This window comes from Ixodes scapularis, unplaced genomic scaffold (assembly GCF_016920785.2).
Source record: "Ixodes scapularis isolate PalLabHiFi unplaced genomic scaffold, ASM1692078v2 PGA_scaffold5__190_contigs__length_132052651, whole genome shotgun sequence".
NCBI lineage: Eukaryota > Metazoa > Arthropoda > Arachnida > Ixodida > Ixodidae > Ixodes > Ixodes scapularis.
The window spans coordinates 54,745,204-54,798,882 of record NW_024609880.1 but is presented as its reverse complement, the minus strand read 5'-3'; the positions used below and the strand labels follow the sequence as shown (position 1 = coordinate 54,798,882).

The window sequence follows — 53,679 nt, the reverse complement described above, 5'->3', positions numbered from 1 at the left end:
CGAATCGCGGATTCTTCGCCGGTATTCCTGCGACTTTGTTTCCGAAACTCCATTTTGGGTCTTGACGAGCCAGCCTGCTATGTTCAGGCGGGCGCCCTATTATACACCCAGACGATTTAAAAACAGGAAGCATGCTGAAATAAAAAAGGGAATCCCCACTGAAGGTGCTGGAACGAGTGGGATGTTTTTTTCCTCACCTCCCAGAGTCCATCTGCTTCCTCCTCTCCAGCCTTCCTTCTCCTCGCCCTGTCACTCCACTGAAACTGCAGTTGTAGATTCGTCAAATCCGCGGACGGTTTCTTTGGACATCTCAACATAAAAAATGTACGTTTTTTTTTCTTTTTTTTCTTTTTTTTTGTCGAGTGCAACGTTAAAGACACACAGTATTTCAAGTTTTACACTTTAAATCATTATGGCTACCAAAAGGACGCTCCTTAATGCGTGGTTGCGGGGACCCAAGAAATTCGCAGTTTGTCAGGGAAATATCCAAAACGTCGGCACGGCAGCAGCGGACCGTATCATACCAAGAGTCACCCAGAATTTACAAAAATCTGGTAGGTTTTGTTACAATTTTGTGTGTGTGCATACGTAGCAAAGCAAGAGGGAATTGTCGAATCTCAGGTTGCATAGACTGCATTGCAGGGAATTCACAATGTTTCGTTGTTCTATGAAATAACCGCATAAAACAGTTTTGTAATAGATTGCGAAGGTATTTAGCACACATACGTAGTTAGATAGTGGAAGTAATCAGTAAAATTTTAATAAAATTATTTTACTAAGAAAAAAAAGAAAATCTTTTTTTTTTCGTATAAACATTAAATAATATTTAGGGCCACTGTGGCGTTAATTCTGGCAAAATGAAGGATATGTTATGTAATATTGTATTTTATTTTTATTCCACCTATTTTTTCAGTAATAATAAACGCCTCAGTTTCCCAGAAAAATATTTGATAGTTTCGCGACAAAGAGATCTCGCAAAAATTTACCCATAAAAACCTGCTTCTTTTTTTTTTTCTTTCACTGAAAAGGGTATTTCTTCATTCTTCAAAAACAAAAATAATGAATTCACCACGTTTGGGCACCTCTGTAGTAAATCGTAGCACGCACGTTAACAAGCCAATTTGCGCGGTCACTTCAAGGGCTAACGAAACATCGTACGTGAACTCCCGGGTATAGTATGTCAGATCCCTTGACCACTTTTGGTGGGCATTGGTTTTAAAAGTCAAATTTGGAGGTTTTACGAGCCAAACCAACGACGGGCACCTGACACGCCCCAGCGAAGGACTGGGGATTCATCTCGACCCCCTGGGGATCTTTTGACCTGCAACCGAAAGCTCGGTTGCGCGGTGCTTTCTCTGCAATAATTCCCCGTCAGATTGCGAGAATTCGAACCCACCACCCGGGGATTCGCAGGCCAGCGCTTTGCCTCAAAGCCACCGAGAAGGCTAGCTTTTCGATTTATTTTCCAAAAGCATTGCATTGTGGTGACGTGTTCTAAAGAAAGCCGCATTTCTCTTAACGTAGAAAAATAGTTGTGCGTTTGCCTCGGTGTGTCGTAGTTTTATCCCGCTTAAATGACAAAAAAAAAGTAAAGGTCATTCATTTCTTTAAGAGGAAAGATTGTTGTAGAGGGCTGCAGCCTCGACACTAACGCGCGAATAAATTTGTATTCGACTAATGTAAATTCTTCAACGCTATCGCCCAATAATGAGACCAATGGCGGCCTTTGTCGACTATTTTTTTTTGTTTTCGATATGGCCCAAATTGATTAAGAGAGCATATTTAAAGTTCAATGTTGTTTATTTTCTGCCATTTATTGAGCACAGTCTGTAAAATTAATAATAATTATAACACGCAAAGTGTGTCTTCCCTTAAACCTCGTTGGTGTGGCACATATTTCTGTCTTGTCAAAACGCTTCTTGATGCTAGCCAATGATCTAAAGCGCAAAGATGTTATCGAGTTCGCTAAAAGGGTTAAAAGTGCAAAAAACAAACGTACGAAAAGCAAAAAGTAAATCACAGACGGCCGCTGACTTTCAACCCCTTTGGCCGTGTGTTTTTTTTTTGTTAGTTTTTTTCGCTTTCAAACCTTTAATGAACATGACCCAACTAGCCCAATCCAAAAAAATAATTCGTGTTATCAAGCTTTTTTTTTCCGGTTTTATTGTAATTAAATGCTGACGACCGCGTCTACCGGTGGTAAGCTCGGTCTATATGGCGGAGCGGATGCATTTTTTTAAATTTTCAAGATTGTTTGTCATAACTTTTCACGGCTAGAAATTTCACAGGAATGCGTCCAGGATTAAAAAACACCTTCGCTGTCATCGCTGAAAATGTGAGCTCTCTACGCGCAGACGCCCGATTTTACAGTGCATTCTACATCGACACCGTAGATTGCTGCCATTGTGTAGCTGCTACTATTGGATCCGATTGTGTCAAGATTTGATTGCTTCGTGGCAAGAATTTTGGATAATGTAGGGACACACGGTATAGGAAATGATAATTAACCTTCTATAAACAGTGAAATATTGGTAATAACTTTTTTTTTCAATTTTTATTTTTTTCACCTCACTCATTACATCAACCCCCCCCCCCCCCCCCCCCCCCCCCCCCCCCCCCCCCCCCCGCTTTCCAGTTCACCCTTTTGTTGCGACCGTGAGCACCCCACGTAAAATACACTCTTGGGGTCGCTGTCCTAGTGTCGTCTCTGATCACTGCGGGATCCGGCTTGGATTCGCGGTGCTGCAGCACTGCACTTGATCTGTTCTGAAGTTACAAGTCAAGGGAACTCGATCAAGGTATGTCGAAGTACTTCTGTTTATGGTGTATTCATTAACTGCGGCTTCAGAAAGTGTTTTATTTTGAGCGCGCCATCTCTAGCTTGCAAAGCGCGCGCCATGCTCTATTCTTTTTGGCACCGTAGTTACTGATTATGTTATGCAGTACAGAGACCTCATATTCAATCGTATCGAGCGAAACGCCAGTTCTACCGATGGCTTATTTTTTTGTGCTCTGCAGACCCTGACAGGATCGCTTGACCATAAAGGCCTGTCCACACATGCAGCGGAATGCTACAAGCATAGCGCTGACCTTGCGCTAAGCGCGTGCAGACGGGAGTGGTGACCAGCTTTGTATCGCACCGTCAAAACTGTAGCTCATGGCAGACGAAAAGTAGCTCACGACACGTGAGCAGCGCAACATCAGCGCTTCGCTGCGTGCGAGATTCGATTGTACACTAGACTTTCGCGTTGATGGCTGGAGCTCGTGCCGTCACTTTGAAGCATATATAGTTTGAGCACGCACACGTGGGTCTGTAATTCGCAGCGAACGGTCTACTAAATATCTAATATTGCGCTGGTCTGCTGTCAACAAAACGCATGTTGGATGTGAACCATTGTAGCACTTATGCAGCCTATTTGTTATTTTATTATGCGTGTGTTATATCTCATACTTTTGTCAAGCAGTCAGGTATTTCACGCTGCCCTGTTACTAATAATCCAAATTCCTCGCAAACAGGCCAGAAGCTTCCGGTGCCCCAATGTGCTTGGAGCACGACCGGTTTGGACAGACGTCACAGTGTCCAAGCCATCGTCGACGCAAGTACACTCCTCGGAATTTGGCCTTACCGTGGATTCTACCGCCCAGGAACTTCGACTCAGTCATCCTTGAATGCGATGTGTATATACGAGGCAGTAAAGCTACGTTTAACCTGAACTGCACAATTTCGTGTCGGAGATTTGTGGCTCGGGACCAAATGTAAAGGATAAACCTTTAGTCCCAGGGGTCTAAATTCAAGAGCGCAACGTTTAGAGGTCCAAGTGCAAGAACCTAAGAGTTCGTCCTCGGGGTTCAATTGAAACGATGTAACAGTTAGTCCCAGAAGACCAAGTGCAAGGGCCTGTTGGTCCTCGAGGTGCAATTGAAACGGTGTAACAGTTAGTACCAACGGTGCTAGTTCGAGGGACTAACGGACGGGGCGCAACAGTTGCTCCCGTTACCGTTGCTCCCCTAGGGGACTAACGGTAGTGGCAGCGTATTTAGTCCCCTGAGGGAGTAAGTCACGCTCCCTTTTTTTCTTAGAGTGTACCCAGGCACGCGAGGCACCAGAACGTCCGTCGACCGCCGCTGCCGAGGAAATAAACCGCCGTTCTTTTTCTATGTTGAGATTTTCTCGTCACCACGACACAGCATCCCACATACTTTTCGGCCTCAATACTTGGAAAACTTAAATTACAATAACCCCTGCGTTTTTTTTTTTTTTTTTTTTTTTTTTTTTTTTTTTTACGAGTCACAGGTGACAAACAGCCAAGAAACTGTCAAAGCCCTATTTTTATTTGTTTTTCTCGCATTTCAAACCACTGCAGTGGTAAAAAAAAAGTGCTTATTCGGGAAACTAACCTAAGGGATAAAATCTGATGCCCGCCCATATTCTTCCCAAGTAAAATGCGAAAAATCGCCGATGTGTTCACGCTCGTACCATATCCCGCAGTGTACATTGAAATGAATATCCCGACTGTTTTCTAAATACTTAGTAGAGTTGATTTTCCTTTAGGCTCCTTCAGCGCCTATTAAACCTAATATATGACTTCCACCTCGAACAAATTAAAAGAACACTAAAATTCTTCGCGGTGTTGCGAAATAATAAAACCATTTGACTCATATCACACTGAGAACCAAGCTGCCTTACATGTCAGCATTGCAGTTGGTGAAACAAAGGCACGAAATGCGACAAATTGTAGAATCTCACACAGTGAATCCTTAACGATCAGACAAGGAATGAACAAATACATTTCAGTGCTCAAGCACGCTATCGCATCGATATTGTTGAAGTTGGGTAATACCTTTCAAAGGAAAGTAGTTGCGAAGTGATTGCACACCTTTCTGAAAGTATTTAATAAACTAAGCCAAATGTGGCGGCATGTGACATGAGGAACGCACTGACGGGTGGATGGACAAATTCCTATAGACCTTTTCACCCTCCGCCGCATGGGCGCCGCCATCTTGGAATCACGTGATGCGGCCGCCATTAGGTTGCTTCAACTTGTTGCTCCGCTCTCCTGTCCGCGCCTTGGCGGATGCGTTAAATTCGTGTTTTTCGTAGCGTTTCACCGCGTCTCTTGCCTTACTTCGTAAAGTGTTGTCCGATACTTATACTTACCATGCAATTGCATTACACCATTATGCGCGCAACTTCTGTAGTTGATTTTGTAACACGATTTGAATATTTTTTACCGTCGGCGTGCGGGATACGTGTGAAAAGGTTTTATAGGAACAGGAATCAGCGTTAGCATTTCCGTACGTTGAATACATATCTGTCTCGAAGAAAGCCTCGAGGGTTCAAATACCAATAACTTATGAGAACTGAGGTTTGGTTAATAATAAGGGCGAAACATTTGGAATAGGAAGCCCAATGTAATTACATATATGAGTGCGCATTGGTTGCAAGGAAGGAAACAAAAACACTCGGCGAAATTAGCCACGTGTTTTTTCCTGAAAGCATGGTGTTTTGTAGTTACAACAGATCGAGAGCAGTTTCTTTTGATAATACTAGGGAACTTGTGGACAAGACGTGGCAAGAAACGTTTAGTTTGAATTATTTTTTTATGCTAGGAATAATGGTACCTTAACATTAGGCAACTTGTTTGTTCGCAATATCACACCTATATCTGTTTTACGTTCTTAATCGCGTGTGTGATATAAGCATTCGCTTTATCGGTTTATTTGTGAATTCCACGAAATTGTATATCGTGCTTGGTCCCATATCCATAGTCTTTCAGTTGCTTAATTCATTTTATAATATAATCATGCAGTTTCAATTAATCTATTTTAACACAAATATTTTGACTCCCCGCATAAGAAACTGTCACAGACAGCTTGATAGTGCCTATGATTCACAAAATGTGACGCCGAAAAGAATCCTTCTGTATGAAAATCACCCGAGTGCAGCCGGTTGTCGACTTCGAAAAGGGAGTTACTTTCAGAAGATGGCGACGTCCAAATGTGCAAAGCGCATCGTTTCAAATCAGTGAACAGGTTTCTACACAGGTCCATTGGGTGGTGCCAGGCGTTCGACTTCGCCCTAACTTATCGGAGGTCATTTCTTTTGCGCTCTTCAATTTCATTCGGCAAATTTTACGGAAGGTGAATATCAGACTTTATTTGAAGTCTGGCATTCACTTATCTTGCTATTCTCATACCTTGAGAACGTCGTAAGCAAATGTCCATATAACAAAAAGTTTATTTAATAAGGTCAATATTTTGAAATGCTGTAAATGAGTACATTAGGCAAAGAAATTTTCTAGTCAGCCTAGGCTGGTCTATTAAAATATTTCTCAAGCACTTAATTTTTTTAAATAAAACAGGCCGAGACACTATCACTTTTTTATATTATCTACTTGATTATATTAAACTTTCCTAGTTATTATAAAAGACGTTTCCAGTCTCGAAGTTAGAAAAGTTTGGTGTACGGAAGCCAAACATCGAACAGTAAACTTGTCAGTTCATCTGTTCTTGGTGATTCAGCAGATTGTTAATCATGTTGTCGACCTGATTTTTCACTAAGCACTGATGCAATATAGTCTGTTGCAATATAAGAAGATCAGTTCAATATCTGACTTGAGCGCGAGCTATCTACCTTCCGTACCGCTCGGTGCACGCAAAGAAAAGGCACGGCTGCAGGCAACGAGCGCACGCTGCAGGCGGAGCTTGTCCTGCTCTTTATTTTTTTTTCTTCTTGAAATTAGTGTCCGCGGGTACGGCCGTGGACAATGGTACTTTCCACTGTGCATCAACGCAGTTGTTTCACCGCCGAACCTGGCCGAAATTAATGATGGACGGAATCAGACGCATATAGTGTTAGTAAGAAAAGATCGCAACTTAGGCTCGAAACCACTTCGTGGTTTGCCAAGTGGCTCAATACTATTATTTCATTCGCTGTGTGCTACTAGAAAGAAATTCATATCGCAAAATTAATCGAAAGTGGCATGAAACAGCATCACAATCGCGTGCACGTTGAAACCGAAACCGACCAAATTGAAGCAACCTAATGGATGGATGGATGGATGGATGGATGAATACGGCTGAGCCCTTTGGATCGGGCGGTAGCTTACGCCACCTAGACATTTTGTTTTACCATTTAAGCTTAATGGCGCCGAGTGCGCCAGCGCCCTCTACCCGCCGGTCAGGCAACTACTAAAATGAAAAGGTCTATAGGAGTAGGGGCACCCGTTATAAGGTACTCCATTCTTTTAAGAAAAAAAATGTCTTGTGATTGTGATAATCCCGGAGAGCACTTAATGTTCGTGCGTGATTTATGCGTGCTATATGTTTAGTTATGCTTGGTTGCGGGAATCGTTGGGTAGTTTCGGATGCGGTACACACGCGACACGCTCATGCACTCACTTAAAATGATCGAGACAAAATTAATTTTATTTATGAGTGGAGTGTGTGAGGAGTAGGGTATAAGATGGGGCAAAATGAGACATAGAATTTTAATTTCATTAATAACTTTTACTTATGCTTCAATATTAAAAAAGAAACATGGGGATGTTTTTAGATGTCTTAACTCTATGCTAAGTAAATATTACTTAACTGAAGCAAGCGAAACATTTAACCAAACTACAATATCTGAAAGTCACACAATGTCTCACCTTGCCCCGCCCTGTGGGGCAAAATGAGATAACTTAGTGGGGTACAATGAGACACACTGAGGAAAAACTGATGTGCGTTCCCTTTTTGCAACATAAACAATTGAACGCACTGTGTGAGCTCCAATGCACTCTTTATGAGTCCCTACTTTGCATTCCATGCACTCGATTCATACTGAATGCGGGGATACATGGCTCCAAAGTTCTTTGCATGCCACTGTCTCTGTAGTGTGCAGAGCACGGTCTGCAGAACGCTCGGACAATATACGCGCCTCTTCGGGAGATCACTATACTCCGCGACAACTCTTCTTGGCAATGCAGTGGAAGGTACGTCCCGCGTTCCCTCTCCCATTTTGAGTGTACGCAGGCTCTCCTCCTCTCCCCGGAAATGGGGGAGGAGGAGAGCCTGCGTACACTCAAAATGGGAGAGGGGACGCGGGCCTGTATACCTTCCACTGCATTGCCAAGAAAAGTTGTCGCAGAGTATAATGATCTTTCTTTTTGGTTTCACAGTCTTGTGGGTTTTTCCAGTGGAAGGGGGGAAGGGGCAGTGGAACGCCGGTTTTCGGTTGCTTTCGTCAACATCAGCTTTGACTTGTGGGGAAATGACGTTAGAATAGTGCTGCTCAACGACCTGGTGGTTTTCTTTTTCTGTCCTACGTCCGTTGGTGCCCATTCGTTACTGTTGGTGCATCGTGATATGGCCCCGTGACGACGTGGGATCACGTATGGAGCTACGTTTCGTGATTCGCGAGCCAGCTGCGTGCGCCGACGGTCGCCTGTTACCACAGGCTCCCGTGAGTCATACAATTGGTGGTCCCGCTGCTTGTGCTCTCTTCTATCTCGTGGCGCCGAGCAAAGGCAACACCGCTGATCGGGTACGAGTGCTGCGTTAGCGCTCGGCTGGGACTGGTGTCTAATCAGGACATCGAATGACGTTCGGCGCGGGGCTCGGACCCAAATGCCGAGTCGGTTTCATCCGAGTGTGATGACGTTACCTTGAGGAAGATGAGGCTGTTCATAGTCTTTAATCGTCCTATCCTCGTTTCCACCTCAAGAACCGTAGTAAAAAAAAAAATTTTTGTGGAGCATTTTTATATTTTTTCTTACAAAAGTAAAGGTAACGCTAAAGACGAGGACAAGTAGAAGACACAGACACGGACGAGTGCTGACTCACAACTGACATTTAGTGAAGAATCGAAGGAAGATTTCACTAAACGTCAGTTGCGAGTCAAGGCTGGTTTGCGTCTGTGTCTTCTATACTTGTCCTCGTCTTTAGCGCTCGTTACCTTTATTTGTGTAATGTATAACCAACTAGTCCGTCATATGATCTCAGTATATTTTCCCCTTTACGTGGAAAATTAAGATATATGGGGGTGCATTTTAGATTGGATATTTGTTACCTTATCAAGACGTGCACGTTTAAAACGTCAAAAGCCTATCGCTTCTTCCTTTGACAACCAAATCTTGGACGAGCTACATCGCGCGGCGTATAAACAATGTGCTTTTATTCTTTTTTTTTTTTTAGGGGAAAACGAGTATAGTTGGTGACGGCGTCGGTCTGTGGATTTCACGGCTCGGCGTTAGAACGTGGTACGCTGGCGTCGGGAGTTTGGCTTTTGCATTCAAAAGCGTTCGACGAGTGCAGCGGAACGCGTTCGACGCGTGCAGTGGAGACAGAGGCAGCTAGCTTCGGGTCTACCCACTAATCTTCTTAACCAGAGCTCGGCGTTCTGACGTCTCCTCCGCGCTCTAGTCTCCTCCCTACCCGTCACTTTCTCGGCGCAAACGATTTTTGCGAAGTAAAATGTCCTAGTGTGCGTAAAACATTTACAGAACCCGTGAAACTCGCACACTCCACTCCTGAACACATTAAAGATGATCTCGACCAATCTGACAAACCGCGGTGACCGCACGAGTATGTCGTGTGTGTAACGCATCCAAAACCGCCCAAGGCCCACCCGTAACCAAACACAACTAATCATAAGTCATGATTAGTTGTGTCGCACCCATTGCACGCATGACACATCTGTGCCGGGAAACACATCTGTGCTTCCTGGGTTGATTAGAATGGTCGAGAAGGCAAGTTTGAATTAGGAATGCGCGAATACCGGTTCGAGTCGAATAGCACTGCGTCATTCGAAACTTTCGCAGTGCAAGGAAAAGCCACAACAACCGGGTTTCCTGGCACTGTGAAAGGTAAGGATGACATAGCGCTATACGCTTTGAACCCAAATTTCTACACCTTTAATATCGATACAAAAAAAAAAAAAAAAAAAAAAAAAGTTCTACCGAACTTGAAACAGTCCCTTACAAGAGCAAAGCTCCCATGCATCGGGGAAGAAGACGAAGTTTCAATTGTTCGCATGAGCTCACATCGAGCTCCGCCAAAGCACTGGATTTTCACCGGTTTCAGTCGCTGGATCGCATTGAAACAGCCGTTAATTATCTACGGAACACGTCTTAGACACGTGAGTGAACTTTTGACCAACCCCGTAGAATTTTCGCCTCCCTTACAAAGAATATTCCAACACGGAAGTAAGAGGCGGCGCTTGGCCTAGCGCCGGCTAGGTCAAAAAGCGCTTCGAGCTCGCCCAACCTGGCTGTTGCTTCTGCTCTACACACCGTGGAAATCGATGATCTCAACGAAAATGACGGAGCGTAGCAGACCGCTGGTCTCGCACCCCGATCTGCCCAAGCGGCCACCATCATCATCCGCTTTGGGTCGGCCATTAACCTCGAAAACATTGACACCCATGACCTAGGAGCCGCCAATTCTGGAAGCAGCGCGCCTCACACCCAAAGAGATCGGAGATACCTATGTCAAGGTACGTTCCCTCCAAAACCTAATTGCCATCGACACATACCGCACGTCCACCGAGAACAAAATCCTAGCGCTCAGTTCGCTAACCTACCAAAACGTCAAGCTTGATGTCAAGTCTTACAAGGCCAACAATCCAAACAACGCTAGAGGGGTTATCCACGGCAACAGGCCCCACTATTCCGACCAGTACATCCAAGCCTCTCTCGTTCTTGAGCAAGTCAAGCTCCTTGCTACACGAAGGATTGGAGAGACTCAAACCATTCTCATCACGGTAGAGGGACCCAGGCTATCCAGATATGCCTTTGTTAACCGAGTCGCCTACCGTCTATATCCCCATCGACCACGCAGCACCCTGTGCGCGCACTGCTACGATATAGGCCACCGCGCGGACGTATGCCCCTTCAAAGTAGCACACAACATGTGCCCCAGATACAGCAAACGCTTCCACTTAAGCCAGGACCCACGCAGACGAATGTGAACCGTACTGTGTTAACTGTCAATCCGAACACCCTCCCAACTCTCCCCTATGTCCTAGAAGACAATAAGCTGACCAAGCCGTCCAACAGGCCTCAATCGAACGCCGCAGTGCCTGTAAAATTTCCAACGGATCCTCCGCAAGAAACCACTCCACGCTGGTAGGATTCTCAAACAACTACGAAAAATGGCCAGAGCTGCCGACATTCAAATCGCTTCTCCCTACTCCCAAATGAGGAGATCCCACACAGAGGATCTCAAGCTGGCGCCAACAACCCAAAACAAATACCATTCGACCCTCAGTTGGTCAGGGAAACAGGCATGCATCATGCAAGACACACCTACCCCAAGGAGGCGCGCCCCCCCCCCCCCCCCCCCCCCCAGCTCAAGACCTCAAGGCTCCTAACCCCCCAACACATGAACAAGAACAGGGCAACAAGCCAGACCAGAAGAACACCAAAGTGACACACTTAGAGCACCTGTCGCACAGCTACACTCAGGTCCTACAGATTGCACAATTGAGAATCCACAAACAGAAAAAATTGCAGAAGCCATAAAAGAAGGCATTATATCAAGAAACAACGCATTATCAATTCCTCAGCACACAAAAATCACTCATGAGGCACGCCTTAACTCACTTGAAACCAAAATTAACAGCCTAGAGACAAAGGTCGACAACATTCTGGTCAAAGTCAACTCTTTCATTAACGTCGTCCAAACTTCGATAGAAGCAAACAACGCTAGTAATCAAGCCAGAGACAACTTCATACAACAGATCGCCAACAGCCTGACCCAGATATCCAAACAAGTTGAGGACATAAAGGCCGCCACGATCAAAAACGAGCAGCTTATCGCTAACCTCCAAATCACCAGGAAAAGACACGCGCTCTCACCGAACAGCCCCACAAAGCTCTGGCCGCATTACCTGAGAACGACGACGGAACCATCAACGATGAATAACTCACCAACGGAAACTAATACTCATCGTCAAAAACACACATCACACGTTTATATACTTCAGTGGAACTGCGGAGGTATCCGCCGGAAGAAAGGAATATTCATACAGCATCTCAATTCATTAGAGTTCAAACCCGTCATCATAGCCCTGCAGGAAACGAATGAGCCAGTCTCTTTACCTGGCTACGACTCATACGCGCAACCAAGCATAACCAGCAAGAAGGGCGACCAAACCCAAGCCCAGTCCATGGCAGTCACTCTAGTATCCAAGAGTCGTGCTTCCATCCAACTGGACACTACCCCTCTCAACACTACAACACAAGAAACAGTCGCGGTTAAGATTAAGCATCCGGACTCACCAGACTCCACCTCAGAGATCCTTATTATTAACTGCTACTGGACGCCACGGCAGCACAAGGCAGAGACCAAGCTATTAAGAAAGCTAATGAAAGACAACACTAGAGCTGCAACATTGCTACTCGGAGACTTTAACAGTCAACATCAATCATGGGGTTACACAACTAACAATCCAAACGGAAGGAAACTGGACACCATCATAGCCTCCGAACAAGCACTGACACTCCTCAACGACACGACAAGCTCAAGACGGGAAGGCAACAGCATCGAGAAAGATACCTCCCCCGACCTGACATTTTACAAAGGCCAACTTAATGTCTCCTGGACAAACACGAAAGAAAATCTTGGAAGTGGCCACTTTATTCTTGAAGTCACAGTCCAGATTGGAAAGGGACGCACAAAAAGCGGACCCACTACCAATATTAAAAACTGGGACTCCTTTAGACAGGAACTCGCAGAACAAACGGACTATCCGGAAAACCTTAGTTCATGGATTCAAACTCTTCACACACCCGAGGCAAAAACACACAAAAAAATATGCAGATCTGAAGACTTCCCTCAGATTGACACACACCTCGTGGCGCTATGGGATAAAAGGCATAAAATCGTTTAAAAATGGCGCAAGAACAATAAAAACCGTTAGTTCAAGAAAGCCATACAAGACATAACCGAAGAAGCACAGGACTATACGCACAGACACTCGTGACGAATAAATGGCTCGATACTTGCGATAATCTAAACAAACAATTCCACACAGCAAAGGCATGGAACATACTCCGCACGCTCCTCGGACAGGCTAAACCCAAGCACTCTCTAACCAAGATACAGCTCCGAACGGGAAACACTAAAGAACAAATAGGGACAGCACTGACCACCCAGTTATATCCTAGAATTGCATCTAAAGACGCTACATATACAGTAGACCAAACACCTATGGAAACGGACGAAGCAGAAAGAATAGGCTCGCCTTTTACATTGAACGAACTCTCCAGAACCCTCGCCAACATCAAACGAAACTCTGCCAGCTGCAGGAGAAGACGGTGCAAACTACCGAAATCTCCGTAACCTTCCGGACGAGCAACTTGAACATTTGCTAAAAATCATCAACGCCGCTTGGGAAAATGGCAAAATTCCCCAAGAATGGAAAATAGCCACAATTGTACCAATCCCCAAACCAGGTAAATCGCCCGACCAAATCTGCAAACTCAGGCCTATCTCATTAACATCATATATAGGCAAAGTTATGGAAAAGTTGGTCCTTGAAAGACTGTTTTGGCACATCGATAAGAACGAACGTTTGCCTCACACGATGGTAGGATTCAAATCTCACGTCAGCACGCAGGAAGTCATGCTCCGCATAAAGAGGACATATATGACCCTGAAAGCACCACCCAGATGCGGACGATCGTTGGACTTGACATCAAATGGGCCTTTGATAACGTCGCTCACGAACCAATAATTCAAAAGACAAAAAGACCTAGGCTTCGGAAATATACTAATCAGATACGTCCAATATTTTTTACGAGACAGATTCGTTGGGGTCCAGAGTCGACTACCATACTTCTCCACAACATAGAGCTGAGAAAGGAGTCCCACAGGGAGCGATATTGTCGCCCACTCTTTTTAATATAGCCATAAAAGACCTCCCGAACAAACTTCAAAACATACCCAACCTTAAACACGCCGTGTACGTAGACGATATTACACTATGGTGTAACAATGGATCCCCAGGGGAACAACAGGAAACAATTCAAAAAGGTATTGACGCTGTACATAAATACACTATACGAGCTTGGGCTAACCTGCTCCCAAGAAAAATCCGAATACATAGTTGTAACTAACGCGACCGGCAGGAAGGCGGCGAAGAAACTAACAACCACATAAATCTCAACATTGCAAACACACAGATAAAACGCAAATACGTCATACGCATCCTGGGCTTCTGGCTTCAGGACAATGGAAAATGGAACGTTTGGCTAACGAAACTCACCGTACAAATACAACAAATACATCACATGATAAAGAGAATCACACGCAAGAACAAAGGCGTACGAGAAGAACATCTGAGACGTATACTTGAGGCCCTCGTATACTCGAGGACTCTATACCAACTAACACACATCCGACTCACCAAGACTCAAAAATCCAAACTTGAAACGGTTCTTCGCAAAGGCCACAGGCTTGCACTGGGTATCCCACGAATCTCAGCGAATTACCGTATCGAAGCAACCGGTACCTTTAACACGCTGGAGGAGCGGTGCGACATACAACGGCAATCCCAACATGACCGCCTACTAACCTCGAGGCAGGGAAGACAGATCCTCAGGCAGCAGGGTTACCTTACAGCTCCCCCTGAAGAGATCCCCGACATCCCTCCACCGTGGGAATACATCCCGAGACTAACGGTTCCACCTATCCCTCGGAACATGGACAACGAAAGATAAGCCACGAGGAGGGCGGCAAGGATCAATAAACTCGGCACCTCTCCAATCCCGGCCCACGTCACACTATGCTGCACAGACGCTTCACTCAAAGAAGAAATGAGCACCAAATCAGTCGCCAGTCACTACCTCAACTGGCAGAACAAGCATGTAGAAATCCCCACGCCAGAGGAAGCAGAGATAACTGCTATCGGCGAGGTAATAACACTAATTTACCACCCTACGGAAGACATCCTCATCCGGACGGATAGCCAAGCTGCATGCAGGGCTTTTCGAGACTACACGTTGCCTTCACACATTAGACAACATATCCAGGATTACCTGCATCTGCGAAGAAACATAACAGTCACGATTCAATGGACACCAGGCCATGATGGCCTCGAGGGGAACAAGGGGGCCCACCTCCTCACCCGAGAACCTCTGCCGGGACCCCTGCTATAGGAAGTATTCACTGGCGGCCATAGCTGTGTGCGCGACTGCTGAGCGCGTGCTGATGGCGAGCTTCCACAGTTCTTTTGTAACGTGCATTCCGCACCCTCAATATCGCCAGTCTTAGCAGCCTATTAATGTGGGCTCGTTCTGAGCAAGCGCTTCAGACAGTACCCACAAATATGGCGCCCCGTGAATACTCCTTATATGGCCGCCTGAGTACAACCCACGCACCGAGAGAGCCATCTGCAGAACTACAAGGAAATTCACACTTAAGCATCTGAAGGAAAATGTCAAAACTCTGACCCCTCCTCAACGCTCGCTTGGAAGGAAGAAAGAAGTACTCCAAAGAAGAGCGCAGACATTATCGCTGCTTACAGACAACTTCGTCCATTACATATCTAGAAGTGCTGGACACCCAACCTGCAAACACTGTGGATACCCAGATAACCACCATACACTCTGGGCATGTCCCAATGCCCAATCTTCAAAACGCACGGCTTTATCTTGCATATACCTATACTCTACGGCCCTCATCCTACGAAGAATGGCTCAGTCCACCCAAACACCTCGTCACCGTGTACCAATTGGTACTCTCCTCCAGCACATCATAACCACCCTCCCAGAAGAGGAATCGTAAACACCCCACGGACGAGGCGTGAAAAAATAAAGTTTATTCTCTCTCTCTCTATCTCCCATGCATCGGCAGCACGAAAAAGCGCCCGGCGGAAGTGGACCGAAATTCATTCCCGCTCCGGCTCGTCGTACGGAGCCTTTGCTCGCAAATTGGCGCTAACGTCTCGCGCCAAACTCGCGGCCCGCCCGGGGCAGTCAGGGACGACCGGCTCTCTCCTCTCCCGTCCTCGACGAAACGGCGTAGATAACCGACCGTGTGCCGTGGACGGGCTCCAAAGCCGCTCCCATCGCGGAAGGGCCGTACTCGGGCATTCGTCGGAGGACGCGATACCGACCGACAGCAAGATCGGCTGAATCGTCGCCATGCGGGCGTGGTACCTGGACGAACCGAGCAAGATGCTCACGCCGAGTCAAGTGCACGACCTCCTCGGAATCGTCACTTACCACGTGAGTTTACAGAGAACGAGTCGTGCTATACCGTCCACGCTCGGAGGAAACGCGGGGCCAGCATTCGCTCTTTACACTTTCGCGCTGCTGCAGCGATAAGCGGACTTCATTAGACAGCGCCGAAAGCGAACCATCAAGGTTTTCGTCACGTATACGTTATACCATCGCTGAACCAATCATAAACAGAAAAGGATTAGTGACTAGGGATTTCCACGCTGCTGGATTAGTCCCATTACCCGTAAGGGCGCGTATCCTTGCTACGAAATCTACTGTTTAAAAAAATCACCGACGGATATATGCTTCTTCGGCACGGCGTTCGTCGCCTTTGTACGTTAACTGTCACCGCCTAGACCGATTCCGCACAGTGAATTTCGAAGCACTTTCTCGTCGTATGGTGTTTTTTTTTGTTTTTTTTTTAGCTGCACCAAATTTTTAAACAAAATAAGAGTTCCATCATAGGACTCTCACTTTTTGGATTAGATTAGCCGACTTGGCGACCGAAACAAGGTTGTTTGTGCAATTAGGCGGCTAATTATCGGATATATTGTAATTAACATTTTAAATATTGACTTTAGAGGGCATATCGTATTTACGAAATTGATGTCCGACCTCCAGTATGTATACGCTCCAACCGCAACATGCGAGCATCTGGCTTCGTCAAACCGAACCCGATTTCCAAAAGAGCGACAGTGACGTCAGTAATTCCGCCCTCACGTAGCGTCACGCTGACGAAATCCCCCGTGAAGTGGGCACCCCCGCAATATGTTTACCTTTTTTTTTTTTGTGTGTGTAACTTATAAATTAAGGCGTTTGCGGTCGGTGTGTCATTTCGTCCTCATCCTGCAGCCAGCACACTGTGACCCTTGCCTTTTATCGATGCAATAAAAGCTGTTTTGCAAACGTGTGCAACTAGCATTAAGGATCGATAAACAGCACCGTTGGCGCCGACAGCAGACGCCATGATTTACGGCTGACCACCAAAGGAATAAGAAGTAAAAAAATATATAAACATACCGCGGCAGTGCCGGCGGAGTTGTCAGCACCCTGCAGGTGACGCAGTTGCTTTGACGCTACGCGAGAGCGGAGATATAGGAGGTTTTTGTAAACCGTGTTTCCACCTCCTCTAAGCCCCCTGCAACGAAGAAACTACTACTGCGCCTGCGCGCCGATTACCTATACTGTAGAGTTCCCGGTATCGTAGCGAGTTGTGGAGAGCCTTGCAGGACGGCGAAAACCGTCTAGGAAAACTCCCTTTTAGGGAGTTTTTTGTAGATCCGCCCTCCTTTCGCCTTGCAGTTCCCAAGCGCGCCAAGCATTTCTAAATTTGTGGTTTCTGGTGACGCCCAGCGACTCCCTAATTGGAACGCCGCGTTTATTTTGACCCGTCAAAAGATGTCAACTATGTGAAACTAATTAAGCCCTTAATTACCCCAAAACACTACGCGCCTTTTGTCACTGAAAACGTTTCTTAAGTTGCCAGGAACTACACCCCCCCAAAAAAAAACCTCATCGGCGCTAACACGGTATCAATAAGCTTTCTGGGGTGACACTCAGTCGGTTGAGCTGCGTTTCAGCAAACGAAGTTGCGCCCCCGAATTTTCATCGAAAGACGCTTTAGGGAATTTGGCCCCTGCGAAGCGACGTGTATACGAGCGGGTCAGGTGGGTTGACATTCTTGTAATGAGCCGCGGCAGGCTGTCGCCGCGAAGCGGTGTGGACGGGGGAACTGTTTGGGTTAGCACGCTCCTCCCATTCCATAAATAGTCGATTCGGTCAAATGACCGGTGTTCGCTAAAACGTTATTCGCTCATGTGATATGGACCCCATTGCTTTCTGTGCGATGCGTAGTTTTTTAGTAGGAAAATTCAGGCGGACCGGCGAAAGATCCGGAAAACACCTGTGGTTGGTACGAATATAAACGTGTTTTTCTTCCTTTAATAAACGCGCGCGGTAGCCAAGGTCATGTCCTTGCCTTCACGTCTGTGTGGTTGAAGCATGGCTAAGAAAATTACTTTTTGTGGGTCAAAATGCGACAGTGTTTCGACAATGGCCATTTGTTAAGAATTTTAAAGAAAAACGCGTCCAGTAGTTTTTCTTTTTTTCTTTTTTTTTAATGCGCGATTAATAGATGTTGGTGTATAGGTAGAGCATTTACGAGGGAAGTAATCGCGAAAATAAATGCGCACAGAGCGCAAACTGCGTCGTGAAAGATGACGCTCTAGCAGTTCGTATTTGCACAAAGAGTAGTTCGTAAATAGAAAACTAACACTATGGTTGTTGTTACGGTTTCATGCATTCTCGCGAAAGTCACGAGAGCGGGCACGTGCCCGCTCTCGTGCTCCGGAGCTCTGGCGAAATCCTAATCGACCTAAACCACGGTGACCTAAACAAATCACACAAAATGCATATCCTTTTTTTTTTTTTTTTTTTTTTCGAACGTGCTGAGAGACTTTATTCGCAATTCTGAAAACGTGACGTGGAATGTTGTGATGTGTGATTGGACCCCATAGCCTTTTCTTTTTTTTTTGGGGGGGGGGGGGGGGGGGGGGAAGCTGGTTGCTGACAGTTCACAAGAAGTTTGAGGGTGGGAGACGAATCGTACAGGGAAAAGCTCACGCCAGCAAGCCAAAAAAGGAGCGAGCAAAACACTAGCCGCGTTCGATTTATTTACACCTCCGGCATGGTGCAAGAAAGTGCAGGGCGGTATACTTCCGGTCGTATCTCAATACACTTACCGGAAGTACATTGCCCCACACTTTTCTGCACCGGTGCAGAAGGTGTAAGTAAATCGAACGCAGCTATCATGTTTATTAAACGGTCTGCTCGGCTTGCAAGTCATACAACATATGACGTCATCCAACTGGAGAGCGCGAGAAAATTAGAACGTTGGCTTTTGGCAAGTCATTCCTACTTGTTCTTGCAGAGAAAAACAAATTTAGTGGCTCAAGATGAAGTCTGCAGAAGGTACGCGCTAAGCAGCAAGGCCACCTCAATGGTCGCTGTTGTGACGTCAGCTATGGAAGGCTAGATGGCGAATATAACCCTCTCTCCAAGCCGGGCACGAGTGAAGCAACCGGAATTTCGATGTCCGTCCCGCGAGCTTTCTGCCCTCGCTAACACAAGTGCGAACGCGCAGGGTCGTGCAACCGAAGCGCTGCGCGTAAGCCAGCGTCCTCGCGCTTTTAGTCTCAGCTTTCTTGTATTTTAAGTAGGTGTCATTAATTTCCGTGGGTATTAAATCTAGAGAATAAGTTATCAAACCTGGGACATGCTAGAGCACTGCACGGGCCCGGGCTAGCCCAAAAACCTAAGCCCGGCCCGGCCCGCGGGCCGGGCTCGGTCATGAACAAAATATTTTTCGGGACGTGCCGACCCGGACCATGGCTGAGCAGTCGTGTGCCGCAAATTCTAAATTGTTGGTAACAAAAAGTGTGCTTATTGATACTTTAGGTTCGATAAAGACAAACAACGCCGCTCAAAAAAAAAAAAAAAAAAAAAAAAAAAAAGACGTCTTTTATTTGGAAAGCTTTCAGGTGGATAAAAAAAAAACGTATGGATTCCTCCAGCATAATGGTAAAGTGCGGTCAAGTAAACAAGGGCACTCTAGTCGCAGGATACAGCCATGAATGTCTTTTTCTTCTGCTTTAAGAAAAAAAAAACGCGAGCTTGGCTTTGCATTTTGTGCAGGGAGCCTTACTATGCCACCAAAGATAAGCTAACTACCATAGATAATTTTATGCTTATACAGCCTTTTGAAGATGCACTAGAGTGATTCTGATTGTTTCTTCACGAAAACATGCAATGAGGAAGTTTATCTGTGAACGAATTGAACAATGAAAAGTCCAATATATCTCTTCAAGAAATACACAAACAAAATATTGCCCGCTTCTTTTTCTTAAAACCACTTATGAAGTGCATATTTCACTCATATTCTCAAAAATGCATCGTCTAAGTCGGGATATTTATCGTGTCAAGAAAACTCGGTCCAAGTTTTAAAGAAATTTAAATAAAATATGCTCGCTTAATGCTTAGACAGTTTTTAGGTTAACGACAGCAAATTTTTCGGGCTCACGTATTTCTTGGGCTGGAAACTTTTTAGGGCTCAGTCAGGCCTGGAGCCCGGCTCGGGCCGGGCTCAGGCTTATATTTAAAAAAATTTGTTGGGTTGGGGCCGGGCTCAAGCTTCTGTCTAAAGATTCTGCCGGACCCGGGCCGGGCCCGGGCGGTGCCTCTTCCGCACCGGGCCGGGCCTAGAAATTAAACGTTCTATCGGGCTCGGGCCGGGCCCGGGTCGTCCCTTTACCGGGCCGGGTCGGGCCGGGCCTAGGAATTCCGGCCCGTGCAGTGCTCTAGGACATGCCCACTTGATCAAGCAGATATCTCAGAACTGTCACAGATAAAAAAAACGGCATTCCAGAAGACGTATCGGGTCTACATTATTACGCAAAAAACAAGCTCTCGTGAAATAAAAAGAAAAAAAAACTCCTTCGCCTTGGACATTTTAATTAATGCTGGAAAGAGTTGGAAATTTGCAACTCTTTCAAGCCTTGATCAAAATAATGTTCAAGGCGCTGGAGTTTTCTTCTTTTTATTTCACGAGAGCTTGCTTGTTGCGCAATAACAGCATTATGTAGACCTGATAAATCTTCTAAAATACCGTTTTTCGTGTTGTTTTTTTTTTGTGTGTGACAGTCTTCAGTTATTTAGTTGATCAAGTGGGCATATCCCACGTCTAAATGCCTCATTCTCTAGATTTAATGTCCAGGGAGATTAATAAAACACATTTAAAATGCAAGAAAGCGCCTGTAAAACGCTCCCTTCTGGGACAAGCCGCGTACTTCCGGTGGCTTCATACCTGGTAAATACCTGATTGCTCTAGCGCCATCCAGCCCAGCCCCTAGTGGAGATCAGGGCACGTAGCATCCAATTCGTTCCCCTGAAGAATCAGTACAAGGAACGCTAGCTGCTCCACCTCGCAGCATTATATCCTCCGGAGCAGTATAAAGTTTCGTGTTGTGAGTGAACTTTCAGAACTAGGTGTATATTACTTGCTGTGCGTTACTCATTTGTAGTGGACAAGATAAAAAAGGGATCTTGATGTTTGTCTTTGCCTTACCCCCCACAACCAACGCACAAGGCAACCTGCAACGAAGACGGCCTGGCGCGGCTCGACGCCATCAAGAAGGCCAAGAACTGTCATGGGGAGGACACTCTTTTCATCCACCCAGACAACGACGACCACCAGAGCATGGCAAGTACACAGATAGGCAAACAGTGGTGCCACGTACCCAGGCAGCACAGACACGTTGAAAAGACGTCGAAAGAACGTGATGACGTCAGGAGCCACATGTCGAAAGAACGTCGAAAGTCCGAACGTCAGGTCCCTTCGACGTAAAATGGAAAGGCTAATGTCAGCAAAAATCGGTGGATTTTACGTCGACATAACGCCCCACTTAACGACCTTAGAACGTCGAGTGCACGTTTGAATTGTACAGGAAGTCAAGTGATAACGTTATATCAACGTTGACGCAATGTCCCATTAAACGACCATAAAACGTCGAGTATACGTCTAAACTGAACGGGATGTCAATTGAGAACGTCATGTTAACGAAAACATAACGTCCCATTTAACGACATAAAATGTCGACCGCACGTCTGTGATAACGTCATGTAAACGTTGAAATAACGTTTCATTTAACGACCATAAAACTCGACTGAACGGGATGTCAATTGATAACGGTCTCCACCTGGGTCACCGTGGAACAATGGAGTCAACCGGATCTGGCTTCGTTGCTCGAAGGTATGTTCGCGAAAGCATGTATATATTCGGACGGAATAGACCATTTGTTCAATCCCCCAAGCACCCCGGCCCGCAATCCAGGAATCATGGGAACGGTGTTCCTTCAGCCCCCTAGTGATCGGTAATTTCGACCACTTCCATGGTTACACAGTTTTGGGTGTAATTTAGAGTCACCCTGAAGAAGTGTCCTATATAGTGCCCAAGGACCTGTCATATCACTTCTATAATTTCTCGTCAATGACAGCGCTGCAGAAATCTCTTACATTACACTATAGAGCTTCAAAGAGGCTGATAATAAGTTACAAACGATAAAAATGCTATAAAGAGCCCCGCTGACTCCAAGCTAAATCCTGGTTTGGTTGTGAATTTTCGGCTTTTTAAGCAATTCCTGCTAAAACAACATTCACGAAAATAATAATACTGTAAGAGATTTTTGCAGCTTAGCCAGCTTGAAAGGTGGATTGCATGCGCAGTATATAAAAAATGCTGATATTGACGAGAAATTTTAAAATTGATATGAGAGCACCTTGGGCTCTATAAGGCGCTTGTTGAGGGTGATCAAAGTGTTCGCCCAGACATTGTTGGGACGCCTCGCGCTGAACGTTTAAAGAACCTCCCGAAAAAAAAAAAACGTAGAACTGACGTCGAATAATGTTGATGACGTCAAGGTGTTGTTCAGAACATTGCTGGCACGTCTTGTTCTCCACGTTCAAATAACTTCCCGGAGAAAACGTAGAACTGATGTATATTAATGCCAATGACGTCAAGGTGTTGCTCAGACATTATTGGAACGTCTCGCACTCAACGTTTGAGGAACTTCCCGGAAAAAACGTAGAACTGATGTCGAATAATGTGGACGACGTCAAGGTGTTGCTCAGGACATTGTTAGGACGTCTCGTGCTCGACGTTCAAATAACGTCCCGGAGAAAACGTAGAACTGACGTTGATTACTGTTGAAGACGTCGAGGTGAAGCTTATGACGTTGTCACTACGTCGCGTGTTTGACGTTGTCGGAACCTCTCATCTGAACGTACCAATGACGTCGATAAAAAGCTTAAGGACTTCGACGTCGCCGAACGTCTATAGGATCTTATTTCGAAGTCACCTCGACGTCTTGTGCTACCTGGGTAGTTCCTGCTATACACTCCGTGCGGGAACTATAGGGGGCGCGTTGAAAAACGCGCGCAGCACCGCTAGCGGAGGAGCTGGCGTTCGACTGTGAGGCGCGTTCAGCAGCCTACGGCGCCTTTTTGCATGCCAAACTGTGGCGGCGGAAGCGCGCACGGACGAAACTTTTGCTTTTTGAGCCGATAAGTTGATGGTGACGTTGAATGAGTGCTGGGGCAGAAGGGCATTTAGCTGTTCTCTACTTCTTGTATATTGAGTTTGAGTCGTCATTAGGGGTAATTTCTCTAGTTGCGGCCGAAAAAGGAGTTGGAGCAATTTTCTGAAAAACAAGACGGCCGCCACCTTAATTGCTGTGAGTGGGAAATTTATTTCGCTCGTCGCTGTAAACGTAGGACTGCTGGAACGATGATGTGTGTGAGGCGAGTGAGATGCTCACTAAGTTTGTGCACGGAGAGTGCCAAGTTTCTTTAAGACAGCAGGTGTGAAAGTTAGGTTTCTAACGAATAGAGAAATAAAGCTCTACGGGATATCCAATATTGGACCCAAAATGTTGTGTTATAGCGGGCTGTGCAAAGTGAAGATTTGGGCACACAGGTGCTTGAACTTGACAGTAACATGACACAGCACTTATTATCCAAAAAAAAAAAAAGGGTGGCATAGGGAAACCAGGTGAAAATTTGGTTCGGGCGGCGTAACTCAATGGGAACCGGTTTTGACCATGAAAAGGCGGCTGTCAAGAGAATACCACTGGTCGGGGGAGGTGGAGACTCTAGAGGTAGGAAGGGACTAGTAGACTGTATTTCCAATTGAAACAACTTTACGAAAGGTGGTTGCACAGCCCAGAAAACAAAGTTGTCGGCCAAAACACGGTTTGGCCGATAAGGGCTTTTGCGGCCAGCTGTTGTGTAATAACCGGTTGTGCGAGGAGCTCATTTTCGGCGCACAGGTACTTTGACATGACCGTCACTTGGCACAACACTTATTATGACAAAAAGAGTTGGCATAGCGAAACCATGTGGAAATTCAGTTTGGGCGGCGTAACTAAATGGGACCTGGCTTTGAGCGTCAAAGGCTGTCAGATAGTACCACTCATCGTGGGAGGTGCACACTTTACAGGTAGGAAGCGACCAGTGGACGGTACTTCCAGTTCGAACCACTTTGAGATAGGTGGCTCTAAAGCCGAGAAAAAAAATTGTTGTCTACAGAACTCGGGGTGTCAGCGTTTTCACATCCAAAAGGAGGCTGATCAAGAAAGAAAGCACACCACATAAACTTCCATACTCAAACGTCGATTCTCCAGTGATTCCGAGTTTCATTGTTGTTTTCTTTAGATTTATATTTGTCACCTTTTTTCCGTTCGAATCTTTCTTCGTGAAGTACAAATTGCGTGCCATACTTGTCCGGAAATATCATCGACACGTACGATGGGGACGAAACTTCTTTGGAGGGCATTCCGCCAACGAAATTTGCACTGCATACCCGCGAGTGTGGGATGGCATTTCAGTTCGTCCCATCGGCGCTGACACATGTAGGCGTTACTGGTACGAAAACAAACGCAGAGCGCAAAGCGGCAGTGTAGATCAGCCGTGCCGACACAGTGGCAGACATGATCGGGAGACCAAATTTCTCGCGTCGTACGGCACGGGTCCATCGTTGTCGCTGTCCCACAAAACATCGGCGAGGTGAAAAACTGTGAAACTTTGTCTCCACGAGATACGACGCATAACTATTGAAGCACTTAATGACGCAGCACAGGCAGCACTTCATGCTGTGAACTTGGCACAACCGCACCGCTCCGACTTCAATGCGTACCAACGTACGTGGCGTGGTTTCGGTTTCGTTTTCTCTGGGGTTCTCACTGCCTACCTTCGGTAACGGCCGCGCAGCGGCGCGCCGGTCGCGTCGCACAGAGTGTATAACCAACTACTTTACAAGAGAATACACCTTACTAGGCGGAAATCCAATGGCCTTGGAGCAGACAGCTTTTGCATGGTGTAGAACGGCTGGACGCGCGCAGTCTAAGAGTTTTCACCTTTGTATTGAGAGTAAAGCCTCTTGGGGGGGGGGGGGGGGGGGGGGGATGTATTTGTCTGAAAATATATCGTCGAACGCTCCAATGCACGAGGCGCATATCTCGGGCGCCCCTTGAAAGCAAATGGCGGCACAGTACTGAAATAAGAGGCCATACAAAGCGAATGAAGGCGGAGCACCCGCTCGAGGCACGTGTCTTGCGCATTCACAGAACAATGGGTGGCGGTACTTGTTGTAAGAAAAACGCGAAACGGAAATTTTGTCAAGGAACTAAAAGTTCCTAGAGGGAGCTTCTCGTTCTTCCTCAAGTAGCGACATTCTTGGAAGTGCAGACTGCTTGATTGTGCAGGATTTAGGAAGCGAATGCCGGCGCACGGCAAAAGGCTGAACTGAATAACGCCATTTTATTCCAGCAGAATGGGTTTGGTCATTCATATTAGTTGTTGTTATTCGTAAAAAGAAGTATCAAGGGACTTTACCTGCACTGTAAAAAAATTTGCCCTCTTTTACGGAGAAATTCTCTGGCACCTATGCTGCCGGAAAGGTCATCCGTAATCCTAATAACGGAAAAATCCTTTTAAACGCATACACTATCCGCAAATTAAAGGACGTTCCGCAAAACAGATTACGGAAAGTGCTTTACTATCCGTAACGCTATTCAAGAGCTGTCCGTAAAACAACGGACTGGAATATGCATTCCGTAAAACCTATTACGGAAATCGCTCTAATATCCGTAAAAGTGTTTAAAAGTTGTCCGTAAAAGGGCACTCAGAGTAGGCTTTCCGTAAATTATATTACGGAAAGCACTCTTGAGTATCCGTAATCCTATGCGGAGCGTAAGTTTGTCTGCTTTTTTTACACAGGGGTTGCAGTGATGTCAGAAGGCCGAGCTCTTATTGACCGATCGAACAAAAAAAAAATAGTGGGTAGACCTCATGCTGTCTAGCATTGTGGTCTACCCACTATATCTTCCGCTCAAAGCCAATGAGAGCTCGTCACCTTTCTGACGTCACCGTAATGTCTACGCAAGAAACAGACGACTTGCTCTCCACATAGGGCGGTGTCAATTGAAAGGTGGGCTGTAAAACGAGCTGGATGAATCAATGCCTTCATTTAGCAAACTGAACTTATTATCAACGGTTTTCTTTTTGTGACACAGATTCCCATAAAAACTTTTAAGGTGCAACTCCATTCTGTGAAAAATAGAACTATATTATTAAAATTTTTGACAATGGGCACCGATGTATACAACTGAGTCGTGTTGAGTGCTCTTGTCGGAGAAGTGCCACCACCTGTTGTGGAAAGCAGGCAATACAGCTGAGCAATGCATCTGCAGCAAGTTTCCTCAATGTCAGTTGTGTTTTCTTCTGCAAGTTCTGGCATTCAGATCAACATGCAGAATTATAGAAGGCAGTGGGATTACAAAACATTATCTGCAGTCTGATCGGCCACTGCGATCATTGCAATTTCAAACAGCGATATAAAGCACCTTCTCAACAACACCAAACGTCACTCTGTCATCTGCGTCGGCACTCATGCTTGAAAATATAGAGAATGCTGTTTTCACATTCCACAGAGACGGAGCTGTGCCTTGACATGTCACAATAGTGTTCACTGCTAAAATAGACGTTTGGTAAGAATATGAGCTCAATGCTTGTAGGAGCAAATTTCTCCAGTTCGTTTTACAGCCAGTCCCTTAGTGATACTGCTCTATACATAGAGTAATGTTCATTATGACGCTGAGACCAACAGGTTTTCTATAAAAAAAAAGGTTACAGAATTTTGAATTGGAAAAGGATCTCTTTAAAAGAATATTAAGTATTCTTTCCTATGCTGCTTGCAACAATCATGCAATGTCACCTGAATAATTGATCAGAAAATAAGAAAAGTACCTTCGAACACTTTATTTCGGTCCTTGAGATGCCAAAGTGGAGCCCCGTGGTGTTTTGCCTTTGTTTTCAGATGCTGCATGTAACGTGATGTGCTAAAGAAGAGAAAACAAAGAAAAAATAATTAAATATCTGTATCAAGTCAACATGTGCAAATTGAGCTTTGTGCATAAGACACAGCCCCCCTCAGCCCATTTAATTATTAGTCATGCATCTTATACAAAAGTCAAATGGACATAGCCCCTAATTGTTCATCCTGTGATCCGATATCTAAAACCTATGTTTGACTTGAGGGTCTTGTTCTCCTGTTCCTTAGTCAAAACCGATACACTTCATTCAAGCTTAGATTCGTTCGAAACTGTGAAAAAATGCAATGCCGGAATTACAATAGTGATTTGCTTTATAATGTGAAACATTTTTTGAGAACTGATGAACCAACCGGAAAACTCGATCCAGTTTGAGTAATGCTTTATTTCTAAGGTTCATGAGATGTTGCAGAAGAGTCTATGTAAAACTGGCTAAGCTCATATCCTAGACTTTTCTAAGTTTGGGCAGCCACTTAAAATCTCCTATTAGAACGAAGGGCTACTTGCACTCTTTCGCGTCGTCGAATCAGGTGGTCAGCCTCGAGTGCTTAGAGAGCACGAGCATTAAAAACTTTATTTTCTCTTTAGAACGTTTTCACAGAACTGAGGGGGTGAGAGAGTGCATTTGTATTAAAACTGCTATCAAAAACTGGGGACTAAGCAGTAGCTTCCTCCCCAGTCCCCAATCCAGGGGTGGAACTCATGAAATGTACTTGGGAGTAGCCACGGGAGCAGCTGAAACAGCTGTTTTGGAGCAGGTTGGGAGCAGCTAAAACTATGCTCTGGAGCAGGCTAGGAGCAGCTCAGATCAGTTTTTATTGCCCTTCAGCTTGTGTCTTAGACAAGCACGGGAGCAATATCAATCGTGCTTAGCAGCACAGATGAACATGAGTGGTTAGGGACCTAGGTAGATGGGATAACAGCATAACAGATGCGAAAACTTGAAACTTTGTGAGCCTTACCGCTCATTCACACTGGAAGCGGATCCGCGTTCGCAAAGCGGCTGCGAACACGCTTGTATAAAGATCCAGTACAATTGCATGCGCACTTGATGTCATCGAGTGCATGTGCAATTTTACTGGATCTTTATACAACCGCGTTCGCAACCGCTTTGCGAATGCGGATCCGCTTCCAGTGTGAATGAGCGGTGAATGAGAATCAAAAAGCAAGTACCCCATGTTTCTGAAGATAGTATCCTTGACATTTTCTGAGTGGATTTCAGTTGCTCAAAATGCAAACCAGCACTGCTTATCGCACAACCCACACGTGCTCGACATAGTAATTATATGTGCGAACCACGTGACGTGCGTAAGCAACGGACGTGGAGTTGCATGGAGGAATAGGGAAACAAATTTCGACTTTAACCTATTGTGCAACTCGATATCGAAGCAGCAGACTACGATTAACGAAGCTATCGTATTTGAAGCGATAAGCAGGAGCAAGGTTAATGTATGCCGAGCAGATTTACCACTCGCGTAAGAGCTGCTGGCCGGCAAGGTTTCGGATCGGACAGTGTTTCAGTTCTATCAAATCACAATTTATCTTGCGGGAATGCAGTTCCAACTTCTAACGATGAAGTACTAAAAGGAATATTTTGCTCATTTGTTTTCAACTGGCTGACGTCTGGATCCCGGGCCGCAGAGCCTCAGGCAATCTGAAGCTTAACGGCTCGACCTCAGCTCAGCCGACTTGCTTAACCGCTTATGGTTAAAGAATAACAATCCAGTCGCAGGAGGTGGTGTAGAGCTTAGGATCCCGAGTTTTTTCGCGCGCTTCCTACTCGGGATACACAGGGAGAATAAACAGAACAAAGGATTACAAGGCCGGTCAGGCTAAACGCGCTCATTGTGGCCAATCAAGTCAATAAAACCGAAACCAAGACAAAATAAAAAAGCTTTTGGCGCACGTTTTGCCACTTGGTGCATAATGGCACGAGGTAATAACTGCGGCGCAGGATGGCGCAGACACATGCGTCTGGCGCAAAATGGCGCAGCCGTTCCACCCCTGCTAATCTCACAATTTGGGAGCTCCATCCTATCCACGTTTGAGCACACCTGTGCACACGCTTTTGAGTCGAGCGAGTTAAAAATTAACAGAGTATTTTTATATGGCATGCATGTTTGTTTGCAAGCTCCACACTTTGTGCACCTGATTACCCCCCAAATGTGATCTAGCCATTTTTTTTTACCCAAGTGCCTACCACTCAAGGAGCTAACTTGGCCACTTCGTCAGCGCATTCTGACTGCGCATTTTTTTTTTTTTGTTGCCCGTTGAAAGGGAGATTCTTCCTTATAATTTTCTCTAAGAGATTGTTCTGATGTGTGCAAACGATGCATTTTGGTGTACCTGCATGCCATATAGGTACTTCAATTCAGAAGTTGGTTTTGGAGCTGGCAAAGGCATAGGGTCAGATGCACGATTTTAAAAAGCGTTCTCTCTGCATGAGTGCTCATACAAACCAAGCTGTCCTCAAGTGCCTGTGCCGTTGCCTGTGTTAGAGTCAAATCGGTCACACGAACCATCCAACACACCAACTGACCAATAAAAAGTGATAAAAGGTTCACCCACAAATGCTGTCGCATTTAAATTGAAAACAGGACAAGTTGAAACAAGCAACCCATCAAAAAAAAAGTACCATGAAACTTTCATTACATCAGTTATTTTATATCTACTAGAAATAAATATGTGAAGCCAACCGCTTAAAATTAATTTACAGAGACTATAATCGGGTCTGCACAGATAAAGAGGAAAAAGCCAATCTTGTGGAAGGCCTTCTTAATAAATGTGGCCTTTGATCTAGTGAAGCTGTACATTTAAGGATAAAAATAAATGTTAGACGCAGATTTTTCTTCATAAATTGTAGACAAATAGACATCCGACTGCGACTGTGGAGGGGAGGGGGACAGAGGCAGCAGCTGCAGCTTTCTTCTCCTAGCACCTCAACCAAGTCGCATTAATTTGGATTGTGGGGACCTGTACCTGCATGTCGTGGCACAGAAATCTGGCGAGCACTGTGAATTTCCAAGCCAAAACATGCAGGCCACAAGACATTTTTCAAGGAATTGGGTGGCTAGGACTAGTTGGCAGCGAAGCCACTGCCACCCACCGTGGGAAAAACCCTGGTTAGATGTGACCAATATTGTCCAAACAGTTTTCAGAAGGGTGCTGTCAGTCACATCAGGTTTGCTTTTATCTCAGACAAGCTAGATTTTAAAAACTGAAGTATTTACTTGCCAGCAAAAAACATGTGCAGCCAACTCCACAAACTGACTTTTTCAAAGTTCTCAATCGTCAAAAACTGCTCCACGTTGTACAGTTTCAAATGTAGTTCCTGAAAAAAAAAAGACAAACACGAATGACAATCTATACAAATGAGAGTTGCTTAAATTGTAGCTGGCTATAAGTATGCAAGGTAATCTCGCAGTGCAATGGCCACAGGAGACTGCCAGAAATCAGCAGACCTGTGCTCTAAGAAATTCCTACAAACAAGACTAAAGAACCATGCAGTTCCCTTTAGTTAAAGGTTACATTATAATGTGTTAGAATATACAAGAAAGCAGATTTAAAATCTTCTTGCAGCAAGACCTTTCTTCTTGCAGCAAGACCTTGTATGCATCCACATAAACTAAGCGAAAAATATGCATTTAGAGGGCCCTTGCAATATTTGTCGCCTTGGTCAAGATACTTTGTATACAAAAACTACCTAATTAAGCTAGTTAAGAAAAAGGTAACCTATAACAGTTATTCTTAAGAGGTAATTCTATTATTTTACCTGACTTTTTTATTAAAGAAATAAACAAGGAGAAGTAGGAACCGTCTATGCTCAGGTTTATTGCACAAAGTGCCTGTATCCGTGTTATTACATCTTATGTTAAAGCAGCGGTTGCTTTTGTAAATTTTCATCCAAAATCTTTACTTTACTGAAGGCAAGCGCATCTATTTCCATCGCTGAACAAGCTTTCAACTTGCACACTCGGTGGAATGGCTTGCACACACAAGGATTTGTTCTTGGTTAAGACCTTAACGATACACAAAGCCATTGCCGCTGAGGTTATCTTTCTCCACCACTGCGCCTCACAGTACGCACAACTTTTGGAGGGAGTTGAAAAAAAAATTCTCCTCGTTTATCTGTTGTCAGTGTTTTCTCTGTATTCATAATCCAAAATGCATAATCTTTTTGGTCGTTGTCTATCCATGACAATCTAGATATAAGGTATGCATCAGATTTTGCTCCTCAATGTAACTGTAATTAGAAAGATTAGAAAATTAACTACAAAAGAACATTGCTACTTTTTTTTATCCAGAAAAGAATAATGTGATACAGAAGTTACTTCCAACAAACTTAGCGAGAAGTTACAGAAGTCACTTCCCACAAACAAGAAAACAATTGTTACATTAATATGTTACTTGCAACGTGTCACTACTTAATACTACCTGCGAATCAAACGTGGCAAATCATCGGCTACAAAAAGCCAGCAGCAGGTGACCTAGTAGGCTTGAATTTAGCTATAGTAACTAGATTCAAATGAATTTAGCATATTAGGTTTGAATGTAGCTATAGTGCATAGTAACACCAGTTGGGGCCAAAACAATGTTACATGTGATGGACACTACTACATAACTTGTCGGAAAAGTGACACGAGCTAGATCAGCGTTGTCTCCCTCTCAGAGTCCTGTTCGATCTGTAATAACTCAGACCTTTTACTTACCATGAAAATACACCAGCGAAGTTGACTCCGTAACTCGAGTTGTTCAAATGGTTAAATCATCAAACGTTGTTCGACATTTCGAGATGCTAACCGTATCTTCTGAAAAACAAGACATACACAAGACTGTCAGAATACCAGTTTAAGCACGCGAGAGTAGCTTAAATCGCAGTTGGTACTGGACATGCAAAGTAACCCTGCAGTGCAAGTATGGGGAGGCTGCCAGAGATCAGCTAACTTGTGCCCTGAAAAACCTCTACAAAACAAGAATGAACCATGCTTTTCCATTGCGAAGTTAACTCATAACCTGCTAAAATATGCATTAGAAAAAGGCTTGATACATGCTCCAATTGGGGCTTTAGTGGCACCATGTTAGATGTGGCTGATATTGCTACAACAGTTGTTGAAAAAGTGACATCAGCTACATCAGCGTTGCCTCCCTCTCAGGGACATGCTCAATATGTAAGAAATCAGACTTGTGACTTACCATAAAAAACACAAGCGAGGTTGACTCTGTAACTCGACTTGTTGAAATGGTTAAATCATCAAACATTTATCGACGTTTCAAGCTGCTACCTATTTTTTCTGAAAAACAAGACACACAAGACTGTCAGAATGCTAGTTTAGGCAAGTAAGAGTAGCTTAAATCACAGCTGGCACTAGACATGCAAAGTAACACTGCAGTGCAAGCATGGCTGCAGGAGGCTGCCAGAGATCAGCCAACTTGTGCCCTGAAAAACCCTCTACAAAGCAAAAATGAACCATGTAGTTCCATTTTGAAGTTAACTCATAACCTGCTAAAATATGGAATAGAAAAAAGCTTAATACATACTCAAACTGGGGTTTTAGTGGCACCATGTTAGAAGCGGCTGATATTGCTACAACAGTTGTCGAAAAAGTGACATCAGCTACATCAGCGTTGCCTCCCTCCCAGGGACATGCTCAATCTGTAAAAGCTCAGACTTGTGACTTACTATAGAAAAACAAAAGCAAAGTTGAGTCCGTAATTCAACTTGTTCAAATGGTTAAATCATCAAACATTGCTCGATGTCTTGAGGTGCAAACTGTATTTTCTGAAAAACAAGACACAAGATTGTTTGACTATCAATTCAATCAAGTTAGAGCAGCTTAAATAGCAGTTGGCACTGGACATGATAAGCAGTCAAGCAGTACAAGCATAGCTGCAGGTGGCTGCCAAACCGGCCGACTTGTGCTTTGAAAAACCAGTATAAAACAAAAAGAAAAACCACGCAGCTTCACTTACTTCGAAGCTTAAAAGTTACTATTTAATAATAATACATTTAAATATTGAACGAATAATTACTTTGTGCGAGAGCAAGGGGCAAAAAAGTTGCAAGGAGATAAGCTGCAAAATGGCAGGATGCTGGTTGCTGTAATTAAACAGATGCAGACTCCTGATAACACAGGATATGAATACCATATCATGTCAGCCACATCTGCCTTGACATTGTAGCAATCGCACTGCATGCATGCATCACCGGTTCACAGCAGCGTATCGCAGCAAATCATGCATTTGCTCTGGGGGCTCAAAAATTTTATAAATCAAACATCTTTGTTTACAATTATAGGATGACTTCCAGTTTTAAATGAACGAGTGGAAATAAGTTTTATTTGCATACAGTTTCCAGACTTCTGTGTGGGCTTTTGCGAGTCGTTTCAGTTGCTTGTTTAAGATGGTGTGTCCTGGAGCATTCTCAGATTGAAAATTGGTACAACTGCAGAACCGTCATATTCAATAAAGTATAAACAAAATATGACATCGTTCGCTTCGATATTTGGAAGTTTTGAATATTCCCAAAGCCCTTCCTTACACTTCTTAAAAGGTTGGCGTCAGCCACATTAGTGTTATCTCCCTCTTAGAGACACGCTAGACGTGCAGGAATTCAAATTTGCACTTACCATAAAAAAACATACAGATTCAAGGGATTTCTGTGGAGACTCATTTGAAGCCCTTCAGCAGCGCTAAAATCTTGCGATGGGCCGTTGTTCGCTTCACTGCTCCCATTTTCTTCAACCCCTTCTCCAGGTTGATTTGGAAGTTTAGTCTAAGAGGATATATTGCATCATCTAACATTAATGCCATGCTTGCTTCATGAATACTCAGCCTGGTGAAGGTAAAGCCATTTTTTTTTCTATTATCAGGTCAGACTATGGTAGTGTTGGATCATGTTAAACCTGAAAGACTGCTGAACAAACACACATTCTATACACTGACACGCTGTTTATAAACAAGCCCGCGTTTGCCCACACCAGGTGTGGGCACTGCGCATGCGCAGAAACCAAATTAGCGTGAAATGAAGTGTGCGCGCATGCGCAGTGCCATCGACAGCGCTGCCGCAGCTGCAAGACGTCAGTGCTGCGTGTTGGTCTATACAAGATAACCATGTTTCCCAGCCTTGAAAGTTACAGCCTAATGACAACCAGTGTTCACATGTTATCAATTCATTATAGAAATGCATCAGCGTAATTCTTTGTAAAATTAATACAGATCAAATGTTTGTGCGAGTTGTGAAAAAGGGCATTGAGGCACGATAAATGAAAGGGTGATATAGATGATGTCATTCTATGACATATCCTGTGGACTTGACACATTTTAAGATTCTCTCCTTGTTGAATAAACTCGAGACTGGCCAAAGCTTCCTTTAGATAGGTAAATTCAACACGCAAAAAGCTCCAAACAAGACGCATACCACCTTCAAGAATGGCATAGGCTCTTTAAACATTGGCTGACGCTCGGTGACAAGGAAGCGTGCAATTGTTGTTGATGACGCCTCCTGAAAAAGTTATGAGCTTGCATCTCAGACGATTTGAATCTGCAGGAACGGTGGCTAAGCTCTTTACAAACAGTCTGACTGCAGAGCCAAGATTAATGCATACAATTTTACAGTCCGTGGAACAGTGGTATCACGTGCCCTCCTGAGTGGCGCCATGCAAGTAATGAGTGGACGTATATTGCTTTAATATACACATAGAATATTATGAGCATAAAAATTAATATCAATATGATGGTCTTAGACCATGTGGTTGGGGGGAATCAGCGTACGGTGACACAGGTGCATTCTGTGAAATGAGAAATTCATCAGCTGCATTGTGATTGCTAACTAGTGAACGCGCATCACGCAGTGGTGATACACCGGTAGGAATCAGTTCATCGAACGACGTTTCCTCGACAGATCGTTTCATCAACAGCTCAAATTTTTTTTTTTTTTAGGGTGGGGGGGGGGGGGGGTTAATAACCTGCACGAGACTGTCGCCACGAAGCGACCTGTACGGGTCGGTTAGGTGGGTTAACATTTTTGTAATGTGCAGCCGCAGGCTGTCACCGCGAAGTGGTGTGAACGCAGGCGGGAGTGTGGGTTAACGCGCACTTCACCGATACACGCGTGGCGAAACGACCCTGCAGCGTGAAATTCGCGTAACGAGTGCCGATGAAACGTTCGTGTCGACGAAACGTGTCCATGAAAAGTGGTCCACGAAACGTACTTCCGCGAAACGAATTTCAACGAAACAATAGGGACCCCCCGGCGAAAAGAGCAGGCTACAGGCCGCGCGAACAACGTTGCGAAACTCGTAAAGCACACTCACGCACTCAGACAATGCGTTGTCATGTGCTTTACTGCAACACTCCTGCCAGCCAGCACGCGCGAACAGCCTCCCAATCGCTACGAACGACGAACCGCGCGTACCAGCGAGCTCGCGACATGACACAAGGTTCAAACGAGTACCCGACTTGAGCTTTCAATTCTGAGAAGAACGTCAAACACGAACTGAGATAGCGGCGACCGTCATTGAACCCGAAAGTTTAAAGCGACGCAAATCCGTGATTTCGTTCCTTTCGAGGAAATAAGTGTCAAAAATACGAACGCATATATGACAGTCCCCAATCAATGTTAATAAAAAGAGCAGAACAAACTCACCGTTTGGTAACAACAAGGTAGTTTAACGTAGAACAGTCGCAACCGCAAAAATCACCAAGCGCCTTTACCCCTCGACAAAACAAGCGCGGTAGCAAAACAAGGAAAACAAGCGAGCGGAGATGGGTAGATGAAGAGATAGCGGTAGTGTGATTGTACTAGACAAAAATCTCACCTCGAGCCTTTTCGACTAAGCGGTAACTAGCGCCACCTCGTTTCGGAACCTTTATTATAAGTTGTTTAACAGTGCAATAAATGATATTTTAAAGAGTGAGAACCGTTGTCTATTAGTCTAAACCAAATAAGACAATTTTCAGCTTGTTGCAAACAACTTTTGTTGTTGTTTACAGAATCGTAACTTTAGATTTACGGACAAGTCAACCGTATTTCAGATTACGGATGCTTCTCCGTAGCTTTTAATGAGAAGTTCTACGTTTTTTTACGGAACGTTTTTACCGTGTGGGGAGCAGAGCCGTATATTGGGAGAGTCTGGCCAGTCCAGTGGGTGTGGCGACGAAGGCGCTAGAAAGGAGAAAAGTGAGAAAAAGGGAGGAGACAAGGAGAGAGCCGAAGGAGCGAGGGAGAAAGAAGGGAGCAAAGAGGAGACGACAGCCATTTTGACGCAACGCTGTCGGCGCAGAGTACTGTTGAGGCTACGCGGCTACAAAGCTCTGCGCCGTTATTAATGCAATTAAATTTCTTTGGACAAAAAAAAACGTATTAAATGCAATAAAATTTCTTTGGTTTACAAACGCGGACCAAAGATTTATTACGTGCATTTAATACGTTTGAGCCTTTCATCGCCTCTAATACAGCTGACGGCTTTGACCCCCTACAGTTATACTCGGGTACTCCGACCATAACACCCCGCATATCATTCCTTCAGCTTTAGTCCTTTAGCATTCCTTTAGCTTGGTCCTTTAGCACAGTGGTTCTCAACCATTGATGTTTAGCGGACCCCTCGTGGATCGGCGTAGATGATGGAGGACCCCAGTCGTGGTGGGGCAAGTGAAAGGTGTAGTTGAATTATGATAATGATTTAATAAGGACATATTACTAAGAGGTATACGTGAAAGAGGCTTATCTCATTGACATACATACGAGAAAACTCACCCAAAAAATAAAACATTCTTCCTCAATTTGAAAAGAAAGGACTTTTATTGAGGGCTTGACTAATGAGACAGGAAGCGCTTCGCGGACCCCCATTCGAGAGCCACTGCTTTAGCTAAAGAAACGTAGGTGCGCGATGGAAGGAGGGACACCCGGGAGACTCCTGTGTTTGTCCGTTCTTAGTTCCCTCAGTGTCAGACCCACATCATGAACGTGTTCTTCGGGCTGCTGCTTTTCTTTTAGTGCCTCAGTCTAAAGCCGCTACTGCCAATGCACCATACAGAGAAGACAGTCTGCATGACATTGTCTCAGAGGCGTGTTTGTTCCTTGCATGAGTATATCGTTACATTGTACATAAAAACATACTGTTTGCAGACATGTTCTAATCATAAATCGAACATGCTTCAAACATGCCCAAGGCATGTCCTCACCGCAGATGATTCTTTCATCATGTCTGCAGACCGTGACTTTTGTATTGAGTATGAGCAGGACGACTGCAGCTTTAAGCGTTCGCGGATTCTATGGACGGTTGCGAGAACCAACGTTCCAATTCCGTTGCCTTCCTCGTACACGAAGCGCACTTCTGGGCACAGCTCAAGAAGTTTTGGCGGGAACACAAGCATCCGGACGAGGAGATCCGCTACTTCGAGCGAGGCACGGGCTACTTCGACGTGCGCGACGCCCACGACAGCTGGGTCCGCATCGAGCTCATGGACCGGGACCTGTTCGTCCTGCCCGCCAACACCTACCATAGGTTCCAGCCCAAGAGCCCTGAGGCAAGTGCGCGGGAACAGCGTGGACGGGGAAGAGAGCTATAGACGCTTTACAAACGTGCCAAATTACAGCCGCCATTGCTGACCTTCTGTTGTCTTACCGAGATGCCGAGCAACTGAAACGGTAGTTGACGATTCTCTACAAAGGCCGATGTTTTAGGAAAGGACACAGTTGAATCTAATATGGCAATAACCTGGCCTGCTATGGCAATGATGAAGTGAAATAAACGAAATAAGAGGAAACAAAAACTGAAGGTCAGTTATGGTGGCGTCCATGCACAGCTGCTGCAAAGCGTCTATATATTCACTGGACGCCATATTTGTGGGTACTGTTTAGAGCGCATGCTCAGAACGAGCTCGCATCAAAAGGCTGCTAAGACCGGCACTCTTGATGGTGCGGAATGCACGTTGCAAAAGAACTGTGGAAGCTCGCCATCAGCACGCGCTCAGCATTCGCGCACACAGCTATGGCCGCCAGTGAATACTCCCTATAAAGCCTCGCTCCCGAGAAAGCTATTTCGAGTGCACATGCAATGGTGCGCCGAAGTTTCCGTAGCACCTCAGGGCTTGACACCTGTCATGCATGTGGCATGCACGAGGCAGCGGATTCAGCGCGCGCCGTCGCCGACGGGTTATCGTGCTTTGTGATTGTTATATTTTTGTTACCCGTGGTGTGCGCTGATTGGTGCGACGAGAAAAAGACGAAGTGACGACGAAAGGACCGAGGCTGGAGACGGTGCGCGAGGAGAGAAAGGAACGCGGTGCGCTGGAGCTGGTGCAAGCACGACTTCGAACCGGAATAAAACGCTTTCCCCCCAAAAGGCTGGCTCCCTGCCTTCCCGGGTCCCACGGCGCCCAAACCACAAGCCGTGACTGGCGCAGTCGACAGGATTGGTCTCAGAAGTTCACAGCATTCGTAACCAATCGTGGGCAGTACGCATGGAAAGTTATGCCCTATGGGTTGAAAAATTCAGCGGCAACTTTTCAGCGCGTGATGAATGAAGTGTTGCGACCACACAGAGAATATGCAGGCTCATATATCGATGACATTGCAATATATTCTTCTAAGTGGGAAGACCACCTTTTGCATGTAAAAAGCGTTCTCGAAACCTTAAGTCGCGTGGGGCTTACGGTGAAGCTGTCCAAATGCAGGTTTGCCCAGGGAACGGTGATGTACCTCGGCCACCAGATCGGCTCTGGGAGGCATGCTCCTGACCCCGTTCGTATCAAGGCGATTCAGATCATGGAGAGGCCAAAGACGAAGAAAGAACTGAAGAGCTTTTTAGGGCTAATGAACTACTATAGAGACTACATTGCGAACTATGCTGAAGTGGTGTTGCCGTTGACCGCGCGAACTGGAGACAGGACTCCGAACGTGTTACCGTGGGATGACGAGGAGGAACAAGCGTTTCAAAAGACAAAGTGTCTCCTGATGGAAGTCCCAGTCATGAGAGCGCCAGATGCCAGCCAGCCTTTTGTTCTGTCCACCGACGCATGGGATAGAGCTATAGGGGCATGTCTTGCCCAAAGGGCAGGTGATGGGAAAGAGTACCCGGTGGCGTTTCTCAGTAAAAAACTAACTGATCCCCAAACCCGGTGGGCTGTAATCGAACGCGAAGCTTACGCGATTGTGTGGGCCTTGGGTCAGTTGGAAACGTGGCTATTTGGGGCGGAGGTCGAAATTCGCACCGACCATAACCCTTTGCAGTATTTGGCGTCAGCAGCACCAAATAGTGCGAGGCTGACTCGTTGGGTGCTAGCGTTGCAAAAATTTAACCTGAATGTCCAGTACGTAAAAGGGACGAGAAATGTCCCTGCTGATGCGTTGTCAAGGCTGTAGCCGGGTGGAGTTTTGTTTGTGGTTAATGTACTTTAGATGTTCTCAAGAAGTTTGTCAGTCTTTCTAGTGATCATTCACGCCGAATGGATGGGAATGTGCGCGCAGTTCGTTTTCTTTTGTTCTAAATGTTACGATTGTAAAGGAATACACAAATTGTAATTTTTTTATTGGAAAAGAAAAAAAAAAAGGGGGGGGGGGGGGCGTGTCATGCATGTGGCATGCACGAGGCAGCGGATTCAGCGCGCGCCGTCGCCGACGGGTTATCGTGCTTTGTGATTGTTATATTTTTGTTACCCGTGGTGTGCGCTGATTGGTGCGACGAGAAAAAGACGAAGTGACGACGAAAGGACCGAGGCTGGAGACGGTGCGCGAGGAGAGAAAGGAACGCGGTGCGCTGGAGCTGGTGCAAGCACGACTTCGAACCGGAATAAAACGCTTTCCCCCCAAAAGGCTGGCTCCCTGCCTTCCCGGGTCCCACGGCGCCCAAACCACAAGCCGTGACTACACCATTCGAGAACCACTTCGTGCGTGTCAGTAAACTTTCAAAATGCTGGTAACGGAACTTAGCACACTTCAATGACCCTCCTTTGCGCTGTACATGTATCTGCATGTACAGCGACCCCGGAAGTTTGATTCATGTAAGGGGGGGGGGGGGGGGGGTAGCGGTTGAAATAAAAGGGGAGGGGGGGGGGGGATGGAAAAAGTGAAAAAACTCAAATTGAAAAAAAAACTATTATCAAAATTTTACTGTTTGTAGAACGTTTATTATCACTATCTATACCGTGTGTCCATACATTCATCCAAAATTCCGGTCACAAAGCAATGAGATGTTGACACAATCTGATCCACTAGTAGTAGCTATACGGCGCGGCATCGATCTACGGTGTCGATGTAAAATGCACTGGAAAATCGGGCGCCTGCACGTAGAAAGCTCACATTTTCAATAAAGCGTGGACGCATTCCTGTGAAATTTCTTGGCGCGGCTTTGTTCCTGCAGAAAGTTATAACAATGCATTCTTGAAAATTTCAAAAACATTTACCGTGGACGCTGTCGTCCTTCGGTGGTAAACCTTATCTGCGATGCCCTTTTTTTATTTCAGTATGTTTCCTGTTTTTATGGTCGTCTTTGAAAAGATCGTAAAACCAGTCATGGACACGTTATTGCTAAGATGTAACAGTGTTACAGTTACACAATTTGAAGAGTAACTTGTTACAGTTACGGTTACTTCGTTAACATAACGCCGTTACTTTATCGTTATATTACAAAAAGAAATATTAAAAAAAACATTCTAAAGAAATCTTCCTTAATATGGATTTCATTTAACATAGATTTTTCGCAAGACACTGTGTGTTCACGGTAGTGAATCAGATTTTTTGAGAAACTAAGATTTTCCTAATAACCAATATTAACATGTCTGATACTTCCTAACTCAATTTTTACCATGAATTGCTCCCTGAACGGGTAAATCTACCATATGATAAAGCATTTATGGTTATTTGGCAAAAGTAGCAGGCGACTTTAGTTTTTCTAAATGTTAGCAGGTACCTGCTGATGATTCATAAAGAACTTTAAAATTAAGCGCGACCACGATAAGGAAGACACAAATACAACAGCGCGTCTAGATCGCACGGTGCGAGTATATACAATCGGTCATTTCTAACTTCGGAATTTTTGGTGAGGCGAAATGGGACGGAAGCAATAAACATCGTGCATATGTCAAGTCGATAATTATATAAGTCATACCTTGCAATCAGCTGTGTAGATGTGCCACTTCAATCCACTCGTCAATCGAATCGCTCTCTACTGCCTTGCGCACAATCTTTCATGCAACGCGAAGCTTCTCTTGAAACCCATGGAGAGCAATGTAGCGGCAACTTTACTTTGTCAAACCCGCTGAACACGCGTCAGCGGTGCAAAAGAAGCACTGATCGAGGTACAAACGGCCACTTCGTGTAGAATTTCAAACGGCTTTGCGATCTTTTCTCCGCCACTTCCTAACCAGATCGGACACGTTTGCGCTCCTCCATCTTACCACCCCAACTAGAAGAGACCACCCGGAAAACCCACGACGTGTCTATCCACAAATCAAGTGATGAGTGCCTCTGGTACCTGCTAAGGGCGGTCTTTCAATTTCAAGGAAACACACAAACTATCAGAACGACAGAGACGGTTCGAGCGAATACAAGTTACAGGACCCGAGAAGCAGAGCAATGGGGTACAACAAGTGGGAGACGGGAGGCAAAGCCGGTAATTAAGTTGCAAAAAAAAAAAAAGAAGGGGAGGGAAGAGCAATAGGGCATAAAGTCGAGACCCCGCGAGAGTGCATCTGGGAGTTGGATGATTCATATGAGAGGAGAAAGAACCGTATGCTTAGCGGCAAAATAGGAAGTTCAGAAAATCGTTTGTCCCGTAAGCGAGCGAGCGTTTGTGGCCACAACCACCAAGAACTGTCCTCCGCGAAAAGCATTTGGTTCCTCCGCGAGACGAAGAAAAGAGAAACACTTTGGAGATGCCACGCCTTGTTACGTCTGCGTGCGCTGTGGCCGATGCACTATACACGGCGGGTACGGACACAAACATCCCCATCATCCCAGTAGCCGAAACCAGCTTGGCGAAGCAGGGTCACCCCAAAATTTAGTTTATTTTTATTTTTATTTTTTGTCGATCTCCAGGCGGTTTCTGCAGCAGTGTTCTCTCTGCTCTTCCCGTATCAGGACTTCGGACTCTCTCACGCAGTTGCAAGAGCGATTTGGTGGTCGTGTTTGTTTGCAATATTTTTGCACATAAATCTGAGAAATAACTGTAACGACGTTACTTTTTACAGTTACTTTCGAAAATTAGTAACCCTGTTACAGTTACAAGTTATTTTCATTAAGCAGTAACGGGTTGCAGTTACAAGTTATTTTCACTAAGCAGTAACGTTACAAGCTACTGCAGTTATACGTTATCGAAAAAAAGTAACTAGTTACCGGTAACGCGTTACCAGTAACTAGTTACTGACCACGACTGCGTAAAACCGTCTGGGTATATGATAGGGCGCCCACCTGAACATCACGCTGGCCAGGCTCGCCAACAACCAAATTTTGTTTCGAAAACCAGATACAGAAATACAGGCGAGAATGCCGCAATTCTTTGATGTCTCCGACGACCACCGTGATAGCGGCGCTTCAACACAGACCGCAGCGCGATCTCTCACTTGACAAACTGTGTCACCTGCTAAGGCCTCGTCTTGCCTTGGGATACTTTACTCCCTTAGCTTGCTACATCCGTAGGCAGTCCTTCGTTCAAGAATTCGGCTTTCGTCTCGCGCAGACCATCTCCCCGCCTCACGCGTCGGCTCTCCCACATAAAGAAATTACACTACCCTATAGTGACTGCTCAAATCGCCAAAACAACTGCAAAACAAAACAAAAAAAGCTGGAAGAAGTTTTTGAGCTTTTTGGGGAAACTTCACTATTCAAAATGTAAGCAAAACGAAGAAGCCGGCTGGCTGGGTGGACAAAAACAGTGCGCTGTGCGTTCCCCTGCATGGCAAGGCCAACCCGCGAGTGCAGTATGAGAGTTCCCCATGAAAACAACCAAGCAGGGGAAGAGAGAATATGTCCCTGACTGTGCTATGCGGGCCGTTTACTGACACTTTGCTTTACTTCGTTATTTCTTTCTGGAAATTCGTATGCGAAGGTTGTGCCACAATTTGGTGGCTTACCAGGCGTAACAAAAACAGAGCCATGTACCAACGGGAACACAGAGGGGGGGGGGGGGGGGGGGGGGGGGGAGGGGTGCAGGCATTGTTCAGCGAGCCAAACGCACGGGGGCTCAGCATATTGCCCAGCACCCCCTGAAAAATGTCAGCGAATGCTCAAGCCCCGCTGCCCTACCCCCCGGTTCCGGGGTCCTAGTCCATATACCGCCCTTCAAGTACCAGGCAAAAAAAACGTCACCACTGCAACCTCACATCAGGTGTCTAGAAAAGACGCTTTTATTCATTGGGCTACTAGATCAGCGGTCTCAAACACGCGGTCCGCTGGCCGCATAAGACCCGCGACTCGATAAGAAGCGGACCCCAGGCATCAAGCGGGTGCTTACTACCGTTCCCATATATCAAGTGCTATATGCTTCATAGGAATAATCGCTCAAAGGGATACTTCAACGAAATTTGAAATATTCCCCTCGTGTTCAAAAATAGGTTGAATATGATCCACAATATCCGTAAATGGCAATCGCACGTTTGTATTTTGAGCCTGGTGGCTGTATTTTTCGTTATAAACGGCCCACTCTGGCAAGCGCTCGGAGAAGGCCCAGCGGAGACCACGTGACATCCAACGCAATCGTGACGTAGGTCGTCTCAAGACGAGCAAAGCTACGGCGAGGCTGACGTCAAGAGGATGGCCTAGTACAAAAGCAGCCACCGAAGCGGCTGCTTTTGTACAAATTTTGAGTGACGGGTTAATCTTCTATAATCTTGTAGGGGGACAATAGTGACTTCTGTGACACACAAAAAGCATTCTCGGGAAGAGGGGAGTTTTTCCTGTCCTTCTTCTCTCGTCGTGGCCGGAGGCGAGACAACCTCCGTCACTAGCTGCCAAGGTTGCTGGACGGGCATTACAAGCGAGGCGTTAGCGACATCCACCAGGTGCTATTTGCGAATCGTTTAATTCGTTTAAAAATTCCTTTTCGTGACTTTTTTAACAGGATATTGGTATGTTCGATTTGATGGTGCTTTTTTGAACACATATAGACCAAAAAATGAGCGCCGAAATTTCGTTGTAGTATCCCTTTAAAGGGCAGCTCCGCTCGATTCCGAAGATATCAAGGTAATAAGTGACTTTGCATTAAAAAGCCATAGTAAAAGAGATTATGTCATTTGCTTGGCGAAAAGTGGGATGCATATTTTTAAATCTAATTTTAAGCACGAGCAGTAATCGAAACTGAAAATTCGGTTTCGATTTCTGCGCGCGCTCGCTCGGTCGCCGGCCGCAACCTCGGCAGTAGTCGAAACGTGGCCGTCCACGCCAGTACACCGAAGACGAGCTAAGGGCGAGGAAGAACGATCGACATTCATGCTTTCGCATTCACAACTAGTCAGTGCTTAGGTGTCCTCAAAATTTTGTCGATTAAGACGAAACAATACCCAGTTTAAAAGGAAAGGGTCCTTTTAAACTGGGTATTGTTTCGTCTTAATATTTGCTTCTCAGCTCTCTCTCGGAGCTCGCGCCGCGAGCTCGGCCGCTCGGCCGCTGTCCAGAGCGATGAGCGGGATTTAACGAAATTTTTGGCTGACTATCTACTCTATAGGATCTTGGAATAGACCACCAACGTGCGACAGAACCCGAGAGGAACGAGTAGATACCTGTTTTTCAGGTGTGCGGACTGCTTTTCGTGAGTAATCACCGTTTCCCGAAGCGAAGTGGGGCGGCCGCCCCCCTAGGCCTAACGCACCACCCAGAGCCAGCGTAGCGCCGGCCGCCGCCGACTCGACCAGATGGATTCCATTAACTTGGGTGGAAGGGACGTCCATCCCCGTTGGACCGGCGACATGAGGGTCGTCGAAGTTGACGGTGAGCCTATTTCGCCGGAGGACTTTCACGGCAGCAGCCGAGACTGGATAGACATCCATGTCAAGAAGCAGCAACGGGCGGACGTGCTAGGCCTAACCACCAGTTTCCCGCCAAAACGCACTTTTGGTAGAAAAACGGGGAACGGGGCTCGAGAACGTTCCAGAAGCAAGCGGCCGAGGGCGCCGAGGCTCCCGGAGGACGACATAAAGGTCGTTATCCGCCGGAGAGACGGCCTGGACACCTCGAGGCAGAATGAAGTCAAAATTCAACGGGGAATATTGATATCGGCGAAGATCTCCACCGAGGAGGCGAGCAGAGACGTCTTCCGCGTGAACAAGGACCAGAACATCATGCTGGTGAGCACACCTCGAAAACGCTCAGAGGTACAGGGGGATTATGGAAATCATGCTTGACGGCAAGAAGTTCGGGGTGGCAGCGCACGTGACGCCACCGGAAAACACCGCCAGGGGGGTCATCCACGGAATACCGGAGGAGGACACGGAAGAAGACATCAACTGCAACCTGATTGGAGCCAGGAATCCCTCGATCCTCCAGGCGCGGCGCATGGGACACTCCGGCTCCGTGGTCATCGTGTTCGAGGGGAAGAAGGTCCCGTACTTTATCCGGTATGGGGCCACCGAGAAGAAATGCTTCCTGCACAAAAAAAAAAAAAGATAGAGTGCTGCGGCCAGTGCGGTCGCGTCGGACACCGCACTGACGTATGTCCGAGGCCGGAGGAGAGAAGGTGCAAGGGCTGCTGGATGCTGAACCCACCGGCGGAACATGCGTGCACGCCGGCGTGCGGGGTATGCGGCAAGGCGCACCCCACGGGCGACCAAAAGTGCAAAAAGAAGTTCAAGACGCCGTACATCGTACTGCAGAGAAGCTGGGAAAAGAAACGGAACAAGCAGGGCCTCCTGAAGCAGGGAGAGGAGAACTTTCCCAAGTTGCTAGGGGACGCCTCCCGCTCGCGATCGAGGAGCCGTGCCGAGGGACGGAGATCCAGGTCGACATCAAGGGCGGACGGACGACGGCAGTCGGGATCCAGAAGCGGCAGAGGACGCCACGTGAGCTGGGCGGAGATGGTCTCCCTTAAGGCTCCACAGAACAAGGGGGGTAACGCTTTCGCAGAAACGAGCCAGGCGAACGAGCTGGCAGAGATTAAGGCTTTGCTGAAGCGGGCCTTAGAAGAGAACAAGGCGCTCCGCGAGGAGCTAAACAGGCTTAAGGAGGGGACGCGTGAAAGAGCAGAGGTTGTGCATGCACCGCAGGAGACGATCTCCGCGGAGTCTGACGGTGGTGAGTCGTCGACACCGCCACTGAAGCGGAGGGCGCGGGTCACGGCGCGACCGAGAAGAGAGGCTCGCGAGGCAAAACCCGTTAGCGGGGACCGAGAGACCTTCGTGACGAAAAACATGTTGGAGAGCGCGATCACAGGATGCATGGAGAGGATGCTGACCGAGTTGCAGAACCGCGCCTCGAGACTGGCACAAGGCACGCCGAACCCGTTCGACGCCTGGGCGCACTACACCAGAGTCACGGGGAACATCACACGACCAGAAACTGAGGCTATGATCAACGAAGATGGATCGGAGCCGTAGGAAGTATATCATCTGGCAGTGGAACTGCCGCGGGTATGGAAAAAAGAGGAGTAATCTGCAGCAGTACATCAATCATAAGGAAGAGGGGGATCGCCCGGACGTAGTGGCCCTACAAGAACCAAAAAGACTAGCAAAATTATTTGGCTACAAGTCATACGGGAAGGACGCGCAGGACAAGACACTGGTAACGACGATGGTGAAGAGGAACATCCCGGTCATAGAGCATGAAACAGGGGTATCCACGGTTGATCACGTCCTGATTGAAATCATATCGCACGAGAAGAAAGACAGGCGCAGCATCTTCGTCTTGAACGTTTAGAGCAGCCCCTCGAAGAGGCACAGATTCGCTTCCCTTTTCAAGGCAACCACGAACATCGCCAAAGGGCAGACACTTCTTGTCGCGGGGGTCTTCAACGCCCCACACCTAGATTGGGGGTATCAAGTGGAAAGAATCAAAGGGAGGAACCTGTGGAACGACTCGCACGAGTACGGCCTCTCTCTCATCACCGATCCAGACCAACCGACGCGGCGGGGTAACCACAGAAATCAAGACACGACCCCATATCTCACTTTCGTAAAAGGCACCGAAGACTCTGTGTGGTACAACACGTGGGAAGATCTCGGGAGCGACCATTTCGTCCTCTGCATCACGACTGCAGCAGGACCGGCAAAGCCGAAAGGTAAGCGGTGCAAGATCACGGAATGGGACGCGTTCAGGGAAATACTCGAGGAATACGGAACCGAAGACATCGTAAATATCGAAGAGTGGTCGGAAAGCCTTAGAGCGGCAGCCGAGCGGGCGACCAAAGTCGTTCCCGAAGAGGCGAACGTGACAGTGGCGGACAGCCGACTGCTACACCTCTGGGAGGCAAAGGCAAAGCTGGAGCAAAGACTGCGAACCCAGAAGGGAAACAGGAGCTTGCGCAGAAGAATAGCTGAACTCAGCAGGACTCAGGCTAACCAAGTCACGTCGCAGCAGTGGCATGACACGTGCGACGGCTTCGACGGGCAGCCGAACGTGCCTAGGACGTGGAACATCTTGCGCCATCTGCTCGACCCGGAAGGTAACAAGACCGCGCAGAGAAACAAGTTGTGCTAAATCATCAGGAGACACGAAGGGGGAGAGGCGGATTTGGTAGAAGACGTCCGTAAGCGATACATCGGCAACTACCCGAGAAGACAGCTAACAACCTATCGTGGAGAGGCGAACGCCCTCCTCGACGAAGACATCGCAGAGTACGAAGTCGCGGACGTCATACGCGGCCTCAAGACCAAGTCGGCCCCCGGTCCCGATGGCGTCACGAACAAGATGCTTCGAAACCTGGACACGGAGGCGGTCGCAGCAATAACGCGATTTCTGAACAAGTGCTGGCAGAAAGGGAAAATACCCAGGCAGTGGAAAGCGGCGAAAGTGGTCATGATTCCTGTAATGACTTGAGCCGAACACATCGCGGTCTTGGTTACGACTGGTAGGTTTTACTTTGCTGATCCGGTAACAAACAGATAACAAGGTTGACAACCAAAACACAAAGTCCGCTAAACATAGCTAAAACAGTGAAACTTGTCACTACATTACATCCCTCCCCTCTTAGTAAGGTGCACAGTCTCGTTAGTTAATACACATAAGGTCCCAATCTGGAGACTGGTCGACGCAGTCTTGATGATCTTCGAGGGGGAGGACTTGTCTGGTCATGGACCTCTGCATTTAGTGAAGGCACTTGTTCCATTGGCTCTTGACGACAGGTGATGGGTGGCAGTTGAACAGCCTTGTCCCGGCTCGTTGGGTTGATGCTCACGTCCAGCCAAGCCTTGCGCAGCTGGTCACGGTGGCGTCGATGAGTCTCGCCGTTCTCCTGCTGCACTTTGTACGAGACTGGGCCCATTATGGCAACCACCTTTGCTGCTTTCCATCGCGGGCCAGGGATGAAACTTCTCATGTAGACCGCATCTCCTATTTGGAACTTCTTCACCTTTAGGTCTGGTCTCTCCGGTTCTCTAATCCGATCCGGATGAAGCCTGTCCAGGGGCGAACGCAACTTCCGTCCCATCATGATCTCAGCTGGTGTCTTGCCGGTCACTGAGTGGGGGGTGGTGTGCTGTTTGAACAGAAATCGCAAGATTCTGCACTGGGTATCTCCCTCCGCTGCTTCTTGAGTGTCGCCTTCACCTCCCTCACCATCCGCTCTGCCCTGCCATTGCTTGCAGGGTGGTATGGAGCTGTGTGCACAAAGCGGACAGCATTGAGCTTGAGGAAGTCTTGCATCTCTCGGCTGGTGAATGCAGTTCCATTATCGGACACAATGACGTCCGGCAACCCATGTGTTGCAAAACACTTGCGCAGGCTCCTGATTACGGCAGTAGAGGTCATCGATGGCAAGATATCTACTTCCACCCAGTTCGAATAAGCATCGACGATCACCAAGAAGACCTCGCCCTTAACTGGACCTGCGAAGTCGACGTGCAACCTGCTCCAGGGCTGCTCTGGTTTAATCCAGAAGTGTACTGGTGCCTTGGGGTCGCTCTGACGGTTGGCTTGGCACTTGTCGCAGTAGCGCACAAACTCCTCTATCTCTTCATCGAGTTTCGGCCACCAGATTAGGCTACGAGCCATTGCCTTCATCGCCGTCATTCCAGGATGATTTGCGTGCAAGAGCTGTAGGACTTGGCTCCTTGCCGCCTTGGGGATCACGACACGGTTACCCCATAACAAACAGTCTCGATGCACTGACAATTCTGTTTGCCTCACTTCGAATGGTGCGAAGTCTCCACCAGAACTGTCATCGGGCCATCCGCTGAGCACCCACTGCTTCACCCTTGAGAGCACGGTGTCCTTTCCAGTCAAGCCCGCAATGTCAGTAGCCAGAAGTGGAGGGTACTGGATGGCTTCAAGCAACAGGATGTCACCGGGTGGTGCTGGTTCGTCAACATCTCCAGGCAGTGGCAGCCGGCTTAGACCATCCGCGTTAGAGTTGTCTTGACCCTTCCGGTACTTGATCTGGTAATTGTACGCACTCAACAGGAGTGTCCACCGTAGCATTCGAGGTGACAGGACCTCAGGCATGCGCTTGTCTGTGCCAAACAATCCCAGTAGCGGCTTATGATCTGTTATGATCGTAAAACTTCTTCCTGCCAGATACTGGTGAAAGTGTCTAACCCCGTAGACAACGGCAAGACCTTCTCGGTCGATTTGTGCATAATTCCGCTCGCTCTTGCCAAGAGTACGTGAGGCATATGCGATAGGAAGCTCATTCCCGTCGTTGTCTTGGTGTGCCAACACTGCTCCAACCCCCACTGGTGAGGCGTCACAGCATAGCACCAGAGGACGACTGGTGTCGTACTTCACCAGAAGTGACTCGGAAGTCAGCAGTTTCTTGAGGCTTTCAAAAGCGTTCTGGTGTTCCCTTGTCCAGGTCCACTTACGCCCGTCGTCTAGCAGGCGATGCAAAATCTCTGCAACCTCTGCCTTCCCTTCCAGGAATCGACTGTAGAAGTTCACCATGCCCAAGAAGGCTTGTAGTTCTTTTTTGTTAGTTGGAGCTGGAGCGCTGTGGATTGCTGCAACATTGCTGGCACTTGGGTGAATCCCCGAAGCATCGATCTTGTGTCCAAGGTACTCTATGCTTATCTTGCCAAACTGGCACTTGTCCTTGTTGACCCTCAGTCTGGCGTCTTGTAACCGTCGCAACACAGCCTCCACACGCTCGTTGTGCTCTTGTTTTGTTTTTCCCGAGATGATGATATCATCCAGGTACGCCACAACACCAGGGATTCCAGAGATCAGACTGTCGACGACACGCTGAAACAGTCCCGGCGCTGCCGAAACACCGAAAGGCAGTCGTCGGACTCTGTAAAGTCCTTTCAAGGTGTTGATTGTGAGGAGCTCTGCAGACTCATCGTCCAGCGTCAGCTGCTGGTAGGCCTGCGTGAGGTCGAGTTTTGTGAAGATGCAGCTGGTGCCTATTGCTGCAAACACTTCAGTGGTGGTCGGTAGAGGGTAAACATTGCTTTTCACTGCCTTGTTCACCGTACTTCGATAATCCCCACACAGTACGTCTCAGGGACCCGTCTTTTTTTCTTACCACTACCAGTGGCGTCGCCCAGCTGGCATACTGGGTAGGCTCCAAGATGCCTTGCTTCTGGAGGCGGTCCAGCTCGTTGTTGACGTCTTCACGAAGAGCAAATGGCACTGGACGACACTTGAGGAACTTCGGCTCAGCGGTATCTTTCAGTTCAATGTGAAGGGGTGCTCCTGTGAATCCTGGCAAGTCGCTGCCGAAAATCTCCTGAAAAACTTCCGTTAGGTCCTCTTCGGAGCTACTCAGCTGTTGGATGCCTTGCACTCCAATCCCCAACGCTGGAAACCAGTTCCTGCCCAACAAACTGTTGCCTTGCCTTCCGACCACTAGCAACGGTAATGTTGCAACGTGATCTCTAAACACGACGTCCACCATCGCTTTACCGAGGGTCGGCAGCGTTTCACTGGACCATGTGACCAGCTTGGTGCTCGATTCCACGATAGGGATCTTTTTTCTTGAGCTTGCTTCAATTTTCCTGAACGTGTCTTCGCTGACTATCGAACAGGATGCACCAGAGTCCACTTCCATAGTGACTTGCTCATTTGCAATGGAAACCTCGACCATGTACTTCTTTGGTGCCTCGGTTAGCTCGCAGATGGAGAATAACTCATCCACTTCGTGCACCTGTTTTGCGTTTCCACGCTTGCTTCCCGTCGCTGGCTTCACCGCCTGTTTTTTTCGAACGACACGCTGCCGCGATGTGCCCTAGCTTCTGACACTTATAACATGTCGAAGTCTTGAACTTGCATGAAGTTGGAAGATGCTTACCATTACAACGGTAGCAACTCTCTTTCTTTTCGTGAGGCGAGCTCTTCTCTGCGGTTGCATGCACGCTGGCGTCCCCTTCCACGACCGTCCTTCGATCCTCGTTGATGTCCTTCAGCTGCCTGGCTGCGGCTTCCGCCGTGAGCGCCAAGTCATACGCCGCGTCCAACGTCAACTTGTGTTCGGCGAGCAGCCTCTGTTGTATCGCCTCGCTGCGAATTCCACACACAAAGCGATCACGGAGCATGACATCGAGCGGCAACTGTTTGTCCCCGAACTCACAGTCGCCCGCTAGCTTGCGGAGAGCTGTCACGTAGTCAGCGATGCTTTCCCCCGCCGCTTGATTCCGTATGTAAAACTTGAATCTTGCGTAGAGCTCGGAAGGCCGCGGGTGCATGTGCGACTTCACTGCTGCCACAATGTCTGCATAGTTCGCTGTCATCGGACGACTAGGCTTTACCAGCGTAACTATGAGCGAGTACGTTTCGGCGCCGCAGCAACTGAGTAAAACCGCGCGCTTTTGTTCTTCGCTAGCCAGCTTGTGACACACGCAGTACATCTCCAACCTTTCGACATACTCTTCCCATGCGCTCCCTGTTCCGAGCTGGTATTCTCCGATGCCGTTGGTTGTCATACTGCCGCCGCTGTGCCGTCGCTGTGGCCGCTTCTGCCGCCGTGGGTTTTTCTTTGTTCTCTAACGGACGTCGCCGTTTAGGCTTAGTTTCTCGTCGCCAATTGTAAAGCGGGTTTCACATGCAGCGATTTTGGCCCTAAAGCGGCGCGATTTCTGCCGTCGCGGCGCTCGTGCCGCAGAATTGCTGGTGCTGGGCAGAGCGCCGCGACGGCAGAAATCGCGCCGCTCTAGGGCCAAAATCGCTGCATGTGAACTAGGCTTAATGACTTGAGCCGAACACATCGCGGTCTTGGTTACGACTGGTAGGTTTTACTTTGCTGATCCGGTAACAAACAGATAACAAAGTTGACAACCAAAACTCAAAGTCCGCTAAACATAGCTAAAACAGTGAAACTTGTCACTACATTACAATTCCCAAGCCGGGGAAGAGGCCCGAGCTTGAAGCGCTGCGCCCCATCTCCCTCACCTCGTGTGTGGGAAAACTGATGAAGCACGTTATCCTAAACAGACTGAACAACTACATGGAACGAAAACAGCTCTTCCCACACACCATGATCGGATTTCGACCACATCTATCAACGCAAGACATCATGCTCCGGCTCAAGCATCAGATCATAGACGGTGAGCAAAGCTCGCGCCTAGACACGAGAGCGATACTCGGGCTCGACATAACCAAGGCCTTTGATAACGTCAAGCACGACGCCGTTCTCGAGAACCTGGAAATGCTCGGAGTGGGCGCTCGCACGCACGACTACATTCAGGATTTTCTCAACGGCAGAACGGCGCAAATCTCGATCGGAGGCTCCACGTCAGACGACATCATGCTAGGAGGAAGAGGGACGCCCCAAGGCTCGGTCCTTTCACCGTACCTCTTCAACGTCGCCATGATCGGACTTCCAAAGAAGCTAGAAGCGATCGGCGGATTACACCACAGCATTTACGCTGGCGATATCACGCTCTGGGTGACCGGCAGCAGCGACGGTTTTATACAAGACACGCTGCAAGAAGCGATTCGGGTGGTGGAAAGTTACGTCGAGCCAAGGGGCCTTGCCTGCTCCCCGCAGAAGTCCAAACTCCTCCTCCTCAAGCCGGTCCGTGCCCGCCAGCTACCGTCGGACATCGAGCTGTACGCCCAGGGTAACAGAATCCCCAGGGTCAGGAGCATACGATTCCTAGGCCTTAGGATACAAGCCGACGGAAACAACTCCGAAACGATAGCGTCGCTAAAAGCAACTGCGTACCAAAATACGCGCCTCATCTCCAGAATCGCCGGTAGAAACTATGGCATGAAGGAGAAGAACCTCGTGCGTCTGGTACGCGCTTTCGTCGTCAGTAGGCTGGCTTACGTCCTCCCTTTCCTAAAACTCGGCCTCACGGAAACGAACAAGCTCAACTGTCTCATCAGAAAGTCCTACAAGAGAGCAATCGGCATCCCGGACACCACCTCGAACGAGAAGCTCGCGCCTTTAGGTCTGCACAACATGGTAGAGGAGATCATAGAAGCTCAGCGTGTTTCGCAGCTGGAGAGGCTGACG

At 46.9% G+C, this 53,679-nt stretch overlaps 1 protein-coding gene across 1 annotated transcript; it reads left to right on the top strand.

The window, feature by feature from the left end:
- The first annotated feature begins 15,863 nt into the window (after positions 1-15,863).
- Positions 15,864-45,746, top strand: LOC120842124 (1,2-dihydroxy-3-keto-5-methylthiopentene dioxygenase-like). The gene is made up of 4 exons (XM_040213148.3): positions 15,864-16,211; positions 21,349-21,462; positions 37,490-37,672; positions 45,450-45,746. Exons 1-4 carry the CDS (start codon positions 16,128-16,130, stop codon positions 45,744-45,746), a joined length of 678 nt encoding a protein of 225 aa, XP_040069082.1. The 5' UTR covers positions 15,864-16,127.
- The last annotated feature ends 7,933 nt before the right edge of the window (positions 45,747-53,679 follow it).

Excerpts from the sequence above, each read along its gene's own strand:
- LOC120842124 (XM_040213148.3), top strand. The coding sequence starts at position 16,128 with ATGCGGGCGTGGTACCTGGACGAACCGAGCAAGATGCTCACGCCGAGT. Across the intron at positions 21,463-37,489 it reads ACGACGACCACCAGAGCATG|CTCAAGAAGTTTTGGCGGGA; the intron begins GCAAGTACACAG and ends TTCTGGGCACAG. Across the intron at positions 37,673-45,449 it reads TCCAGCCCAAGAGCCCTGAG|AGGTACAGGGGGATTATGGA; the intron begins GCAAGTGCGCGG and ends GAAAACGCTCAG.